Source organism: Porites lutea, chromosome 14, assembly GCF_958299795.1.
Source record: "Porites lutea chromosome 14, jaPorLute2.1, whole genome shotgun sequence".
Taxonomy (NCBI): Eukaryota; Metazoa; Cnidaria; class Anthozoa; order Scleractinia; family Poritidae; genus Porites; species Porites lutea.
Genome location: NC_133214.1, coordinates 9,854,116 through 9,926,204, shown reverse-complemented (window position 1 = coordinate 9,926,204; position 72,089 = coordinate 9,854,116). Strand labels below are relative to the sequence as shown.

At 38.5% G+C, this 72,089-nt stretch overlaps 3 protein-coding genes, 2 long non-coding RNA genes and 1 pseudogene across 7 annotated transcripts in view; 2 read left to right on the top strand and 4 right to left on the bottom strand.

Annotated features, from left to right (window-relative positions):
- Nucleotides 1-2,731, bottom strand: part of LOC140924310 (uncharacterized) — a 14,238-nt gene extending 11,507 nt beyond the window's left edge. The window contains exons 1-2 of one of the 2 annotated variants that reach the window (XM_073374341.1): nucleotides 2,599-2,731; nucleotides 1-89 (exon numbers count right to left, since the gene is read on the bottom strand). The exon at nucleotides 1-89 is cut by the window's left edge and continues 117 nt beyond it. In XM_073374341.1, the coding sequence (XP_073230442.1) occupies nucleotides 1-89; nucleotides 2,599-2,698 (189 nt within the window). In that variant the 5' untranslated portion in view covers nucleotides 2,699-2,731. Of the gene's footprint in view, nucleotides 90-1,194; nucleotides 1,429-2,598 lie in introns of those variants that run through there. The other variant, XM_073374340.1, reaches the window with a different exon arrangement.
- Nucleotides 2,732-3,692: 961 nt separating this feature from the next.
- On the bottom strand, nucleotides 3,693-6,618 carry LOC140923920 (uncharacterized; annotated as a pseudogene).
- Nucleotides 6,619-19,167: 12,549 nt separating this feature from the next.
- Nucleotides 19,168-21,242, top strand: LOC140924323 (uncharacterized). Its single transcript, XR_012164243.1, has 2 exons — nucleotides 19,168-20,292; nucleotides 20,884-21,242. It is a non-coding gene; the product is annotated as an uncharacterized lncRNA (long non-coding RNA).
- A 648-nt stretch (nucleotides 21,243-21,890) lies between these two features.
- LOC140924309 (uncharacterized) lies at nucleotides 21,891-29,245 on the bottom strand. 2 transcript variants are annotated; one of them, XM_073374339.1, is made up of 5 exons: nucleotides 29,086-29,245; nucleotides 25,851-26,056; nucleotides 24,713-24,914; nucleotides 23,616-23,821; nucleotides 21,891-22,681 (listed from the first exon to the last, which is right to left on the bottom strand). In XM_073374339.1, exons 1-5 carry the CDS (start codon nucleotides 29,183-29,185, stop codon nucleotides 22,463-22,465), a joined length of 933 nt encoding a protein of 310 aa, XP_073230440.1. In that variant the 5' UTR covers nucleotides 29,186-29,245; the 3' UTR covers nucleotides 21,891-22,462. The 2 variants fall into 2 exon arrangements, with proteins under 2 accessions (XP_073230440.1, XP_073230439.1); XM_073374338.1 differs by lacking the exon at nucleotides 29,086-29,245 and adding an exon at nucleotides 27,703-27,925.
- Nucleotides 29,246-32,848: 3,603 nt separating this feature from the next.
- On the bottom strand, nucleotides 32,849-41,859 carry LOC140923919 (uncharacterized). The gene is made up of 5 exons (XM_073373936.1): nucleotides 41,714-41,859; nucleotides 38,862-39,073; nucleotides 35,000-35,201; nucleotides 33,926-34,131; nucleotides 32,849-33,475 (listed from the first exon to the last, which is right to left on the bottom strand). The coding sequence occupies exons 1-5, from the start codon at nucleotides 41,826-41,828 to the stop codon at nucleotides 33,257-33,259; spliced, it is 954 nt and encodes a 317-aa protein (XP_073230037.1). The 5' UTR covers nucleotides 41,829-41,859; the 3' UTR covers nucleotides 32,849-33,256.
- Nucleotides 41,860-59,836: 17,977 nt separating this feature from the next.
- Nucleotides 59,837-61,250, top strand: LOC140924320 (uncharacterized). The gene is made up of 3 exons (XR_012164239.1): nucleotides 59,837-60,046; nucleotides 60,300-60,380; nucleotides 60,848-61,250. It is a non-coding gene; the product is annotated as an uncharacterized lncRNA (long non-coding RNA).
- Nucleotides 61,251-72,089: the final 10,839 nt, after the last annotated feature.

The following is a 72,089-nucleotide window of genomic DNA, read 5'->3' as shown; positions in this document are numbered from 1 at the left end:
TCTTGAGGCAGGGTCCAACATGGCATCTGAAAAGGCCTGGGGTTGACTCATTACAGGTGGAGCAATTGAGGCTAGAAAGTCCATATCAACTGGAAATTAAATAGAAAATATATGACTTATGCAGCTTAATCAGTGTTAATATATTGTGAATAGTGTGAATATCATGCCAGTTATGTAGTTATTATAGAGTTTAAGCAACCTCTATGGTAACGGCAGTGAAAAGATCATTTAGAAAGTAAATTCTCGTTCTCTTAATATTCATATCGATTGTTCCGACTGGCTCAGACATTTGGCCCATCCTCGGAGAACTCTCCTGGAGTTGAATTACTAAAAAACCTAATCCAAGTTCACAACAAAGGGAAATACTGAACAATTTATAGTCTTTTTTAGAGCTTAACTCCTCCTTGAAACTTGAAATTAGGCAGTTTCACGTCATAAGTGTGCAGTCACGGCAAAGAAATGCACCAAAAATGACAAAAAATGGACTAAAAGTGCAGATGCAGAGTTGTTGTTTGGTTTATTAAACGTATTACTTTTTTTTCTTTCAAACGTCACCGTCGTGTTTGTTTGACCTCCCTATTTGAATACTGAATGTCAAGACTGATGTGAGTCGTGCACCGGGGTATTTCAAGTCTCATATTACCGGGAAGGTTGCAAATCGAATTTCACATCACTATGGGCTGCATGAGGAAACGAGAAAAACGCAGTGCATTTTGTACACACAATTCTAAGCCTTCGCGCTGTATTAAATTTCAAAAGCTAAACCCGGTTAAGACGCCGAACTTTTCATGAGCCGAACCTAATACATTGAATTAAGTACATGAAAAGTTAGTCTTAACTGGGCCTATTAATTATACAAAACGATCATATATTGAAATAACTTTGAAGAACTGATTCACTAAAATCCATGATGAAATAAGCTTTCATATTCCAATCAGATAGCTTATCAAGAACGAATATTTCTCTTGGGATTCGTCGCTCAACGCAACAAACTGAATCATACTATGAAAGATAACCCCTCGCCAAGAAATTTATAATCTGCGTCTAAGGACAATTTCAAACGTCGTGCTACTGCTTTGCCAAACTCATGATCAGCTGATGGAATTAAATTTAACTGAAGCATGACGTTTGAAGCCAAGTCTCTCTACTGCCGTGGATTAAAAGCACGAGCTGGTTGCAAACAATTCGTCTTACTTGATCCAGTTGTCGCGTGTGGAGGTCCTTCGAAATTTCTGTTCGCCATCTCTTCCAACAGAATTGGAGCGTGAAAAGATACTGCTTTGTCGTATACCTCGAATTCGTCGCTACTAGGACTTCTCTGTTCCCCTGCAAACTTATCGTAGCTCATCTGAATAGAAAACGTGCCCAATTTACCCCACAAATGTGGAAAGCTTTGATGTTTTTCTAGGAAACTGTTTCATATAATCACGTGGTTTACTTCATTTTAGTTTTGCTGGCGGGGGGGGGGGGGGGGTGTAGAAGCTGGGGTTATGTTGGTAAAAGTATTCGTTAGGCGCGAGCTATAATCTTACGGGAGAAAAAAATCTCTTGGAAAATAAAAATCGCATTTCAAGGCTTTGTTTGTTTTATTTCAAGCTTATCAACGCCTGGTGGATTAGAGTTAAAGTGAAAACGTTTAGTTTGAGCAGCAGGCGCCCATGGAAATTTAATCTGTCTCCCCCTGATTTCGCGGAAAAGTCTCTCAAACGTCTCTCGTTGGTCACGCAATCGCCAATACTAATCCTCTCGGAAATGGCTCTTGATATAGAAACATTTACCACTTTGTACATCATTTTGTTCACGCACATTATGTTCTATTAACAACAATTTGAAAATACTATTTATATTGAAAAGATTACCGCTTCTGTGGTCATTGATGCATTCGTTTACATGATCTCAATTGATATTCAACTTTTGGAAAAGAGACCATATGATATGTAAAATTTATTTCCCCACGGTAGAGTGACGAACACAGAATGCTTGATGTTATTTCGGTCCTCAGAATTTTTTTCTTTTGTTTTCTTCATCTTCCAGCAACGGATGAAAACAGAAAGATACTGGAAAGAAATATTTGACAGTAATTTATTTGCACTTCATCTCTGATCGAGAAAGAACATGTCCTATATTAAATACTTTATTTTTGTTTATCATTATTGGGTCATCGTTCTCCTCTGATGGTTTTATCATTGATTCCACCTTAGTTGATATTGGCCAGTCTGAAGCGGCTCCTATTTTCTCTCTGTTGTCCCGTTGTATCGTCAGTTAAAAAATTGAGTACTTGTTATGTTTATGTTGGTTAAAAATCGCATGGAAGCTCCGTGTGTTTAATTAACACTGGTGGATGATTCCTATTTCATGCATGTCAACAACAATATAATAGAACAGCCGCTTCAGGAGCGTTTTTTCTGTTGTCGTTGTTCGCACGGGCTAAAAATGAAACACCGGGTGAAAAAAATGCGTTTGATATCTGGCCTTCATGCATGCCCCAAGAGAAAGACAGTACTGTAGTACCAATGTGGCTTTTATAAAAACATTGAAGCATATCTATGAATGAAAGCTGAAATTTCACCAGTTGCAAGCTGAAATAAAGATTCTTACCAGAAGAATTCATTTCTCGAAGTGGGATAGAGACTCTGTCGACCTCCTGACTTGTAAGGTCCGCGATCGGATTTTTGAAGCTCAGAGCGTAGTTGCTCATAGTTGGTCAACTTTTCGATGCTGCTCCCGTTTCTTGGAACTCATTAACATGACAATTTAGTCTCCTTTTCGTGGAAAAAATGGGGAAGTGTTTTCTACATTCTCAGAAATTGATCCCCATCTATAACATTGGACAATAGATTCACGCTCAAAGGTACTTTCTAAGAAAAACACGTAGCTTAACATCATCATACCACATTCCAAATTTGAATGCGTTTATAATTAAATCATTGAAGTTTTTTCTAACCAGTGCAACACTTTCACAAAGCAATTTGCCACTTCCCAAACGGGCAATTTCCTGCAACACAAAATTACTCAATGTAGAATCACTTTGCATAATCTAATAAAGAGCTTGACGAGATCTCTCTTAACATTCAAGTATAGATTAAAGTTCTATTTTTGCAATGTTATGTTGAGACATGTTCTTTTTTAACAGCTGCACAACAGGGTAACAAATTCAATACCATATGAAATATTATAGTGCCTTTAATCTGAAAATTTATATTACGAATGGCATTCCCCCCCCCCCCCCCCCCCCCTTTCTTATAGTCTTGGAACAACTATTACCTTAAGATTGCACACTGAATGTGATAATAAGCGGGGCTTTCTACAAATATTAGAATATCTTTAGGGGTCATTGGGGGGTTCAGAGATGCTGATTATCTTTAAAATCCGGTTCAGTGGTTTTCCACTTAAAAGTATAGTGTGCGCACATTCCTAAAAGCAGAGGCCATTTTCCACTAAAATGAAAGACAGGCCAGTTTTCTGTGTTTCACGCTCTTACATTGAAAAAAGCAGACGGACATTTCCTCAGGGGATTTTTTAATGTAATGTAATATTTCATTACTAAGTCACCAGGTATTGTATGAATATTTTTTTTCTGTCAAATGAATAATTAATAAATAACGTAATATAAAATAGAAAAAAAATAAATGACTGCATATTCTCATTGAATGTTATCATTATAAGAATTTAGTCATATATATCGTGCCCATCTAATTCGATTCAGGAAAATTCTTTTGCAACAAGGCGACAAAATCTCTGGCAACAGGCACAGGAACAGTTGGATCAATGTGAATGTGGACAAACATTTTGCGTTCCCAGGGTGGCATTAAAACGCCAATAGTGACCCGCCTGTCTCTGTAATGGCTGGGGTTCTTTGGCTGTTGTGGCCTCCATTGCTTTAGAATTCTGGAATCAGGGCAGCAATCTACCTGCAAAATTTGAAACCGATGTGACCTTCAAATTTAAGGTCACTGCCACGTACTTACTCTAAGTATTTGTTAGCAGCTACATCAGAGTATTCAAACAGCATAACTGCAATGGATAGCCTTATTTCTACGGTGAATATTTACCCTCGTCAAAAACGAATATTGTCAATTCCAATGACTAGCGAAATCACTCTGACCTTATACATCTTCCCATCTGTGATCATCTGAAAGAAACATATGCTAAAACCTGCCGAGTATTCTGCTTTCTCGTACGTTCGTTTGCTACGCTGGCTTTCTTCTTTTTTCCGAGTTAGTTTCTGGCTAAGGTTTTAGTTTTTGGCCAAGATTTTCCTAAGAAATTCTCGTTTATTGTCACATCAATTGTCTTAAGTTTGACTGATCCCAACATCCTAAAAAACGTTACTGGATATTTGGTATTTCGTCTTACCCCAAATAATCTACACCAGCCAAAGCAGCACGGAGCTTCACCATGGACTTTCACTTCCCCTTGAAAACCTGATTTTCCAAACATCTCTACACTGCGCAGACACCGCAGTGGAATAGGCATGTAGAAGGTGATGTCATTATAGGATACTTTTAGCGAGTACCCTCCTGGCAGCTTTAATATTAGGGTCGCCCCACCGGACCAACGACGCACCTGAAATTTGTATTTACATTCTCGTTGGTTTGTTAACATGTGTCTTAGATGCACTAAATACTATTCAAAAAATTTGACTGACTAAGAACTTTATTACAACATTCATCAAGGCTTAGTCGATAAAAGTGGCCATCTTTATGTCTCTTGGCCCCTGAATTGCAGAATTCGATGCCGCACTGAACAGAAAAAAAATGAGAAAATTTTATTTTATATTTCCCTCTTTTTTGCCAAACTTACCGGTCGGGTATTAGAAATAAAAGTTCACAAAGGAGCTAAGAGAGTAAACTGCAGACAAATGGAAAGCACAAGCTTTATTAAACCAGCGCTTGCTAGCATGCGCAGTAAGTGTGTTTATCTTAATTCTTTCTCACCCGTTTGACCGTGCGTGCTTAAATATAATGGGTGGTGACTGGCATAATAACCTTGAAACATGAATTAGTTGCGCAGCTTTAAAAATGTCAATAAAGAATAGGCAAAATGACTTGCGTAGTTGTAAAAATGTACATAAACAATGAGCGAAATGGACTGTGTAAGAGCCATAGTTGATTAAGTAACTCGGTCGAACATTTTACTTCCTAAACTACTTTTGATCCCCTTACCCCCTTCGGAGTATTTTTGTCTCCTAGCAACTCAAGTGAAAAAGTTAATCGGCCACCGTGAAAAGGGCCTTACGTCTTTAAACCCTTGGCTTACTTTCTCAGATCATTAGATAAAATCAAATCAAATTTTTGTGAACTTGCTCATCTAAGAAGTTTCAACTTTAAGTCCCACTAATAGAATAGGAAGGTATGTTAGTTCCTGAAGCATTGTTGTTGTATTTGTTTTAATTTTACTCTCGGGTGTCTCTAAACTAAGTTGCACTTACTGGCTTCACCAAACTGGGACAAGGAAAGAAGTCTCCTGTTGGTCAGGCGACATATCCCACCGCTACGCTGGCTCTGTGGATTACCTGTTTCATCACAGAACTCAAGTCTGGAGTAGGTAATAAACTTGAAGCTGTTCACTTCTTGAAAGGTTTCCTCTTCGTAGATTAGCCCAGTTAAAAGATTTTCGTAGCTCAGGATCTCCTAAAAAACATAAAATTGAAGAGCTATTATTATTATTATTATTATTGTCTCTTCTATCACAGTCTTTGCTGGTGTTTTTTTGTGCATCAACCGGGCGCAAACCATGCACCTGGAGAATCAGTCACTCAAGTCACTCAAGTCAATCATTCTGTTCATACACTAAGCACCTTTCTGAGGATTCGCGCAGATCCCAGTATGCAGATCTTTTGAATCTCTGTCACAGTAGCTCTCTCTGATACTTTCTTGATGTTTTCTACCATCCCCTTCTTTCCTTTTTATAATAATAATAATAATAATTATTATTATTATTATTTTGTATTATTATTATTATTATTATTATTGTTATTATTATTATTATTATTATTATGTTCCACAGTCATTAAAACTGAAAGTTCTATTTGGCAGCGGGTCACGTCTCGTGGCTTAGTGGTCCTTAGTTGCCTGCGTTCCCTCTACTTAACATTGGTGTGAGTTATCCCATGTCTAATACTCTTCTATGGACCCTTGCTGTTACCAAGAGGCATACTTTCTGTAGCAGCTCTAGTTTCTTGGTTACGTCAATCCCCTGTAACTATTTCCTATGTCTCCTCAGGCTGGTTTTTACTTGACACTATTCCAAGGACGTAAATAATCACGGACACAACAGTGACTTCCTTACACTTTCAGACCCTTTTGAGCACCCTTGCATGACTTCTTGACTGATTATTATTATTATTATAATTATTATTATTATCATTATTATTATTATTACTATTTCACATAGTAAACATCGGTACTAGAGCTCCTTTCATAAATTGTTCCGTCTATAAAGTCATGTAATGACCTCAGACAGAAGGTACCTTTAGAGGGTGTTAGCTGTAGTAAACAGTACTGATTTCAGCAAAGTCGAGACATGCACTTTAATCCCGAGACTTTTAAGGTGGCGATACAAATTCTTAGTGGAGTCAAGGGCACCTATTACCACGAGAGCCACTTCTGTCTCCATGTTCCATACTAAACCAATTTCTACTCTTAGTTCCGAATAGTTAGAAGCCTATACTTCCTGCTGAGACACCAGTGAAGATAGGAGCATACTTTATCGTGATTCCGCTTGTAATCTTTTTGTGCTGGCATCTTACAGTCACTAATACGATGTGGGTTGCATTCTCTACTGTCTCGCCACATAACCTACACCGATCCGACTCTACTTAACGAGGGATGTCCTTTGGGCAGACTTCGCGTTTAAGGCTTGGTCTTGAGCGGCTATCAAGAGGCTCTTTGTAAATAAACCATCTGAAAGCAATGGTCACACTACACAACTCCGCGGTATGGCCAGTACTGTAGGCATGCGCACAGCCAAATCACCCAGGCAGTGGCAGCCATGGACAGCTGTGCCGCCTTTGTTGGAGCTCATCAGCATTGCATAGCCGTCGGGTCAGTGAACAGAGAAAACCCCTCAGCCATGAACAGACTAATAGACTCTTTGTTTCGCGCTTTGATAACCAGTCACAGGATTCTTCTCTCTTCAACGTTTTATTATCCTGCCATTGGCATTGGCTTCCCTTAAGGGAACCTTCGCTACATCGAACCTTCTCCTATACTCCTCCTTCCTTCGATGTTCTCCCCTACAAGATTACTGTCCATAGTTTTAGCCAGGGCCATAGGTCTAATTAGCAAAAAAAACAACTTTGCGACTGCAGCAATTTTTTTGAACATTTCTGTGCCGTTTTTTTGCATGACTACATCGTGAAACTTCCAGAAACTTCCTCTTTACACATTTTATGGGGGAAATGTCGTACGTGTTCTAGTTTCACCTTTTTTTTCACTACCGCTCATTTCAAACTTAAAGGCCTCTTTTTCTCTGTCTTTCTGTTTCTCTCTATTCCAAACTTGTGGACATGACAATTAATCTAAGCTTAATGCTTTAGACAAAACAGATACAGAAACAATTTCCGCTTTCCGTTTCGTCTTTATTGACTCTTCAATTGCTTCACTTCATTGCTTCAATTGCTTCACAAGTCGCGGGTGACTATGCGATTTCCCGCCAAAAAAAAAAACTCGAGTTGCATTTGGGCGTATGGTCACGTGAAAACAAATCACTACCAAAATTTCTCGTATGCATAGATAACCAAATTTACACGATGCGAAAGCTCCGTTATTAATGTTTTTTTTTACAGTGGAACCTCGATTTAACGAAGTGCCAAGGGACTGGGGAAATTTGTTCGTTATATCGAACACCCAAAATGTTCGTTACGTCGAGGTATATTTAACAATTAATTTACAAAACCCAACATTTCCGGATCTGAAAAGTACTGTAATAACATTTCAATACCGAGCTATAAATAGCTACGGCACTAGAAACTCAAGAACAGGCAAACAAAACTGCTTAAAACTACTGTACAGTACATAAATTTTATCCTTATTGGTCTGTCTGTCATTCATCTCTTATCACACGTTGACATTTTACATTTGGGCTTGTGCATTGTGTTCGTTATAATAAGGATTTCGTTAAATTGAGGTTCTGTTCCATACTTTTTACTGTAATTTTGAAAATATTTCGTTGTACTGAGGACTTCGTTATTTAGGGGTTCGTTAAATCGAGGTTCCACTACTGTATGTATTATTTCAGAAGCTGTTCTTTACTGCTTGCAACTTTTAGGTCCAACGACCTATGCTCACTGACAACACACTATTATTATTATTATTGTTCTTATTATTATTTTCATTATTGATATATTGTAGGGTTTAAGAGAAGTATACTAAGCTAGATATTGTACTGCCCAGTGATGAGTTAAAAGACAGAGACTACTAAGGGACGGACCATTAGAAAAGTTATGGGGGGGGAGGGGAATTTTTGAGCCGCAGGAATTTTTTTTCGTTATCATATTCCTTGTATGAATTTTTTTTAGGCCGTATCATGAATATTTTTTTAGGGTTAATTGGCGTGCACGATTTTTTTTTCATTTAATTTTGCCTTGCGCGAATAGTTTTTTTGTACTTCGCTCGCCCCCCCCATAAGTTTTCTAATGGTCCGTCCCTAATTATGATAAGCTCCCGTTAGGGTTTATTGAGAGTGTTGCTGAAGACCAGAGATACCAGCCAAAGTGGCAGCTCAAAGTGAAGATTATTAAAATCCAAAAGCATTTATTTGCGATGATGATAACTCTTCCCGGTTAAAATTAATCAAGGTGTTGGTCTTAAAACTCTCCTCAGTCCGTTCATGAAAGCCGAAATTGTTCCCTTTTTTGTTGCAACGTGACCCAGCGCGATCAGTCAGGTCGAAGTTTGACGTCGTTTTTAAAAAGTAATACTCTCTTTCCCAGGCAAAAGTCCACTTTTTCAACTCCAATCGACTTCCAAGTTTACCAGGATTTATGGAACTTGGCTCAGTAGCAAAAGTAGCACATTAAACGAAGAGGGTAGCAAAAGATGAATCTCAAGGCTATTTCAGATTCTTCCTGGCGGATTCCTCGGTAGTATAGTGGTAAGTATCCACGCCTGTCACGCGGGAGACCGGGGTTCGATTCCCCGCCGGGGAGAATTTTTATTTCATTTTCTTCAGTATAGCGCGCGATTGAAGTCCCGAACTGAAATAAGATATTTTCAGTGTTCTGTTTGTAACGTTACACCCTCCCCCCCCCCCCCCCAAATGGCACGGAAAAAAAAAGAATAGAGGAAAGTATTCGAAACAATTCTAACGTATTTGGAAATATTCAGTCAGTGAAGAACTTAAACATATGAATAGGCCATTTCCGAGTTCCAAAAAATCTCGCTTTCAAAGCGAGGCTAAGTGCGAAGCCATTGATATGAAAATGATTTTTAATTATGATGCAAATAAAACTCATTTTCTCAACAAAGGTTTCGCACTTAGCCTCGTTTTGAAAGTGAGATTTTTTGGAACTCGGAAATGGCCTATTGACTGACCCTGTTTTGAGCAAACTGCTGAGCTTGTATTTCACGTTGAAGCCTATCTGCACTTTGCCTCAGAGTGTTCTGCAGCCTTGCACCACTAGTGTGTTGAAAGATTAATCCAGTCATCAGAGTTCTGGAGTCTTCATCTAACATGTAATCTGTGAAGGCCTGGGGTTGATTCACGACAGATAGGGAAACTGCCGCTAAGGAATTCGTGTTGGCTGCATTTTCAAAGAAAACGAAGGAACAAAATTACTAATAATTAAAAGGAAACTTCTGTTTGACTCTTCATCCATATCAGACCAAAGGACATTTTGAAGGGAATTTTTCCTTTAATGAATGAAACAAATAGTAATGAATGAAATATTTATATAGTTTATTTTCAGCTAAGCAACTACTGAACATAATCTGTTTGCCGATGATCTGTTTCCAGCGTCACGATGAGCGAATCACAGTACAGAGCCTGAACTGCAGAGAGTTACCAAATGAAGTTCTTCTTAATTAAATTAATAGGGACTTCAAGATCCAACGACGCGGACGGTAAGAAGAACGTCAAAAAGAACAATAGGTATAATGAGCAACCAACAAGTCTGCGCGCGTATCATGCTTTTTTGTACATTTCTTTGTCCGTTTTTGCACGACTACGACGTGAAAATGCCTATAATTTCGCGTTTTATGGGGTACGTAAACAAGCAACGACGAAATTTCGTCTCTCTTTCTACACTTGGATATGGTCCCTGAGAATTCAACTCCAGGAGGGTTCGCCCACATTTGACAAAGTAAGTGGGTAGGAATAATTGCGATAAAGACTGAAAAAAGGGAAATTCACTTTTTAAGCCACGTTCTGGTTGCCCTCGCGTCCTTGGATCTTAAAGTCCCTAATATGAACAAACCCCGAACTTGTTACTTTGCTTCTCCTACTAGACTTAAAGGGACTATGTTAGCTTGAGAGCATACGCGCTGAGGTTATGAATTACTTTACTTATGAAAATAAATTCAAAATTCAATTGTTTTTAACGGTCTTAACGCGTGACTTTCTCTGTCACGTCCAAGGCTCCGAAATTTACGAAGACTTTATAGAGGGAATTGGGTTTGGATAGGGGATATTTTGATAAAATTTACGGAACGTTTCCTCTCTGGTTTCCCTCAATCTCGATTATTCGACAAGAAAAGAAGTTTTAAGACAATTTTACTAGTAGTTTGGAAGTAAAAACGCATGCCATTCATAAAAATAGAGCGCAAACAAGAATGCAACAACAACATCGGTCGTAGTCAACAAAATAAATCAAAGTTTTATGTTATAAACGACCTACAAAAGAGTTTTGACCAAAGAAAAAAACCAAGACTGTTTCAAATCATTGACAATTAGATTTGTCTGTCGTTACTGATTTTATAATTAACATGCCGAGAGAACATTAAAGAGACGCTGTTTTTGATGACTTTGTTTTGAACTAAGGGAAGCACACAGTACTCACTTGATCGCGCTAAATTGTTCGATCATGCCGAATCTCTGCGAAGTCGAGAAAAACAGAACCAAGTATCATTGGTATACTACTCCATTGTAAGCACTCTGTGAATTAAAGGGGAAAGTAAACTCCGTCATTTTCCAAAAATATGCTCGAACACAAACAGTTTTGAAAATGGCATTCACAGGATCTAACTCGTACTGGCGCCTAAGTCCGTTGCGAAAAAGCTGGACGAGCAAACGGTCGTGTTTATTGTTGCCGTGAAACAAATATAAGAAGGAATCAAGCCGAATTCTATAACGCTTCCTTTGCCAGAATTTTAGTTTCGACACGAGACTCATTGTAGCCTTTGTACAGACCCCCCTCCCCTCAGGAAAAATCGACATACATTCTGATGAGTTCAACTAAATTTGTAATGTAGAATGCCTTAGGGTTCCTGTCTAGGTCCCATTTTATTTACCCTATACAGTGTCGGCTCTTTTTCAAAACTTATCTCTCTGGAGTTCATTGTTATGCAGACGATACACAGGTTTACATTTCTTTCAGTCCTAATCTTACGTTGGACCAGCTTTCGCACGGAAAATTACTTGTCGGCTCTTGATATCAGATATTTGTTTGTGGATGTTTAATGAACACTCTTAAATTGAATGACGGCAAAATTGGATTTCTTATTATTGGCACAACAGTTGGAAAAGTTTGACATTACGAGAGTCCGCGTGCGTAACGCAGACATTCATGTAACCTGTGATCATCCCGTTCCCAATGCAAGGAATCTCGGTTCATAGTTCGACTCTAGACTAGTGTCCATGTCAAAGGATGTTGCAAACATCTGCAGCTCTTCATTTTTCTATATATTTTTACAACATACGACGCATCAGGAATCATCTCTCACGAACGTCAACGGAGACACTCATGCATTCCAGGCAGTACTCGTATCCAGTCGTCTTGACTACCGCAACAGCTTATTATATTCTGCCTGATTCCTAACTAAATGATACGCAACTGGAAAACGTTTACAGAATGCTTGTGCTAGACTGATTTTTAAGGAACGCAAATTTATTCACATAACGCCTCCTATTACAGAGTTACACTGGTTACCAATAAGATTTAGAATTTAGTTTAAAATTCTTTTGATTACTTTTAAGGATCTTCATGGTTTAGCCCCGTCTTTAATATCATTTCTTATTTCTCTTAGGCGTCCATCGAAATATAATCTTACCAATTTAAATGACAATTAATCTTTCACTTAGTTTTCCCAGTTTCATATCCAAATCAACACTTGGCGACAGGTCCAAAGCTCTGAAATGCTTTCCCATGTCAAATGCGCCAAGTGTTTTGCTGTTTTTAAAGTAACTCTTAAAACACTTATTTAGTTCAGCATTTTTATCATCATAACTTAGCATCTATCTATCTATCTATCTATCTATCGTGTTACTATGTAACATTTTTATCATTGTAATATTTTATTGTGTATTTTTTAATTTAAACTTTTATTTTTATCTATTTAAATTTTAGACCTTACTTTCTACCTGACTGTCATGCGCATTTAAACATTTTTATGGACAATTTCGCGCTATAAATGTATTATTATTAGGTGAAATTCGAAAACTGGCAAGATGTCATGGTCAGTGGCGGCATCGATTGTCATGGAAACGTTCTACCCTAAACGCTTAAATAGTTATACTTTACTGTGAAGTCCAGAAGTAGACGTTCAATAAAGATATCTCAAGGGCAAAATATAATGGAATATCGAATTTTGATTATTGGTATTAGATTTTACATTAAAAAGAGCAAAAACTGTTCAGCGACAATGGCCGGGAAAGATTCGAAGATCATGACGATGGAAAGTTCCACTGAAAGTGGTTCCAACAGATGAAAGCAACGATCCCGAAGTATTTATTTATTAATCTTTCACGTAGAGTTCGTCATTCTGCACTAAATAGCACCGAATTTTTAAAGTCTGTGCCGTTTAAACATGGATAATAAATCTTCGATATTCATGATTGAATCCGTTCCTTGAGCTACAGGTTGAACTACAGAGAAGTCGTGTCAGCATTATTCTGCCAGGAAATACTACTAGAAATGGCAATTTCGGTTATGTTTGTTGAGGTAAATAACTGTTTTTTACATATGGTTGTGCATTATCTATCAACTTATCAGTGTTTTTAAGCGCAAACGCATAGGCCCAGCATTGGATCCAAGGTGAGGCTGTGTCTCACGGAAAAAAGGGTAGAATAAAAATCATATTTTGATTTAGGGAAATTTTACGCACTCTACATACTTATCCGGCTACCACTGCTGGGACCAGCCATATCTTCAAGCTGAATGACTTCTTCAAAGTCTTCTACGGAGCCTGTGTAACCTTTGTTAGGATTTTTTTGTGCTTTTGTTATGCATTTACTTTCTTGGTCGTCCTTTTTAATATTTTATGGTTCTGCATAAATTTGCCCTCTCTCGGTTTCTTGGAACTTATAAGCAAAAATAGCATAATATTTGTTTTTCCATGACGTCGAATTTCTCAGAAAAGGCATGTGATAAAACACATGCCCTCAGAGGACAGGTGATAAACGCCAAGATAGCTCCGCTCGATAAAAAATTAAACGACTTAAACAATGGTTTACAAGGAACTACACCTTTTAGGAGGATATGAGTGAGACCTAAGGCCCATTTTTCGAAACTTTCATTTACTATACGGGCCAGAAAATCCATTAATATATTTTAAATTCAAAACTCTCAAGAAATGTAGCGCCGGCTCTATACTCCGAACCAGTCCATTTGGGTTTTCCTAAACTTTCAAAGCTACTAATTTCACCTCGTTATTAATCCAATTAGCTTTATTGGTTCGGTAATGGCATAGAGTTTCATATAAACGAGCCCCAGTACATAAAAGTTCTTTGTGGCATAAATTTGTCCACCACACGTTGGTTGCTAATTTTAGAACTCAAGGGTAATCCGAATAAATGTGCTAACGGGTTTTCAAAAAAATGGACGGACACAGCTGTATAAGTGGTGACGACACAGCCGCCGTAAGGTTGCGAAACCTAGTTATTAAAATTGGGTCTGACCAGCGGACGTAAGGACCATTTTAAACAAGTAGGGTACATACGAGGGGAGGGGACGAGAGATAGAAGGCAGGGAGAAAAACCTGAGATTTTTGAAACGCCTTTTTTGACAAGGTGGAAGAGAGAAAGAGGGATAGAGAGAATAAGAAACGCGTGTGAAGTTTGTTTTCCCCCGCCGTCTTTCCCTACAACCAGCCCTTACTGTGTTTTCATGCTCATTTTTTCTGACTTTTCTTTGCACCCAGCTAGATCAGGATACATGTCTTTAATTACTAGAACTCTATACAGGGTGTCCCAAAAGTTCTTTTCTCTAATTTCATGCGCTATAACTTTTGATCAAAACTTCATTTTTACATGAAATTTCTAAAATATGTTTCTCACTCTATCGAGTACTTGTGTTCAGAAGTTCAGTTACCGGCATCGCTCCTTTGTTTTTTTATCACACTCTATAGCCGTTGCGGAATTAAGTGAGATAAGCCATGTAGCATGTAGAGCCCTAGATGATTCATTTTGAGCCTTTTTTTATCACCTAGTATGCAGGAGTCACTTCGACCCCCAAACAATATAGTTTTTTAGATTAGGCAGCTCAAACAATATATTTTGAGCATTGATCCAAGAAAAGATGATAATTCCGTCCCTTGTCCACAGTAAGGCTTTTGTTCTTCTTTACAAATTTGAGACGAGCTGAACGTTGCTTGGCGGACGGCCCTGGCCGGGAGTAAAGTTTTTTTTTGTGCCATCTCAGGGGTTTCCAAACTTTGCTTTTCATGAACCTGCTCCAGACTTAACTTGCTAACTATTGTAAGAGCTACCTCGTTGGGTTTCCTGTTTTGTACATGGCCTTCTTTAAAACTATTTTAGCGGTTTTATTCAGGACTTTCGGTCTTACCCATCGTTTCTTGTCTGTAAAACCTTTATTTCTCTATGACCATCTTACCACCCAACATTCGGATTTTTCCATTTTTTTAGGAATTTGTGCAACTGATAAGCCAGTAGATAGAAATACATGCTTCTGCTTGCACGTAGCTGAGGGTTTTTTCGTTGAGAGGGTTTAACCTTTCAGGATATTCACACAAAACAAGTTAGGAGTTCGAGCATTTCGGGCTACAAAATGCAAAAAATATATGGCGGGAAAATTTACTCGGGCAGCACACCTTTGGCGCGAAATTGCACAAATCGAATTTCGAGTCAAAAGATGGCACAAGAAGTACGAAATATTAAATTAGATTGAAAGTCACAACTTTGGTTTAAATTATGTGCTGATCAAGTCCAATCGTACTGCGTTACAGACTTATAAGGTAGAGGAACGAACTTTTGGGACACCCTGTAAAAACAGCACTTATTCAGCGCACTAACGTATGATACTGGCAAAGGAAATAACTGTTTTATTATACTAAAACAGTGAGATAATTGAGCAAAAAAAATGATAATTTTTAACTCGTTTGCTATTATCAGCCTGATAAGGCCCTCTCTGCATGTTTGACACAGGTCTGGAAATGGTCAAGGAAAACTGTCAGAGAATTTTACTTTCAGTTTGAGTCAGGGAAATTTAAGTCTTTGAAAAACGTCAGGGAAAAGTGAAATTTTAAGAGTACGTATTTATTATTTTTCCTCTACTTTTGTTGTTTTCTAACTTTCAAAATTATTTCGTACATTTTACGGCCATGAATCATGTTGTATTGGTAGAATATGAGCGTTCACGAAACTGAACAACAAGCTGATTTTGGATTTTCAAGAAAACCAATCCTTTTGGCACGTTGTGCTTAAAAGGACCTACAGATGTCATTTCATGTACACTGAACGTGACTTGCTGAAAGCATAAATAAATGGGTGGAGAAGGTGACTGTGAGGGAAGGGTCGAGTCCATAATCAGGATTAATTTGTTGAATTGTTTTAAATTAAGTTGGTGAAGGAAATTTTACAATTGGTAAGGAAAAAGTTAGGGAAAAGTCAATGAATTTCAGAAACCTCTGGCTTTGGGTAGCATCCATGCTCTAGCTTTTACTGGAATGAATTGGATTGATCTTGACGAACTGTTTCAAAGCTTAATTAAAAACAAAACGAACTTTGATTAGCACTGCTATAGTATGTTTCGATGAGCTATTTTATTCCGGTTATAAGCGCCCCCACCCCACCCTCGATATCTTAAGCCCCTTCGTTTATAAACCCTGTAAACACCTTTCGACGATGGATAAGCTCAGGGCTCATACACTGTGAGCGGCAGTTCACGGTATTTACATGCAAAAAAAGGATAAAATTCGCATTTGAATATATTTATATAGATACTTGCGCCTTATAAGTTTTTTTTCAAGTTTTTACTGTTCTCCCCACTGAATCCGCCACTAGCGCATTAGGAAATCAGGAGTCTTCTTTTCAAACGAGAAGGAGCATTGACACATTTGTAGCCTTCTTTGCACGATTTCTGTCCTAAATCGGCATTAGGTTCTTTATCCGGTAAGCACATTGTTCCAGGACCATTGCACGTCATTCTACAGCACTTCAAGCCCCTTGCATCGCAGCTAGTTTCTTCTATGAGGAGGACATGATTAGGTTTACATTGAGGCACCTGACAGGACGAAAGAGCTCCTCCTCCATCACACTCGCAGTTTGAGCAACCTATATACAGAAATAATTCGTTCAGTTTTCGTCGGAAATTATTCACTTTTACTTCATTTTTTTTTTTCATGAACGTAGCATTAAGGATGGATTCACTTGAAGCACTGATTTGCGTATAGCTGACGGCTTTTCCTGTTGGAAAATATTTCGTTTTTAAGCTCAAAAGCTGCAGAAAATTCAAGCCGGTAAATGCGAAGACTATACTGCAAATAAATCCGCAAAAATGTTTTAATTTATAAGGTGGACGCGCTTTTGCGATATGCCTTTTGCAGGGGGCTTGCTAGAAACATCCCAAGTGGAGTTATTATGCTTGTAAAACTACTGTTAGCTAGTTAAAGTTAACGAAACAAGCGTGCTTCAGGCCAGTGAGGCCAATAGAGCCAAAGCAAGTTCCATTTGAGTGAGTATCATAAAACAATAGAATTTGCTACATTCGCCACTCCCCCCGGGGATGATAATACTCCATTTGAAAGGTTACCCCCCGCATGCATTAAGATTTGGGTACTCCAGTGGGTGGGTTTTTGAGGGAAGGTGGAGCAAACTTTCTTGTCTTACGGGATAACGCGATATTAAGTTTTGCCAGCGTTATCGACCCTTATAAGAAAAATCAACGCAATATACTGAAGTTTAGTATAGGATAGTACCTTCTTTAAGTAACCAAGCATTTCTTTCATTTTTTCACTCACCTTTTACAGTTAGAGTGGTTTGAAGCAACAGAACCGAACAAAATAGAGATTTGGCTATCATATTTCACTCCGATGGGTTACCAAAGCCGAGAATAAAAAGGGAAAAAATAGATCAAAACTAATTAATGATTAATTCTACTGAAGGCCGGAAATAGAAGACGACATCAAACATAGATCTAAATATATCATTTTTATCTAATAGTACCAGCAAATAGACTTCAATACATTGTTTTTTTTTTTCTTAAGACTGGTAATTCATTTTACTTTTGTCTCAATCTCCACGTGATAACCACGCTTTAGAAACCTTTGTTTGACCACTCTCGAGTTCTTAACACCAGTCCCTACTTTCGCGGAAAGCGCATGTATCGAGAGCAATGTTGATCAGTAAACTTTAATGTTGATGGACAAAGTTTAATGTTGAACTCTCACTAATAAAGTTGCAGAAGTCTGAAGTTTTGACGATTGCGTTAAGAACTACAAAATTGAACGGCAAAGTTAAATGTTGATCTTTGTGAAGTCAAATGTTACACTCTCCAGTTGAATGTTGTGATCTACTTTGATTTTTGGCGGGGATGGAACTCCTCGTTAAACACAAAATTCTTCCAAACTTGGTCATCAGTAACGTCTGGTTATGGTGAATTATGCGTGTGCTTTTAGCCAATCAGAATTGGGGAAAAATTTCGAATAAATAATAATATGTGTTAAATCCTGGCATTGGTTGCATTAAATCCCCGCTATGCCCCAGAGGTTTGGTGGGAGGAAGAAGGGTTTCAATTGACTAATGCATGTAGACACTGCATCCTTTACTCGCGTACTTTGTCACCAAGAGTAACTAATCAATCTATCTAACTATATAAAACAGTATATAAATCAACAGGTTTTTAGTACTATCATAGTTTCTACTAACTATGGTGGTATGGACTATAAAGGTGTAATGGTAATGCTAATCATTATCTGTTTGTTCTACAGGATTAACTCTACAATGACGTTTCCAGGCTTACATGTCTTACATGTAAACAGAATTAGAAAGTAGACTGGCAGGCCTCTCATTATTACTTATTCTCTTGGCCTCTACATCATCGTTTGATCAAAACATCTATGGTCACTCTAGAACATAAGATTACTGATCATCTACTTGTTCCTTTTTTTTGTCATTGACAATGTGAGGGTTTATACCAAGAAATTATTTTCTTGAAACTGCTCACAGAAGAAAAATAAAAGAATGATGTGTTTTAACAGGCATAGCCTTCGAATCAATTCATCTCTGGAAGCTTTAGCCTGAGAATGCAGACAGATTTCCAGTTGTATTTTTTAGTGACGTGAAACTACAATTCAACCTAAAATGTTTTGTTTAGTTTGATTATTTTTCTCCTTGCCCAGTGTTTTTTGTACTGTCTTCAGTAATATGATCTGTCTAGATATTTTTCCTGACTTTTCTTTTATTTAGTAAGATTATCTTGCATAGTTCCATGGGAAGTAAAAAACAAGTGTTAATAAAAGATTTACACTACAAGTATTTTGTTGCTGGGATAACCTCAAGTGAGGATAGCAACAGACTTAGGAAATAGTTTCCTTATATTTACCTATGAGGAGCAAATGAAGCAATTATTATTTACCAACGAAAAACTTACGCCCGAATAGCTGGAACAGCTTCGGCAATCGAACCATGTACAGTGTAGTTTAGGTGAAATGTTTGAATCTGTCAGTAATAGTTGAAATATGCGGACCCCCGTGGAAACAGTTACTCCAGAATTTTCCAGCGTTTATTGACGCATTTAAAAGGCGTCCTAGTTACCATTTTTTTGGGGGAAGATTGAACGGTATAGCTGAACCTTGACAGAATATTTGTCCTCACATTAAGAAGCGAGTTGGTACCTTCAGGAACTTTCTTTTCAAGTCGTAAGCCGTTATCAAATAAGCTTAAATGTCGCTGTCTAGGTTCGAAGTAAAAATGTTCAAATCGCCGAGTCACTAGCCTAAGCGTTCCGTTTTCAATTCTGAGATATTTTCCATCTATTTATAAAAGCCATTGTTTTGATTCTGACTTTTTCTTGAAGATATTGTTTTCAGTGGAAGGCTCCTGTAGAATCTTGCGTCAGCCCAACTGGCTATAAGCGGAGTATGGGTGTAACATATTTCTTCGGCAATTTTGTAGACTTAAACTGTATTCAAACACCTCTCAAGTCCAAACATTGACATAAAAGGATACCCTCAAATTAATCGTATAACTCGTTTCAATTCGAGAGCTTTATTGTTGAATTAACTGGTTTATTTTTCTTGCTCTTCGCGGCTGACCCGCAAGGTACCCGAGGAAAGTAGTGTTTAAAGCCACTGATCATTTTTATGAAATTGTTATGAGATTTAATTTTTCAAAAATGATGATGATGATGATGATACCTTTATTAAAGTGTCAAAACTGTAATAGCGGTATATAACCACTAAGTGGGGACACTAAAATAAATTTAAAAAAAATAAATAAATTAATTAATTAATTAAAATTAAGAAAAACTATGTACAGTAGAAGCAAGTGAGAAATTCGAGAGAACTATATACAATATGTACAAATGTATCCATAATCCTATAAAAAATAAGAAATAAAAGATTAAGAAGTGCAAAGAGAGCAGTTAGAGCAGTTATTGTCATCTAATAGCATGCCAAGATCCACTCTTCTGATGTTATATTTGAAGGAGGACAACGTGGAAGCTTTTTTCACGTTACTAGGAACAGAAACTCCATACCCTTGGACCCACATACCTGAGCGAGTGCTTGAGAAAGAGTTTTGACCTATGTAAGTTATTTTTTTGTCTCCAAGCGCAGTATTGTGGGGTTTCTGAGTTTACAGGCCATTAAAGATGATCTTGGTGATGATTTTTATCGATCGGTAGGAGCGTTTGTCAACACTTTTGATTCTTGTCGCCAGTCTGTTTTTTGTTTTCAGGTTAAAATTGCGTAATTCATACTTTATGTGATAACATCTGCAGCTTCGCTTTAGTTGTTGAAATGATTTGCTTTACTGTTGCTGAGAAATTGGACCGTGAACTTTTCACGTCAAGCACTTTGTTTACCGTCTTTCAAACCTTCCCGGGCCGGCTTGAACCTGACGTCACGATGGCCAGAAACATCGGATTTTCATTCGCCAATATCTGCTCTAGTGCTCAGGCCTAAGTTTATGATTCCCTCCTGGACCATAGTATTGGTGTCCACCATCAAGTTAAACACAGATTGTATATGCCTTGCACACCTTGCGAATAATGCCCGGTCATTACTAGAAAATCTTGCCCTCTTTATAGCAGCCAATCAGAGCGCGGCGTACTATTGTAGCCATATAATAATATTCGTTTATACTCTTTACGCACCTTACTGCACGGAATATCCGTGGTCAAAAGGCACGCGTTTTGACTCTCATTCGCCGGGGGGAAAGTAATACGCCTGCCGACGATCGATTGTGTTAAAAAATGCACATAACTCTGACCTTGGGGACATTTTCCCTGAAAGCTAAACCGCTGCCTGACTTGACTTAACTTGCTAGTTTCAGGTTGTCCAAAGAAGAAAGAAAGGCTCAACCTCTCGTGGGCTCAGTGTTCACAGTCAGGAATCTTGGCACACACGTCTTCCCATCTGCTGTGTTTGATGGTTAATCACGTGGAGCTCCTTAATTTGACGGAAAAGAGAATACGTATCTAGCTGGATTGTGGAAAACGGTGCTGTGCTGAAGTCATTGACGATTATTATTCTCGTCCAAAGAAGGCATGAAAGTTCCATCGATAAGAGTGGATGTCATCTTAATTGGTTCTACTGCAATTACGATCTACTACTGTACCGTTCTGGTTTTATTCTAAAGTTATAAATACAACAATATCACTGATATTAATAAAAGAAATTAAGACAGTTTCCAGTGTTATTTAGAATATGCACTTTCAGTGCACACATAAAAGGAATGAAAAGCAGGTTCATTTGTAGTACTTTAAACAGACTAACAAATATAATTATTACCATAAGTAATACTCAACAATTGTTCTTTGAGACCGAGGTGAATAGTGGCTGGAGGATTTACCGAGGCGTGAAGCGGTTAGGTAAATATTCCTAAAGCCACTATTCACCGAGATTGAAAAGAATAATTGTTTTAATTAGTATATACACACGAAGTGACCTCAACAAAATCAGAGAGGAAACCATTGAAAAGTACGATTTGATCCGTTAATCAAATCGTACTCAAATCGTAATCGAAAGTTTAAAAAATAAATCTTTGCAGAATTTTCAAACATGGCAATTCATGCACACAAATAGAGCAAGAAAAGTAGAGCTTTGTTGTTTTCTGTTGACGTGCAAAGTTTATAGCCAAAAGGGTTCGTTGTGTCGTTCTTCGCATGAAGTGCTGACAAAAATGGCAGCTCGGTCGCTCTAGGTTAGACGTCGTCTTCCTGTATCATTCTTTTTCCTATGTACTTTAAAAGTTGGATTTTTGCAAACATTTGCTTTCAAATTTGTTTGTCATAAATAAACTTCGATGTCTGGGCCAAATTTTCTTGTTAGGAAACGCGAATAAACGGGGGTTGTAAACAATCCATCGAGCACAAAACTCAGCCACAGTAAATGGAAAAACGCCGGTTTGATTCCTTCCAAGTCTTTTCTTCCCTTAAAATATTGAACCCTAGGATTTTGTCGACTTTTAAAAGATCTTTCTCTAAAAAAATGGGAAAAACACCGAGCTCACACATTATTCACTCGCTCGGAGGTCAATATTGTTGAATTGTCCGAGACAGAGAACCAATCAGATTGCTTAAATCACCAAGATCACTGAGTGTGTATATACTAATTGTAGATATGCTCATGACGTTGAACAAGTATCAAAGAGAATTAATATAATCAACTTAAATTGAACTATTAACGCAAAAGTACTAGGGCTCTAAATTTAGCTGAAAGGCATAATTAACTATATCAAGTCGCCATTTTTTTTACGTTTTCAATTTATTGAAAGTAAATTTCGAATACGTTTGTGTTATAATGCCGCATTCCTTAGCTGAAGTCAGTTAAAAAGGAAACAAAACTGTGGAAATAAGCCAATACGAGCCAAAACGATGTAGTAAACCTATCATACTCTCTGTAATCTAACACAAGCCGGGTGAATTCTTTTGGAGTAAAGCAACAAAATCTCTGGTCACCGGAAGAGGGACATTTGGATCAATATAAATTTTGAGAAACATCTTGCGATCCCATGGTGGCATCAAAAGTCCAACAGTGACGAACATCTCTTGCACTTGACTGCGATTCATTGGCTGTGGCCTCCATTGCTTTAAAGCACCAGAGTCTGCACAGCATCCCCACAACTACAAAACAGTGTATTTTGAGTTACAATTTTAAAAACCACACTTGACTGAAATGAAACACTCACCGCCATTTTCGCCAAATTTCATCTCTTTTTAGCATAACAGACCAAATTTTTTAAATTGCGCTTTTATTGCCCTGTCCTTGCAAAACAAGTGAGTGCAAATGAAAACTGTGCTCCTTAAGGGTTCTTGCTTAATATTTAATATTTAGGAATAGAGTGATCTGACTGGGCAGTTTTTTTTTGTTACAAATTAATAACCAGGTCTGGCAGTTACAGTGGCGGATCCCCCACCCCACCCCCCACACACACTTATTTGTAGACCAAACTGAGGCTCGAAGGGCCGCAAAAAAGTTTTTTGGTGACCACCCCCCACTTATCTCAGGGTCTGGATGACCGCCCCCCCCTCCTTTATCTGAAGCTCTAGATCCGCCACTGAGCCTGCTCTGTCGAATAATAAACCACCTTAGTGTTAATTTTGATGGAGCCTTATCGCCTTATGGATTATCGTTTGTAATAACTCGACGATTGCGGCCGCTAATTGAAAAAAAGAATACTTCCCCCAAAAAGAAATAGATCGCGAAGATGGTAGTATTTCAACGTAACGTGAGGTAAAGTAACGTAACGTAATTAATATAAAGAACCACTTTTTCCTGATGAAAATAATAGTCTTTCCTCTTTTGTTGGAAGCAAAACTAAGGTAACCTTTCATTTCACCAATCCCATCTAACTGGATCCAGAATTTTTTTGGTAAAATAAGGTAAATTTAAGTACCAATAAACTGGTGTAGTGCAAATTAATTCCCACAAAAATTAACGAACCTGACAGGAATGCAAACGATTTTAACTTCGGGTTTATTTCATTCAGCGTTAATTCCTTATACTAAGGTATTTTTAACTGTAGATAAGATATTTAAAGCAAATGTAATTGCATACCCCGCACAAGCCACACCATCCACAGCAACAAGGTGCAACGCCATGAATTGATAAATCTGCCCGGACTCCGGTCTCCCCAGACATCTCCACACTGCGTAAACAGCGCAGGGGTATGGGTAGGTAGTAGGTGGTGTCATTACATGATGACGTAAGAGAGTACCCTCCTGGCAGTTTCTTTGGATTGCCCCATTGAGCCAAGGACGTACCTGACAGGTATCAACAGAGAGTTACAGTCAACTGACAATAAAATTTGGTATTTTACTATTCGCTTCCTTAATCTGTCTTGAACGGCTTTGATCAATATCCTCCTCAGCTTGTATGTTTTGTTGTCCGACCAGTGCAGGTCATACTATGTGATATTCTTCATGAAAGATTTTACCTCTTTTCTCTTTTCGGAACTTATGCGGACATCTGCAAGTGAATAAGATAAATTTTTCCAGAGTAACGTGACCCACCCTTGAACAATAACATACAAGCCAAGGATGCTAATTGTGATGTTCATATAGTATTTTATCTAAACGCCAAAGTCAAAAAAAATGAAAAAGTACTGCACTGACAAAAGCACTGATATTTACATCCTACCTGGGCCCTAGCGTAGTTCTTCGTAAATACTGACGGTTTTATTTGATTATGTCCAAAAAAATAGCATACCTACTAATTTAAAAAAAGAGACATACATGCTTTCATTGCCTCAATTTATAGTACATCGGCTTATTCGGAAATCTGGTGAAATCTTCAACAACGAAACTGCTTGGTTTTACCGGGATTATCACAGCCGGCTAATTTAAATCCGGCAGCAATCGAGGGCAGATTTTCATTTCCAATCAAAGACTCTAGCGGCGACATCAAAGATGCACCAATAAAATGTTGACCATTCTTAGATGTAAATGAAAGTGTCTGAGATTTCCGCATTGTTACCAAACAACCTTACCAAAAACCATTTGTGCGTTTGAATCATTCTGTACACTGATTTCTAGCATCATACAAGAGAAAGGACAATTGATTAACATGACGGCGATTCTTGGCCTAATGTTGATGGCCCAGAACTAAAGATGAAACCCAAATGTCTGATCAGAATTAAAGGGAGTTGTACTCACCAACTGTAAGCTGTGAGGATAAGAACAGAATCCTTTTGTTTGTCAAAAGACAAATCCCTCCGCTACGCTGCGTCAATGGTAAACCAGCGTCATCGCAGAATTGTACGTTGGTGTAGTTCATAAATGTGAAGTTGTTCAAGGCTTGAAAACTTTCACCTTCATAGATGAGCCCTGCCAAGAGATCTCTGTAACTCATATTACCCTATGAGAGAAAGCGAGAGCAAGAAAACTTGGATTATAAAATAACCGAGATACCTACAATCCTGGACAAAAGTCATATTCATATTTTTCTGTCATTTCTCGGTTCCCTCTTAAAACAGTGCATCCTTTTCGAAATTTTCTTGCAGTTCTCCCTCCCCCCACCTTATACAAAGTTAAAACGCGGAAAAAAAAAATTCTGGATACACGCGTCCAACATTGTTTGTGGGGTGAGCGGTGGGGTTGGACCTGTGTGAATTGGAAAACGCCCCATAAACGCGAAAGTGTCCCAAGACTTTTGTTCATGATTGTACTAGTAGGCAGGGTAGCCTGCGGGGAGCAGACGCATTTTTCGGCTCTTGTTTCGAAGGGAGAGAAGCCATAACCTGAAATACGTCTGCTGTTTGCAGGCAATGGGCATGTTCCCAATGAGATTGTCAAGAAATAAAAGAAATAAGAAAGAGTAGAAAAAAGATAACATAAAACAAGAAAACGACTGTGACTTTAATTAGAAACTGACAGACATGTGACCATCTATAACTTACAGATGTCCTGAATTTCAAAAAATAATAATAATTAAAATTTATTTATAAATAATTAGCAATTATTTAATAATTAAACCAGGGAATCGAACTAAATATCAGGCAGGGTGGCAGTAAAGAACTGATCTCCTTTTTTCACCTATGCCAGAATTTAAACATTTGTGAAAAAGATAGTACAATATATAACGGAAAATATGCTACTTCCAAAATCGCATTTTCTCTTTACTAAAACTACCGAAATTTAGTAATTCTAGTTTGGTTTAAACAACAGAAACACTAATTTGTACCAAATTATGTGCATTCTCATTTCTTATAGCTGCAGTACTTTGTGAGATGACAAATAAGTGTGAATGGCCTATTGTAAACACTACTAAGGCAGTTGTCAAAGTATTCCTGACCTTCAGAGAAACAAACTGGCCCTGTACTGTACGTTGTAGCTGATCAGCGCTTTGTCTAACAACACTTTGCAGAGTTGTACCACTCATGTGCGCAGTGGTTAGTCCAGCCATTATGCCTCTTGAGGCAGGGTCCAACATGGTATCAGAAAAGGCCTGGGGTTGACTCACTACAGGTGGAGCAATTGAGGCTAGAAAGTCCATATCAACTGGAAATTGAATAAAACATATTTGACTTATGCCTGCTAACAACTGTTAATATAGTGTTAATAGTGTGAATATCATGACAGTTATATACTCCCAAATGATATTGTGCGAAATTTTAAAATTTTAAGAAACTTGATTGCCTTATTTTTGAAATGCTTTTCATCAAACTGAAAACCAGTATTAAACAAACAGTGCGATTCCATCCGCGCAAAATTATTTCTTTAGATCGGTTTTAGTTAGCGTTATTAGTAAAGTAGAACCTTGGTAACTCGAACTCTGAAGGGAAACTAAAAAAATGTATTTCTTTTCAATTTTATAACATTGTATCACTTACCGTTTACATATTTTATCGCATTTTATTGCCCATCGTATTCTCACCTTTAAACTATTTTCAAACCGTTTGTAATATATTTTTGCTAATGTTTATTTTTTACTCCGCGCATTTGAAAATGACCTGGTAGACGTCGAAAAGTCGTGACTTCAGTGTCGCTGATTTTTATTACAAAATGTATATCGAAGGAACTTTTCATCGAGAGTTATACAGTTCTTAAAATTAGAATTTAAACAATTGAACTTCTAAGGCAATGGCAGTGTCTTCTTCGGCAAAGTCTTCTGGAATTGAACTCTTAAAAAAACCTTAGCCACGTTCAAAGAAGGGAAATACTGAACAATCCATCGTCTATTTTAGGACGAGCCAAAACTCGTCCTTGAAACTTGAAAATAGGCAGTTTTACGTCGAGGGTGTGGAGTTACGGCAAAGAAATGTACTAAAAAATGGGCTGGAAGTGCAGATGCAGAATTGTAGTTTTGTTTGTTAAACCTAATACTTTTTTTTTCCTTTCAAACGTCACCGCCGTGTTTGTCTGACCTCCCTATTTGAATACTGAATGTCAAGATTGATGCGAGTTTCTTGCTCATATTACCGGAAAGGTTGCAAATCGAATTTCACATCACTATGGGCTTCATGAAGTATGAGAAAAAAACGCAGTGCATTGTACACACAATGTTTAGCCCTCTCTAGCGTGCAAAGAAAGTTGTTTCGATAGCCCGGGGCTAGTGAAGTTTGCAATCGGGCTAGTGAATTCTATTCTTAACTTGCCCGAAGGGCAAGTGAAGTTTTTTGGGAAATTCAAATCACAGAAGAACTGCAATCAATGCTGTTTATGAAAAATAATTTTGGGCTAGTAAAAAAGACCCTTGGGCTAGTAGATACTAGCAGCAACGTGCCCGAAAGGCAAGCCGTAAAACTTACTTTCTTTGCACCCTGCCTCTCGTTGTATTAAATTGCAAATGTTAGGCCCGGTTCAGACGCCGAACTTTTCATGAGCCGAACCTAGTACATTGAATTAAATACATGAAAAGTTCGGCGTCTGAATCAAGTAGGAACGCTTATTTCAATTCGGAACGGCTAGACCGCAAGCAGTTTGACCGAAATGAGCATTTTTCTCCTTTTGAATTCTGTTTGGCTTCTTGGCCGTTAAGCACGGTAGTAGAACGACGTTTGAAACAGGCCAACGAGTAAGGTGTATGCATGTTGAATTTCAGTATGAATTTCACTCTCCAATGCACACTCTATAAGAATAACATAGAAGCCAATTATTTTTTTGCGTTAGCAAACTTGCGATACATGACTGTGTCGCCGTCTTACTTGATCCACTTGTTGCGTGTGGAGGTCCTTCAAAATTTCTGTTCGCCATCTCTTCCAACAGGACTGGAGCGTGAAAAGATACTGTCTTGTCGTCTGCTACCTCGAATTCGTCGCTACTAGGGCTTCTCCGTTCCGCTGCAAGGTTTTCGTAGCTCATTTGACTAGAAAACGTGCCCAATTTACCCTAGAAATGTGGAGGCTTTGATTTCTTTCTAGGAAACTGTTGATGTTATCACGTGGTCGACTTCATTTTACTTTTGTGCGGGGTAGAGCTGGGGTTTTGTAAGTAAAAGTATTCGTGAGGCGCGAGCTAATTTCACTGGAAAAAATCTCTTGGACGATAAAAATCGCATTTCAAGGCTTTTTTATCTTATTTCAAGCTTACCAATGCGTGGTGGATTAGAGTTGAAGGGAAACGTTTAGTTTGACCAGGCACACAGGGAAATAGAATCTGCCCCCCCTGATTTCGCGGAAAAATTCTAAGCGTGTCTCTTCGGTCACGCAATCTTCATCATTAATCCTCTCGGAAATGGCTCGTAATATAGATGCATTTACCACTTTGTCCAGCATTTTTTTCTATTAAAAACAATTTGAAAATACGATTTATATTGCAAAAATTACCACTACTGTGGTCGTTGATGCATTCGTACATATAATCTCAATTGATATTCAAAGTTTTGCAAAAGAGACGACGCGACATGACATGTATAATTTATTTTCCCACGATAGACTTTGATAATGAACACAGAGTACTTGATGTTATTTCGGTCTTTAGAAATTTCCTTTTTTCTTCCTTTGTTCTCTTCATTTTCCAGCAACGGATGAAAAACAGAAAGATACTGGATAGAGATATTTGGCAGTTTATTTGCCCTTCATCACAGAGTGAGAAAGCACATGTCCTATATTTAATATTCTATTCTTGTTTATCATTATTAGGTCATTGTTCTCCTCTGATGCTTTTATCATCGATTCCACCTTAATTAAGACGTTGATATTGGCCAGTTTAAAGCGGCTCCTATTTTCTCTCTGTTGTCCCGCTTGAACACCAGTGAAAAATTTAGCACTTTAATATAATATTATGTTTATGTTGGTTTAAAATCGCATGGAAGCTCCGTGTGTTTAATAACATTACTGGATGATTCCTATTTCATGTATATCAACAACAATAAAATAGCCGCTTTAGGAGCGTTTTTCTGTTGTCGTTGTTCGCACGGGCTAAAAATGAAACACCGGGTGAAAAATATGTGTTTGATATCTGGGCTACATGCATGCCCCTCAGAAAATCAGTAGTGTAGTACCAATGTGGCATTTATGAAAACATTGAAGCATCGCTGAATGAAAGCTGAAAATTCACCAGTTGCAAGCTGGAATAAAGATTCTTACCAGAAGAATTCATTTCTCGAAGTGGGATAGAGACTCTGTCGACTTCCTGACTTGTAAGGTCCGCGATTGGATTTTTGAAGCTCAGAGCGTAGTTGCTCATAGTTGGTCAACTTTTCGATGCTGTTCCCTTTTTCTCGGAACTCATTAACATGACAATTGAGTCTTCATTTCGTGGAAAAATGGTGAAGTGTTTTCTTACTCTTGTTGATACATCCTCAGAAATTGATCCCCATCTGGACAATAGATTTAAGCTCAAAGCTGGTTTCTGAGAAAAAAAAGTCTAGCTCCGGGGGGGGGGGGGTACTTTAGGAATTTCTGGGTGGGGATGTGCCGCTGGGACCCTGGAACCCTTAACCTATACCAGAGCTAGTTCAGCTGAATTTTGCTACCCTATACTAGGGTAAACTCCTCAAATCCCCCCTATCCTAGAGTAGCTGTTTCCCTAGTCTAGATAAAATCGTCAACCAACTGATCAGTTTCCTGAAAAATGATACCCTATTCTAGACCCAAACGCTCTGATTTATATACCCTATCCTACAGTAAACTGCTTGAAAACCATACCCTTCACAGCGGCACATACCTATAAAGCCCATATATGGCAGTACCACCCCCGGGGTCTAGCTTAACATCATCATACCACGTACAGAGGGAAAGGGAAATGACTTCTTCCAAATTTGAATGCGTTTATAATTAAATCAATGAGTGCTTTTTAACCAGTGCAACATTTACACCAAGGAATTTGCTACTTCGAACGGGCAATTTCCTGCAACACAAAATTACTCAATGTGATACCACTTTGCATAATCTAATAACGAGCTTGACCAGATCTCTCTCAATATTCAAGTATACGTAGATGAAAGTTCTATTTTTGCAATGTTATGTTGAGACATGTTCTTTTTTAACAGCTGTGCAACAGCACAATAAGTTCAATACCATTTGAAATAATATAGCGCCTTAATCTAATATTTATATTACGAATGGCATATCCCCGCGTATCCCTTTCTTATAGTCTTGGAACAGCTATTACATTAAGACTGCACACTAAATCAGTGAATGTGATGAAACACTATAATATGGGCGGGCCTTTCTACAAATATTCGAATATGTTTAGGGGTCATTGGAGGGTTGCGAGATGCTGATTATCTTTACAATCCGGTTCGGGGGTTTTCCACTTAAAAGTAGTATGCGTACATTGTCGTATAAACATAACAACTTTCTTTAATTTTCCAGACATGTTTCGACGGTACATCCGTCATCTTCAGTGTTACATATTTTGAAATCGCCGTTGAATTTAAAGGGCGCGCGATCTTACAAAGTTCGTTACATTGAATTGTCAATATTGCGTACTAAAACAAAGTTAAGTGAGTGACGCTTAGTTCTTTACAGGGAGAGAGTCAGGTTAATGTGTTTCACCTGCTGGTTGAGATCGGGCTTCTCCCATTTTATAAACATGGATTCCTTAAGCTTCACTTGGTACTTAGTGGCTGCAGAGTCCAGGATCTCGAAGCAATCCGGTATGCAGGATGCTCTACAAAACTCTGAACCCTGCAGATGTTTAAAAACGTTCGAAGACCTGTCTGAAAGTAAGTGCTCGCGCACTCGTGTGGAGAAGTGTCGGCTGGTTTCACCAACATAACAAGCATTACAACTTGCACACGAAAATTTATAGACCACACGCGTGCGTAGCCCCTCAGGGACAGCATCTTTCACATTAAAAAGATTCCTGACTTTGAAAGTAGTAAAGACTAACCTTAAATCAATAGGTTTACATAACCGGTTAGCAAGTTTGCGTATACTCCTCTGTGCCGTGACTGAGAAGTGCCCAACGTAAGGGATTTTGAAGAAGAACTTAGGCGTTTCCTGGGGCTTGACTCCTGAATAGGGTTGTGTTTTCCCTCCCTTGACTGCTGTCTGAATATATTTAGAAATATATTTGTTGATAAGGTTTTCAGGGAAGAGATTCCTCCGCAGAATGACAGACAATTTTTGAAGGTCAGTATGGAACCCCATCCAAGTGTTGTTTATCTTAAAAGTTCTATGAATCAAGGTTTTGATTAACCCCAATTTGTAGATAAAGGGGCAAAAACTCAGATAACTAGTGAGCAGACCTGTGAAAGTCTTTTTCCGGTAAACGGTGGTTGCACTTTGGTGTGGGTCAGTGTTGTTGATTAGAACATCTAGGAAAGGTAGAACATGGTCAGTTTCCTGCTCCATTGTAAAGCGTATATTGGGGTGTTGATTGTTGATGTAATCGAAGAAAAGGGTTGCATCCCGTTCAGAGTGGAAAAGGCAAAATGTATCGTCTACGTAGCGACGATAGAATAATACCTCTGAATCCCCGTATTGATCCAACCATATATTCTCATGGTGACCCATAAAGAGATTGGCGAGAACAGGGGCAAGGGGGGACCCCATGGCTACACCATCCACCTGATCATAGAAGTTACCTTTGAACAGGAAGTGAGTTTCCTTGGTAGCAAACTCAAACAGCCTTTTGAGCTCATTTTTACTAAGTTTCAACCCTGGATTACCCTCAGTAATATATTTGACGGCAAGGTTAATACAATCATCTAGAGGGATGTTAGTGAAGAGGCTTTCAACATCGAAGGAGACCATAAACATCCCGTGCAAAGATAGATCATTGATTTCCTTCACAAAAGTGAAGGAATCTGAAGCAATGAATGTGGACGGAATATGAGGTTGGAGGAGATTACTTAAGTATTTAGCCAAGCTGTAGTTGTAGGTGCCTATGGAGGAAACTATGGGCCGAAATGGAGGGGTGGAATTTGGCGCTCGTGGTTTGTGCATCTTAGGGAGACCATATATCCTGGCAGGCTGAGATCCACTTGGATAAATGGTCTCATAGACGTCAGGATCAAAGTGACCTTTTTTTCTTAAGTTCCCTGAGATATCGCTGTAGTTTCCCTTCCCGGGTAAGAGTAGGGTCGGATGTAAGGACCCTGAATTTAGTAGTGTCGTTAATGATTTTAAATAAACCCTTGTCATATTCTACTCTATCTAAAATTACTACCCCATTACCCTTATCCGGTTTCAATATTACAATGTTCTTGTTCTTTCTTAGTTCTTTTAGAATCCTGTGCTTTTTCAAATCCGAGGCCGTGGGTCGATATGATGACACGTACGTGTGAGCCAAATGTGACAGTTCCGTAGCCAGTTTGCCCGTGTCCTTGCTCTCCTTGAGGTTCTTTAACATCCTTTGGCTAATCAATTCAAAGCATGCGAAGATGTCCGTTTTGTTGATCGAGGGTGGGCAAATCGAGTGCGTAAGCCCATATTTGAGAACATTCAACTGATCAGCGTTGAGAGCAACAGATGAAAGATTGGATGCGTACATTCCTAAAAGCAGAGGCCATTTTCCACTAAAATGAAAGCCAGGCTAATTTTCTGTGTTTCACCCTCTTACATTAAAAAAAAAAAGAGGCAAATGGACATTTCCTCATGGATTTTTAAGTCACTAGGTATAAAACAGGTAAATATCAAATAGAAAAAAAAATAAATGACTGCATATTCTCTTTGAATGTTATAATTAATTAACAATTAATGAATGAGGCTGAGTAGGATATAAAGAATTAAGCAGATCGAGGAGGGTGTTATCCACAGAGGCCGAAGGCCGAGGTGGAAAAAACCCTCCGAGATCTGCTTAATTCTTCATATCCTTAGAAAGCCGAATTCATTAATTGCTTTATTATTCATTCAAAATGATTCCTAATTTAAAAACATAGCTAAAACATGGTTACCCGCATCGATGTTAAGTTCATCTTCGATAGTGTGCGCTTAGGTTTGTCCAGCTCCACAAATATTCTCCAAATAGCAGATGTCGCCCTCCGAGTTGTCTTCTTGCTGTTTTTGCTATGTTTTTAGCTATTATTTCGCCTAGTTCTAGTTGTAGTTCTTGCTCTTGGAGTGGAGTGTCCGCCATTTTAGTTTTCACAACAAACACAACTCAACCTCGTCCCCAGGTCTTCTAGGTTAACGGTGCATTAACTTGTAGAAGGTTGCATTTTTGACGTCATTTCCTCGTTAAACAGAAAATTCTTCCAAATTTGGTCATCAGTAACTGGTTATGGTGAATCATGCGTGTGCTTTTAGCCAATCAGAATTGGGGAAATATTTTGAATGAATAATAAAAGAATTTAGTTATCGTTCCCTTCTAATTCGATTCAGGAAAATTCTTTTGCAACAAGGCGACAAAATCTCTGGCAACAGGCAAAGGAACAGTTGGATCAATGTGAATATGGACAAACATTTTGCGTTCCCAAGGTGGCATTAAAACGCCGATAGTGACCCGCATTTCTCTGTAATGGCTGGGGATCTTTGGCTGTTCTGGCCTCCATTGCTTTAGAATTCTGGAATTAGGGCAGCAATCTACCTGCAAATTTGAAACAATGTGACCTTCAAATTCATGGCACTGCGACGTACTTACTCTAAGTATTTGTTAGCAGCTACATCAGAGTATTCAAACAGCACAACTGCAATCGATAGCCTTATTTCTACGGCGAATGTTTACCCTCGTCAAAAACGAATATTGCAAATTCCAATGACTAGCGAAATCACTCTGAACTTATACCAGCCCTCTTCCCATCTGTGATCATCTGAAAGAAACATATGCTAAGGCCTGCAGAGTATTCTGCTTTCTCGTACGTTCGTTTGCTAATAAGTTGGCTTTCCTCCTTTTTCCAAGTTAGTTTCTGGCTAAGGTTTTAGTTTATGGCTAAGATTTTCTTAAGAAATTCTCGTTTATTGTCACATCAATTGTCTTAATTTTGACTGATCCCAACATCCTAAAAAACGTTACTGGATATTTAGTATTTTGTCTTACCCCAAATAATCCACACCAGCCAAAGCAGCACGGAGCTTCACCATGGACTTTTACTTCCCCTTGACAACCTGATTTTCCAAACATCTCTACACTGCGCAGACACCGCAGTGGAATAGGCATGTAGAAGGTGATGTCATTATAGGATGCTTTTAGAGAGTACCCTCCTGGAAGCTTATTAGGGTCGCCCCACGGGACCAAGGACGCACCTGAAATTTGTATTTACATTCTCGTTGATTTGTTAACATGTGTCTTAGATGCCCTAAATACTTTTCACAAAAAAAAAGACTGACTAAAGACCTTTATTAGAACTAACATTCGTCAACTGCCTTACTCGATAAAACACCATCTTTATATCTCTTGGCCCATGCAGAATTCGATGCCCCACTGAACAGAAGAAAAAAAGTGAGAAAACTTTGCATACTTATTTTATATTTCCTTCTTTTTTGCCAAACTTATCAGTCGGGTATTAGAAATAAAAGTTCACAAAAGATTTAAGAGAGTAAAATGCAGACAAATGGGGAGCATGCGCAGTTAGTGTGCTTTGCTGCTTAATTCTTTCTCACCCGTTTGACCGTGCGTGCTTAATGGGTGGTGACTGATATAACAACCTTGCAACATGAATTACTTGCGCAGCTTTAAAAATGTGCACAAAGAATGGGCGAAATGACTTGCGCAGTTGTAAAAATGTACATAAACAATGAGCGAAATAGACTGTGTAAAGTCATCTGTTAAGAGTCAAAGCTAATTAAGTAACTCGGTCGAACATTTTACTTGCTAAATTACTTTTGATCCCCTTACCCCCTTCGGAGTATAATTTCTTTCTTTCCTAAATAGCAACTGAATTGAAAACGTTAATTGGCCACCGTGAATTAGCGAAAGGCTTACTGCTTTGGCTTACTTTCTCAGATCATTAGATAAAATCAAATCAAATTTTCACGAACTAGTTCACCTTCGAAGTTTTCAACTTTAAGTCCCACTAATAGAATAGGAGGTTAAGTTAGTTCCTGTGGCATAATTGTCGTTGTATTTGGTTCAATTTTTCTCTCAAGTGTCTTTAAACTAAGTTACACTTACTAGCTTCACCAAACTGAGACAAGAAAAGAAGTCTCTTGTTGGTCAGGCGGCATATCCCACCGCTACGCTGGCTTTGTGGTTTACCTCTTTCATCACAGAACTCAAGTCTAGAGTAGGTAATAAATTTGAAGGTGTTTACTTCTTGAAAGGTTTCCTCTTCGTAGATTAGCCCTGTTAAAAGATTTTCGTAGCCCGGGATCTCCTAAAAACATAAGATTGAAGAACTATTATTGTTATTAATATTAATATTATTATTATTGTTGTTGTCTCTTCTATCACAGCATCAGTCACTCAAGTCAATTTTCTGTTCATACACCAAGCACCTTTCTGAGGATTCGCGCAGATCCCAGTATGCAGATCTTTTGAGTCTCTGTCACAGTAGCTCTCCCTGATACTTTCTTGATGTTTTCTACCATCCCTTTCTTTCCTTTTTATTATTATTATTATTATTATTATTATTATTATGTTTCACAGTCATTAAAACTGAAAGTTCTCTTTGGCAGCTGACCACGCCCGTGGCTTAGTGGTCCTTAGTTGCCTGTGTTCCCTCTACTTAACATTGGTGTGAGTTATCCCATGTCTAATACTCTTCTATGGACCCTTGCTGTTACCAAGAGGCATTCTTTCTGTAGCAGCTCTAGTTTCTTGGTTACGTCAATCCCCTGTGACCATTTCCTCTGTCTCCTCAGGCTGGTTGACACTATTCCAAGGCGCAAATAATCACAGGCACAATAGTGACTTCCTTACACTTTCAGATCATTTGTTGAGCTCCCCTGCATGACTTCTTGACTGATTATTATTATTATTATTATTATTGTTATTACTATTTCATATAGTAAATATTGGTACTAGAGCTCCTTTCATAAATTGTTCTGTCTATAATGTCATGCAATGACCTAAGACAGAAGGTACCTTTCACAGGACATTATTAGCTGTAGTAAACAGTACTGATTTCTGCAACGTCGAGACAAGCACTTTAATCCCGAGACTTTCAAGGTGGCGATACAGATTCTTAGTGGAACCAAGGGCACCTATTACCACAAGAACCACTTCTGTCCCCATGTTCTATACTAGAGCAATTTCTACCCTTAGTTCCGAATAGTTAGAAGCCCATACTTCCTGCTGAGACACCAGTGAAGATAAGAGCATACTTTATCGTGATTCCGCTTGTAATCTTTTTGTACTGGCATCTTGCAGCCACTAATACGATTTGGGTTGCATTATCTACTGTCAGCTAGCGACATAAGCTACACCGATCCGACTCTGCGTTTAAGGCTTGGTCTTGAGCGGCTATCAATAGACTCTTTGTTTCGCGCCTTGATAACCAGTCACAGGACTTTTTCTATCTTCAAGGTTTTAGTATTCCACTAGTGGCATTGGCTTCCCTTAGGGGAACCTTCGCTACATCGATCCTTCTCCTATACTCCTCCTTCCTTCGATGTTCTCCTCTACAACTGAGATTACTGTAGCGAAGCTCTCGTTAATATTAATTTTATAGTTTGCTCAAACAAAATATAAAATTGTGTAATGCTAAGCTTTGAAGGCAACGATAACGGTGAAAAACGACAAGAGCCATAATAGGACAGAGAGGGAGGCTCCCAGTGACGCCTTTGGGATATCTTAATTTCAAAAAAGTTATTTTTAGAACTATGCGGACCATGCGGAAACAGTTTCCGGTTAACTGGTTGACTTCCGGAAAATTCAGCGCGCCAAAGCGAGGTGGGGTCAATAAATAAAAAAAAAAAATGGCTGTCTGAGGGACGATGTGGAGGGTGTGTAATTGATAAATTGTCCTTCTTCAACGAAAAACCTACCATAGAAACTGGTTAAAAACGCCCTTAGACTCCCTCTCTGTCCTATTATGGCTCTTGAAAACGACAATAGGTTTAACTAGCAAAAAACAACTTTGCAACTGCAGCAATTTTTTTAAACATTTCTCTGCCATTTTTTTGGATGGCTACGTGGTGAAACTTCCAGAAACTTCCTAGTTACACATTTTATGGAGGATTGATGTCGTACGTGTTCTAGTTTCACCTTTTTTTTTCACTGCCGCTCATTTCAAACTTGAGGGCCTCTTTTTCTCTCTCTTTCTCTTTCCCTATATTCCAAATTTGTGGACATGACAATTAATTTAAGCTTAATACGTTAGACAAAACAGATACAGAAACAATCTCCGCTTTCCGTTTCGTCTTTATTGACTCTTTAATTGTCTCTCCTTCACAAGTCGCGGGTGACTATGCGAATTCCCGCCAAAAAAAACTCGAGTTGCATTTGGGTTGCCATACCTGTTCATTGACTTACTGACGGGCGTATGGTCACGTGAAAACAGATCACTACCAAAATTTCTTGTATGCATAGATACTAACCAAATTTACACAATGCGAAAGCTCCGTTATCAATGGCTTTTACAGTGGAACCTCGATTTAACGAGGTGCCAAGGGACTGGGGAGATTTGTTCGTTAAATCGAGGGTTCGATTTACCCCCGAGGGTACCCAAAATGTTCGTTATATCGAGGCATTTTTAACAATTATTTTACAAAACCCAACATTTCCTGTAATAACATTTCAGTACCGAGCTATAAATAGCTACGGCACTAGGAACTCAAGAAAAGGCAATCTAAACTGCTTAAAACTACTGTACACATAAATTTTATCCTTGTTGGTCTGTCTGTCATTCATCTCTTATCACACGTTGACATTTTACATTTGGGCTTGTGCATTGTGTTCGTTATAATAAGGATTTCGTTAAATTGAGGTTCTGTTCCATACTTTTTACTGTAATTTTGAAAATCTTTCGTTATACTGAGGACTTCGTTATGTAGGGGTTCGTTAAATGGCGGTTCCACTGTATTTATTATTTCAGAAGCTCTTCTTTAGTGCTTACAGTTTTTAGGTCCAACGACCTATGCTCACTGACAACACACTTTTCTACCCCAGTTGGACCCCCCCCCCCTAACTTTCAAGGTGTGTACAAACGCAACACATTAGCTCTAGGATGGATCAAACCATATTGTACCAAAAGTTGCCTTGTATAACTGTCCATCTCCTCAAGTTCTGCCTTGTACGCCCGCACTACATCTCACCACTGCTAATCAAGAAGTGGACCTGGGGCGTTATAGGGGAAGAAGGTACTTCAGCGGCAGTACTTTTCTTAGTATGTGGGCTGTTTGACATTATGATAAGCTCCCGTTATGGCTTATTTAGAGTGTTGCTGAAGACCTGAGATACCAGCCAAAGTGGCAGTTCAAAGTGAAGATTATTAAAATCCAAATGTTTTTATTTGCGATGATGATAACTCCTACCGGTTAAAATTAATCAAGGTGTTGGTCTTAAAACTCGCCTCAGCCCCTTCATGAAAGCCGAAATTGTTCCTTTTTTTGTTGCAACGTGACCCAGCGTGGTCAGTCAGGTAGAATTTTGACATCGTTTTTAAACAGTAATACTCTCTTTCCCAGGCAAAAGTCCACTTTTTCAACTCCAATCGACTTCCAAGTTTACTAAGATTTATGGAACTGGGCTCATGATCAGTAGCAAAAGTAACACATTAAACGAAGAAGGTAGCAAAAGATGCTTCCTGGCGGGTTCCTAGGTAGTATAGTGGTAAGTATCCCCGCCTGTCACGCGGGAGACCGGGGTTCGAATCCCCGCCGGGGAGAATTTTTATTTTACTTTCTTCAGTATAGCGCGCGATTGAAGTCCCGAACTGAAAAAAGATATTTCGTGAGTGTTCTGTTTGTAACGTCCCCCCCCCCCCCCCGCGAATGGCACACGAAAAAGAGCATAGAGGAAACTATTCGAGACAATTCTAACGTATTTGGAAATATTCAGTCAGTGAAGAACTTAAACATATGAATTGACTGACCCTGTTTTGAGCAAACTGCCGTGCTTGTATTTCACGTTGAAGCCTGACTGCACTTTGCCTCAGAGTGTTCTGCAGGCTTGCACCACTTAAAGTGTGTTGAAAGATTAATCCAGTCATCAGAGTTCTGGAGTCTTCATCTAACATGTCATCTGTGAAGGCCTGGGGTTGATTCACGACAGGTAGGGAAATTGCCGCTAAGGAATTCGTGTTGGCTGCATTTTCAAAGAAAGCGAAGTAACAAATTACTAATTAAAAGGGAACTTCTGTTTGGCTCTTCAACCATATCAGACCAAAGGACGTTTTCAAGGGAATTTTTCTTTAATGAATGAAACATATAGTTTATTTTCGGCTAAGTAACTACAACATAATCTGTTTCCAGCGTCACAATCAGCACTATATTGTCCGAATCACAGTACAGAGACTGAACTGCTGAGAGTCACCAATGAAATTCTTCTTAATAGACTTTAAGATCCAACGACGCGGACGGTAACAAGAAAGTCAAAAAGAACAATAGGTTTAACGAGCAAAACAACAAGTCTGCACGTGTATCATGCTTTTTTGTACGTTTTTGCAAAAATTTGATCTTAAGGAAGCACACAGTACTCACTTGATCGCGCTAAACTGTTCGATCGTGCCGAATCTCTGCGAAGTCGAGAAAAACAGAACCAAGTATCATTGGTATACTACTTCATTGTAAGCAGTCCGTGAATTGAAAGGGAAAGTAAGCTCTGTCATATTCCAAAAATATGCTCGAACACAAACAGTTTTGAAAATGGCATTCACAAGATCTAACTCGTACTGGTGCCTAAGTCCGTTGCGAAAAAGCCGGACGAGAAAACGGTCGTGTTTATCGTTGCCGTGAAATAAATATAAGAAGGAATCAAGCCGCATTATATAACGTTTCCTTTGCCAGAATTTTACTTTCGTCACGAAACTCATTGTAGGCTATGTACAGACCCCCCTCCCCTCAGGAAAAATCGACATACATTCTGATGAGTTCAGTTTGGAATGTGGCATGCCTCAAGGTTCCTGTCTAGGTCCCATTCTATTTATGCTGTGCAGTGTCGGCTCTTTGTCAAAACTTATCTCTCTGGAGTTCATTGTTATGCAGACGATACACAGGTTTACATTTCTTTCAGTCCTAATCTTAAGTTGGACCAGCTTTCGCACGGAAAATTGTTTATCGGCTCTTGATATCGGATATTTGTTTGTGGATGTTTAATGAACAATCTTAAATTGAATGACGACAAAAACTGGATTTCTTATTATTGGCACAACAGCTGGAAAAGGTTGAAATCACGAGAATCCGCCTAGGTAACGCAGACATTCATCTACCCTGTAATCATCCCGTTCCCACTGCAAGGAATCTCGGTTCATAGTTTGACTCTTGACTAGTGTCCATGTCAAAGCATATTACAAACATCTGCGGTTCTAATTCTTCATGTTTCTATTTTTACAACATACGACGCGTCAGGAACGAACGTCAACGGAGACATTCATGCATTTCAGGCAGTATTCGTATCCAGTCGTCTTGACTACTGCAACAGCTTATTATATTCTGCCTGATTCCTCACTAAATACCCTACTGGAAAACGTGTACAGAATGCTTGTGCTAGACTGATTTTTAAGGAATGCAAATTTAGTCACATAACGCCTCTTATTATAGAGTGACACTGGTTACCAATAAGATTTAGAATTAGTTTAAAATTCTTTTGATTGAGGATCTTCATGGTTTAGCCCCGTCTTTAATATCATTTCTTATTTCTTTTAGGCGTCCATCGAAATATAATCTTAAAAAATTTAAATGACAATGTTTCACTTAGTTTACCCAGTTTCATAACCAAATCAACACTTGCTGACAGGTTCTTTACTTGGGCTGCTCTGAAATGCTTTCTCATTCGATGTCAAATGCGCCAAGTGTTTTGCTGTTTTTAAAGTAACGCTTAAAACACTTATTTAGTTCAGCATATATTTTTATCATCATAACTTAGCATCTATCTTGTTTCGTGTTAGTATGTAACATTTTTATCATTGTAATATTTTATTGTGTATTTTTTAATTAAAAATTTTATTTTTATCTATTTAAATCTTAGACCTTACTTTCTACCTGACTGTCATGCGCATTTAAACATTTTTATGGACAATTTCGGGCTATAAATGTATTATTATTAGGTGAAATTCGAAAACTGGCAAGATGTCATGGTCAGTGGCGGCATCGATTGTCATGGAAACGTTCTACCCTAAACGCTTAAATAAAGAGTTATACTTAACAGTGAAGTCCAGATGTAGACGTTTTAATAATCTCAAGGGCAATGGAATATCGAAGTTTTATTATTGGTATTAGATTTTCAATTAAAAAGAGTAAAAACTGTTCAGCGACAACGGCCGGGAAAGATTCGAAGATCATGACGATGGAAAGCTCGACTGAAATTAGTTCCAATTGATCAAAGCAACGATCCAGAAGTATTTATTTATTAATCGTACACGTAGAGCTCGTCATTCTGCACTGAATAGCACCGAATGTTTAAAGTCTGGGCCGTTTAAACATGGATTATAAATCTTCGATATTCATGATTAAATCTTCCTTGAGCTACAAGTTGAACTACAGAGAAGTCGCGTCAGCATTATTCTGCTAGGAAATACTACTAGAAATAGCAATTTCGGTTAGGTTTGTTTAGGTAAATAACTGTTTTTTACATATGGTTGTGCATTATCTATCAACTTATCAGTGTTTTTAAGCGCAAACGCATAGGCCCAGCATTGGATCCAAGGTGAGCCTGTGTCTCACGGAAAAAAGGGCAGAATAAAAATATCATATTTTGATTTAGGGGAAATTTTACGCTTCTACATACTTCTCCGGCTACCACTGCTAGGACCAGCCATATCTTCAAGCTGAATGACTTCTTCAAAGTCTTCTACGGAGCCTGTGTAACCTTTGTTAGTATTTTTTACCCTTTTGTTATGCATTTAACGCGGCATATACCTTCTTAGTCGTCCTTTTTAATATTTTATGGTTCTGCATAAATTGGCCCTCTCTCGGTTTCTTGGAACTTATAAGCATAATATTTGTTTTTCCATGACGTCGAATTTCTCAGAAAAGGCATGTTATAAAACACATGCCCTCAGAGGGCATGTGATAAACGCCACGATAGCTCCGCGCCATAAAAAATTAAACGACTTAAACAATGGTTTACAAGCAACTACACCTTTTAGGAGGATATGAGTGAGACCTAAGGCCCATTTTTCGAAATTTTCATTTACTATACGGGCCCGAAAAATCCATAAATATATTTTAAATTCAAAACTCTCAAGAAATGTGGCGCCTGCTCTATACCCCGAACCAGTCCATTTGGGTTTTCCTAAACTTTCAAAGCTACTAATTTCGCCTCGTTATTAATCCAATTAGCTTTATTGGTTCGGTAATGGCATAGAGTTTCATATAAACGAGCCCCGGTACTTTGTGGCATAACTTTGTCCACCACACATTGGTTGCTAATTTTAGAACTCAAGGGTAATCCGAATAAATGTGCTAATGGGTTTTCAAAAAATGGACGGACACAGCTGTATAAGTGGTGACGACACAGCCGCCGTAAGGTTGCGAAACCGAGTCATTAAAATTGGGTCTGACCAGGGGACGTAAGGACCATTTTAAACAAGTAGGGTATATACGAGGGGAGGGGACGGGAGATAGAAGGCAGGGAGAAAAACCTGAGATTTTTGAAACGCCTTTTTTGACAAGGTGGAAGAGAGAAAGAGGGATAGAGAGAATAAGAAACGCGAGTGAAGTTTGTTTTCCCTCGCCGTCTTTCCCTACAACCAGCCCTTACTGTGTTTTCATGCTCATTTTTTCTGACTTTTCTTTGCACCCAGCTAGATCAGGCTACATGTCTTTAATTACTACTAAACTTATGATACTGGCAAAGAAAATAACTGTTTTATTATATACTAAAACAGTGAGATAATTGAGCAAAAAAATGATAATTTTTAACTCGTTTGCTATTTTAAGCCGATAAAGCCCTCTCTACATGTTTGACACAGGTCTGGAAATGGTCAAGGAAAACTGTCAGAGAATTTTACTTTCAGTTTGAGTCATGGAGATTTAAGTATTTGAAAAAAGTCACGGAAAAGTGAAATTTTAAGAGTACGTATTTATTATTTTTCCTCTACTTTTGTCGTTTTCTAACATTCAAAATTATTTCGTACATTTTGCGGTCATGAATCATGTTATATTGGTAGAATATGAAATTGAACAACAAGCTGATTTTGGATTTTCAAGAAAACCAATCCTTTTTGCACGTTGTGCTTAAAAGGACCTACAGGTGTCATTTCATGTACACTGAACGTGACTTGTTGAAAGCATAAATAAATGGGTGGAGAAGGTGACTGTGAGGGAAGGGTCGAGTCCATAATCAGGATTAACTTGTTGAATTGTTTTAAATTAATTAAGTTGGTGAAGGAAATTTTACAATTGGTTAGGAAAAAGTCAGGGAAAAGTCAATGAATTTCAGAAACCTCTGGCTTTGTGTAGCATCTATGCTCTAGCTTTTACTGGAATGAATTGGATTGATCTTGACGAACTGTTTCAAAGCTTAACTAAAAACCAAACGAATTTTGATTAGCACTTCTATAGTATGTTTCGATGAGCTATTTTATTCCGGTTATAAGCGCCCCCACCCCACCCCCGATATCTTAAGCCCCCTCGTTTATAAACCCTGTAAACCCCTTTCGACGATGTATAGGCTCAGGGCTCATACACTGTGAGCGGCAGTTCATGGTATTTACATGCAAAAAAGGAGAAAATTCGCTACTAGCGCATCAGGAAATCAGGAGTCTTCTTTTCAAACGAGACGGAGCAGTGACACATTTGTAGCCTTCTTTGCACGATTTCTGCCCTAAATCGGCATTAGGTTCTTTATCCGGTAAGCACATTGTTCCAGGACCATCGCACGTCATTCTACAGCACTTCAAGCCCCTTGCATCGCAGCTGGTTTCTTCTATGAGGAGGTCATGATTAGGTTTACATTGAGGCACCTGACAGGACGAAAGAGCTCCTCCTTCATCACACTCGCAGTTTGAACAACCTAGATACAGAAATAATTCGTTCAGTTTTGGTCTATAATTATTCAATTTTTAGTTGATTTTTTCATGAACGTAGCATTAAGGATCGATTCACTTGAAACACTCAAGTATAACCGACGCTTTTCCTGTTGGAAAATTTTTGGTTTTTAAGCTCAGAAGCAAAAGAAAACTATAGCCGGTAAATGCGACGACTATGCTGCAAATAAATCCGCAAAAAATATTTTAATTTATAATTTGGAAGTGCTTTTGCTGTATGTCATTTTGCTGGAGGCTTGCTAGAAACATCCCAAGTGGGTTTATGCTTGTAAAACTATTTTAGCGAGGTAAAGTTAACGAAACAAGCGTGCTTCAGGCCAGTGAGGCCAATACGGCCAAAGCGTGTTCCATTTGAGTCAGTATCATAAAACAATAAAATTTGCTGCATTCACCACTCCCTCTGGGGATGATAATACTCCATTTAAAAGGTTACCCCTAGCATGCATTATGATTTGGGTACCCCAATGGGTGGGTTTAAGAGGGAAAGTGGAGCAAACTTTCTTGTCTTATGGAACAACGCAATGACAAGTTTTGCCAGCGTAATCGACGCTTGTAAGAAAAATCAACGCAGTATACTGAAGTCTAGTAGAATAGTACCTTCTTTAACTAACCAAGGACTTCTTTCATTTTTTCACCTACCTTTTACAATTAGAGTAGTTTGAAGAAACAGAACTGAACAAAATAGAGATTTGACTATCATATTTCACTCCGATAGGTTACCAAAGCTAAGCCTAACAAGGGAAAAATAGATCAAAACTAATGGTTAATTCTACTATAGGCCCGAAATAGAAAACGACGTCAAACGGAGATCTAACGATATCGTTTTATCTGATAGTACCAGCAAATAAACTTCAAAACATTGTTTGTTTTTTTTCGTAAGACTGGTAATTCATTTTACTTTTGTCTGAATCTCCACGTGATAACAACGCTTTAGAACCTTTGTTTGACCACTCTCGCGTTCTTAACACCAGTCCCTACGCAATTATATGAGCTGTTTTGTAGTCCAACCAGCTAGGCCCTAGTATGTCCTCACTGGATCCTCAACTATGCCTTAGTAGAAACGATACTTAATTGGCTATCAGTATTAAAGCTAAACTTGATGTTTAAGGTCGGGCTGTAATACGGCAATAATCTAACAAAAAATAAGCTGAGTCACAGCTTGTACCCGGGCCTTTTTCTTAAACTGATTCGGAAGATAAATCTTAGCAGTATTGTTGGTGTTTGGAATACTTGAACCACTTCTAACGACCACCAATCTACGATGGGTACTATTTCTGTCTTGGGGAATGAGCACTTTTGATAGTTTTAACTTCCCTAAAACGATCATCTACCTCTGTATCTACCTGGGGCAGCCGCTGTGAAGAGGTTCGACTGCGGCCCTCAGTTTATTACACAGTGGAACCTCGATATAAGGAAAGGCTAAGAACTGACGAAATTTGTTTGCTATAACGAGATTTCCTTTTATCGAGGTTCTTTTCATATATTTTACCATTTCTCGGGTAAAAGAATATCGAGGACTTCGTAAACTAGAGGTTCGTTATATCGAGGTTTCACTGTATTCTAGTCCGTTCGTTTGCTGGGAATCAAAGCTTATTTGGACATGAGCCGGTGCTCTTCTGAGTTCGATCGATGACTAGGAAGGGGAAATGTCTTAAGTTGCAAACACATGATACATTCTAGCGACCATTACATGACCAGCCTTCGTATCCAAAACTAAGATAATTGGTAGACTAAACAGGTTCCATTATATAAATAAGCATCTGTACTACCATACCTTGAATGAAGAACGTAATTCAGTTTATCAGTAAAATGCAGACACTTAGAGAACTGACTTGAACGGAAAGCAATATATTTTTGTCTTCCAAAGATGAATATTGCCATACATCTATTCGATGAGTGGACGCTTGTTCTGTTAAGGTTAATTTAAACAGGTCACATGAATGTTTCTGACTCGGTTGGAATAATACCTGTTTTTTAGCAGGTATTTACCAGGGAAAGGTCTTCTCAAATCAATCTCCTCGAAATTTTCTTTAAAAAAGTTCTATTTTTCCAGGGTTCAAATTTTTTTAGTTAATTAAAATATCTAATAAAATTTAACCTGGTTAGGTGACGGCGTCTAATGTAACAAAAGCAAAAGATTATTTGTTTCATTAACACAGCGATACCGCGGTCAACACTACTATGGTGATTGCAAGCTCGTTCAAAAGTTTCAGTGCTAGAAGACCAACTGTCATAAGTTTAACCGATACTTTTAGGGATAACTTATGTGCAAAGTGAAGATATCTTGGAACTTTTTGTGTCTTAAGACTTTCTTTGTTAGGAAGCATTTCCGTATGGTCATCCAGCGAAGAAAATGGCGAAACGAGTCATATATTCAGGGGGGGAACGAGGCGGCCCCTTTCACCTCCCCAATCCCTTGCTAGACTCGCTTCCCCCAACGATTATTTGTATTATTTGCGCGCCTTCCTACCAAGGACAATGGTCCCAGGCTAAAAACAAGTCAAAAGACTGAAAGATCAGTTTCAATATTTTTGATCAACAGCTTATTGGCGTCATTTCGGAAATTGGAAGCTGGAACTCGATCAGAAGTCTGAAGTTGGAAGTGGCCCTTCTCGGCCACAGTATCCTCTTGACTACCCAGTGCTGTTAATATAGCTCTTTATTAGCCTTTAGCCTGCTCACACTATAACCTATGTGTCTGTGTCTTTTTAAAAATTCTTTGGTGATTTTGGAAGTGCCTGGAAGTTGCATTAGCGCGAAGATGGTCCGCTCCGGTCAGATTTCCAGAAACAAGCTTTTTAGGTGCGTCTGAAGCCGAAAAAACCGGCCGAAACTCCTCCCGGGAAAAGTTAACTGGATCCTGTAGGACGTCATGGCGGTAGAGGCAAAATGAGCTGGAAGATTTATAACTTCTTGTGCCAATTATTGTTGTTTTTGACGCATGCTATATGCACATACACACACTTGCACATTAAAAGAAGGAGAGTCTTCAGTAAAAAATCACTCAAAACCAACTCCCAACGGGTTAATTGTTTATGTTCCTGCTAAATATTGTAGCATTAATTGTGCTTATTAGCCTGCTAAAACAAAGAAAAAATAATAGTAGGAAGCGGTAGCGTTTTCCCTGAGGGGATAGCTACCTCCTCCAATACCTCTTCTTTTTTTTCTCTTCTGTTTCAGTTAACACCGGAATAATTTTCTTAGATCAGTCACGAGTAACTGACGTGGCGCTGACTTACTGATGATTTGTGACTGTTCACCTTAAGTTTACAAGGTGATGCAGTAAGATGCAGAGAACTTATTAAGCCACTTACAGAGCTCTTCAGAGAGGGGCTGGCAGCTGTCCCAGCAAAAAGTTTGGATTGATCGATGTTAAAAAAAATAGCTTCAATCTTCTTCTTCTTAAAACCTCGATCGACGCAAGCGTGTTTTAGCTTGTTTTTGAACTAGGAATATTTTTTTCGAATGAATAATAAAAGAGTTATTGAATCCGGCTATTTTATGGTCTGAAGAATTATGCAGATCTTGGAGGGTCAGCTATTCTAGAAGATATTCTTCAAAAAGCAGTTGTAATCAGTCGAGTCGTATTTTTGCCGCTCTTGCTATGTTTTTAGGCCGCACTTCGGCTATTTCCTTTTTTGCTAAACAAATCGAGCGGTGTCCGCATCTTTTTGGCGTTTTTGAAAAATGCGCACTGAACACACTTACTCGGTTCCTAGCAATCAACGAATTCCTGCCAAAAAATAGGTTTTCGTCGAGCCTGCGATACAGCAATTGATACAGGTCAATAGATTTATTTGCCACATACGCGTATGTAGCCTGCGTTACAGACGAAACTAAACTGTGGTTAAGTCCGTCTGCGAAACAGCGCCAAATCATTGCTCTGGTCTCCCACCTGTGTACCAGGATATTTGCCAATCGGGATGAAATTCTTCCGGTAATTCGTTAAGTCCGTTGGGGACCCAGAACAAGGATATCGCGTATGGCGTTACATTTATTTTGCATTTGCCAGCTGGAATTTTAAATTGTTTTTGAACTTTAAAAACAGTAATTCCAACGAGCAAATTCGAAGGCTATACGCGTATGCTGCAAATTAATGAATTCACCTCAAATATTTCATTGACTTTTCTTGACTTTTCTAATTTCTTTTAGATACAAGGAAAATTCGTTGACTTTCGAAAACACATCCCTTATGTTCGTAAAAAGCTTCTATATTCAAGAGCGTCAATGAAATTTGTTCGAATCAAAGAGAGGAAAATTAAAGTGAACGCACGTGGCCTAAAGAGTTCAAGACACGGTGAGAGGTTTATTCAAGATTAATTTTGTTTGGCATTGATAGAACAAATATATTACGTTGTTATTCATTCAAAATATTTCTCCGTTTCTGATTGGCTAAAAGCACACGCATAATTAACAATAATTAATGAATGAGACTGAGTATCTTATGAAAAGTTATGGAGATCGAGGAGGGCGTGGCCGAGGCGGATAACACCCTCCGAGATCTCCATAATTCTTCATATGATACACGAAAGCGGAATTCAATAACTGTTTTATTCAGTATTCATTCAAAATAATACCTAGTTTAAAAACATGGCTGAAACATATTTAACTCCATCGATGTTAAGTTCATCTTCGATAGTGCACGTTTAGGATTGTTCAGCTCCGCAAATATTCTCCAGTTAGCAGATGTCGCCCTTCGAGTTGTCTTCTTGCTGTTCTTGCCACGTTTTTAGTCATTATTTCGCCTAGGTCTTACTCTTGAAACGAGTGAAATGTCCGTCATTTTGTCTTCACAACCAAAAAAACTTAGCCCGTCCTCAGGTCTTCTTGGTTAACGGTGCATTAACCTGCAAGGAAGCTGCACTTTTGACGTCATCGGTTGATTAATCGCAAAATTCTTCCAAATTTGACCATCAGTGGCTGGTTATGGTGAATTATGCATGTGCCTTTAGCCAATCAGAATCGAGGAAATATTTTGAATGAATAATAATTCATCATAAAGAGCCACTGTTAATTTGGAAAGAATTTTGTCATATTGAACTGATGACGTGAAAAGTGCAGCCAAAGTTACAAATCAAGCGTTCTCTTCGAATCCAGGAGCGCGGGTGCTAAGCACGTAGAGTATTATACTAAAAAGTGACTGAGTGAGAAACACTTTCACGGTCGCTAGGAGATGTGGGCTACTGACAATCGTACAGCTGAATAGACAATAGCAATTGTTTTTTCAATTCGTTTTGGGCTGGTAAGATCAAATAAGAAACCCCTTCCTGCCCCAGGATGTAGTACTAAAAATGTCACGTCGGAAGCCCCCAACGGGTACGGACATATTTTCAACTTCATTCAATGGCTCCAGATTAAAATTTAACGCATGGTATGAAACGCATTTCTAGTAATTAAAATTATCAACTGAACCAGAAAAACAGCAAATCTTCTAGAAGAATAGAAGAAATTTGTTTTTTATTTAGTAAAATTCCTTGGTATTTATTGTACTCTTTTTGAGTATGACCTTCTGTTGTGGAAATATCAAACACATAAAAAATAACCGAAAACAAGCTTGATCTCGAGTGCATACTTCGAACACGATGAGCGCTATTTTGTTTCTCGTCCCAGTCTCCACCGCGCAAATTTTCCATCCTGACTGTGATCTCAAAACCATGTCCACCTTTCACGCGGTGATCCCCGATTCGTTTTACAGGTATTTGCTAAGAACAGTCTAATAAAGAACATATTTCAAGAAGTAAAAAAGTTTGATAGTAGAACATGATTTTTTTGGGGGAAGTAGGGTAATGGGTTCATGATAACCGTCACGAATATAGAGGCATTAAGTGACCACTAAGCCCACTATGAGAATGTTGATGTAATTGCTGTAGTTACTGTAGTTGGTGTAGTAGCTGTAGTTGGTGTAGTAGCAGTAGTTGGTGTAGTAGTTGTAGTTGGTGTAGTAACTGTAGTTGGTGTAGTAGCTGTAGTTGGTGTAGTTAGTGTAGTTGGTGTAGTAGCTGTAGTTGGTGTAGTAGCTGTAGTTGGTGTAGTTGGTGTAGTTGGTGTAGTTGGTGTAGTTGCTGTAGTTGCTGTAGTTGGTGTAGTTGGTGTAGTAGCTGTAGTTAGTGTAGTAGCTGTAGTTGGTGTAGTTGGTGTAGTTAATGTAGTTGGTGTAGTTGGTCTAGTTGGTGTAGTAGCAGTAGTTGGCGTAGTAGCTGTAGTTGGTGTAGTTAGTGTAGTTGGTGTAGTACCTGTAGTTAGTGTAGTAGCTGTAGTTGGTGTAGTTAGTGTAGTTGGTGTAGTAGCTGTAGTTGGTGTAGTTGGTGTAGTTGGTGTAGTAACTGTAGTTGGTGTAGTTAGTGTAGTTGGTGTAGTAGCTGTAGTTGGTGTAGTAGCAGTAGTTGGTGTAGTAGCTGTAGTTGCTGTAGTTGGTGTAGTTGGTGTAGTAGCTGTAGTTAGTGTAGTTGGTGTAGTTAGTGTAGTTGGTGTAGTTGGTGTAGTAACTGTAGTTGGTGTAGTAACTGTAGTTGGTGTAGTAGCTGTAGTTGGTGTAGTTGGTGTAGTTGGTGTAGTAACTGTAGTTGGTGTAGTAGCTGTAGTTGGTGTAGTTAGTGTAGTTGGTGTAGTAGCTGTAGTTGGTGTAGTAGCAGTAGTTGGTGTAGTAGCTGTAGTTGCTGTAGTTGGTGTAGTTGGTGTAGTAGCTGTAGTTAGTGTAGTAGCTGTAGTTGGTGTAGTTAGTGTAGTTGGTGTAGTAGCTGTAGTTGGTGTAGTTGGTGTAGTTAATGTAGTTGGTGTAGTTGGTGTAGTTGGTGTAGTGGGTGTAGTTGGTGTAGTAGCTGTAGTTAGTGTAGTAGCTGTAGTTGGTGTAGTTAGTGTAGTTGGTGTAGTAGCTGTAGTTGCTGTAGTTGGTGTAGTTAATGTAGTTAGTGTAGTTGGTGTAGTTGGTGTAGTAGCTGTAGTTGGTGTAGTTGGTGTAGTTAATGTAGTTGGTGTAGTTGGTGTAGTTGGTGTAGTTGGTGTAGTTGCTGTAGTTGGTGTAGTTGGTGTAGTAGCTGTAGTTGCTGTAGTTGGTGTAGTTAATGTAGTTAGTGTAGTTGGTGTAGTTGGTGTAGTAGCTGTAGTTGCTGTAGTTGGTGTAGTTGGTGTAGTAGCTGTAGTTAGTGTAGTAGCTGTAGTTGGTGTAGTTAGTGTAGTTGGTGTAGTAGCTGTAGTTAGTGTAGTAGCTGTAGTTGGTGTAGTTGGTGTAGTTAATGTAGTTGGTGTAGTTGGTCTAGTTGGTGTAGTAGCAGTAGTTGGTGTAGTAGCTGTAGTTGGTGTAGTTAGTGTAGTTGGTGTAGTAGCTGTAGTTAGTGTAGTTGGTGTAGTTAGTGTAGTTGGTGTAGTAGCTGTAGTTGGTGTAGTTGGTGTAGTAACTGTAGTTGGTGTAGTAGCTGTAGTTGGTGTAGTTGGTGTAGTTGGTGTAGTAACTGTAGTTGGTGTAGTAGCTGTAGTTGGTGTAGTTAGTGTAGTTGGTGTAGTAGCTGTAGTTGGTGTAGTAGCAGTAGTTGGTGTAGTAGCTGTAGTTGCTGTAGTTGGTGTAGTTGGTGTAGTAGCTGTAGTTAGTGTAGTAGCTGTAGTTGGTGTAGTTAGTGTAGTTGGTGTAGTAGCTGTAGTTGGTGTAGTTGGTGTAGTTAATGTAGTTGGTGTAGTTGGTGTAGTTGGTGTAGTTGGTGTAGTGGGTGTAGTTGGTGTAGTAGCTGTAGTTAGTGTAGTAGCTGTAGTTGGTGTAGTTAGTGTAGTTGGTGTAGTAGCTGTAGTTGCTGTAGTTGGTGTAGTTAATGTAGTTAGTGTAGTTGGTGTAGTTGGTGTAGTAGCTGTAGTTGGTGTAGTTGGTGTAGTTGGTGTAGTTAATGTAGTTGGTGTAGTTGGTGTAGTTGCTGTAGTTGCTGTAGTTGCTGTAGTTGGTGTAGTTGGTGTAGTAGCTGTAGTTGCTGTAGTTGGTGTAGTTAATGTAGTTAGTGTAGTTGGTGTAGTTGGTGTAGTAGCTGTAGTTGCTGTAGTTGGTGTAGTTGGTGTAGTAGCTGTAGTTAGTGTAGTAGCTGTAGTTGGTGTAGTTAGTGTAGTTGGTGTAGTAGCTGTAGTTGGTGTAGTAGCTGTAGTTGGTGTAGTTGGTGTAGTTAATGTAGTTGGTGTAGTTGGTGTAGTTGGTGTAGTTGCTGTAGTTGGTGTAGTTGGTGTAGTAGCTGTAGTTAGTGTAGTAGCTGTAGTTGGTGTAGTTAGTGTAGTTGCTGTAGTAGCTGTAGTTGGTGTAGTAGCAGTAGTTGGTGTAGTAGCTGTAGTTGCTGTAGTTGGTGTAGTTGGTGTAGTAGCTGTAGTTAGTGTAGTTGGTGTAGTTAGTGTAGTTGGTGTAGTAGCAGTAGTTGGTGTAGTTGGTGTAGTAGCTGTAGTTAGTGTAGTAGCTGTAGTTGGTGTAGTTAGTGTAGTTGGTGTAGTAGCTGTAGTTGCTGTAGTTGGTGTAGTTGGTGTAGTTGGTGTAGTAGCTGTAGTTAGTGTAGTAGGTGTAGTTGGTGTAGTTAGTGTAGTTGGTGTAGTAGCTGTAGTTGGTGTAGTAGCTGTAGTTGCTGTAGTTAATGTAGTTGGTGTAGTTAGTGTAGTTGCTGTAGTTGGTGTAGTTGCTGTAGTTGGTGTAGTAGCTGTAGTTGGTGTAGTTGCTGTAGTTGCTGTACTTAATGTAGTTGGTGTAGTTGGTGTAGTTGGTGTAATAGCTGTAGTTAGTGTAGTAGCTGTAGTTGGTGTAGTTAGTGTAGTTGGTGTAGTAGCTGTAGTTGGTGTAGTAGCTGTAGTTGGTGTAGTTGGTGTAGTTAATGTAGTTGGTGTAGTTGGTGTAGTTGGTGTAGTGGGTGTAGTAGCTGTAGTTTGAGTAGTTAGTGTAGTTGGTGTAGTAGCTGTAGTTGCTGTAGTTGGTGTAGTTAATGTAGTTGGTGTAGTTGGTGTAGTTGGTGTAGTAGCTGTAGTTAGTGTAGTAGCTATAGTTGGTGTAGTTAGTGTAGTTGGTGTAGTAGCTGTAGTTAGTGTAGTAGCTGTAGTTGCTGTAGTTGGTGTAGTTGGTGTAGTTGGTGTAGTAGCTGTAGTTAGTGTAGTAGGTGTAGTTGGTGTAGTTAGTGTAGTTGGTGTAGTAGCTGTAGTTGGTGTTGTAGCTGTAGTTGCTGTAGTTAATGTAGTTGGTGTAGTTAGTGTAGTTGCTGTAGTTGGTGTAGTTGCTGTAGTTGGTGTAGTAGCTGTAGTTGGTGTAGTTGCTGTAGTTGCTGTAGTTAATGTAGTTGGTGTAGTTGGTGTAGTAGCTGTAGTTAGTGTAGTAGCTGTAGTTTGTGTAGTTAGTGTAGTTGGTGTAGTAGCTGTAGTAGCTGTAGTTAATGTAGTTGGTGTAGTTAGTGTAGTTGCTGTAGTTGCTGTAGTAGCTGTAGTTGGTGTAGTTGCTGTAGTTAATTTAGTTGGTGTAGTTAGTGTAGTTGCTGTAGTTGCTGTAGTTGCTGTAGTTGGTGTAGTAACTGTAGTTGGTGTAGTTGCTGTAGTTGCTGTAGTTGCTGTAGTTAATGTAGTTGGTGTATTTGGTGTAGTAGCTGTAGTTGCTTTAGTAAATGTAGTTGGTGTAGTTAGTGTAGTTGGTGTAGTAGCTGTAGTTGGTGTAGTAGCTGTAGTTGCTGTAGTTAATGTAGTTGGTGTAGTTAGTGTAGTTGTTGTAGTTGCTGTAGTTGCTGTAGTTGGTGTAGTTGCTGTAGTTGGTGTAGTTAATGTAGTTGGTGTAGTTGGTGTAGTAGCTGTAGTTAGTGTAGTAGCTGTAGTTGGTGTAGTTAGGTAGTTGGTGTAGTTAATGTAGTTGGTGTAGTTGCTGTAGTTGCTGTAGTTAATGTAGTTGGTGTAGTTGCTGTAGTTGCTGTAGTTGCTGTAGTTGCTGTAGTTGGTGTAGTTAATGTAATTGGTGTAGTTAGTGTAGTTGGTGTAGTTGGTGTAGTTGGTGTAGTTGGTGTAGTTGGTGTAGTTGATGTAGTTGATGTAGTTGCTGTAGTTGCTGTAGTTGCTGTAGTTGGTGTAGTTGGTGTATAGTTAATGTAGTTGGTGTAGTTAGTGTAGTTGGCTGTAGTTGCTGTAGTTTGTTTAGTAGCTGTAGTTGGTGTAGTTGCTGTAGTTGGTGTAGTTAGTGTAGTTGGTGTAGTAAGTGTAGTTGGTGTAGTATAATTAGTAATTTTTTTTTCTGCGGTATTTTCGCACATGTTTCATCACTCACAAACAATCATAAAAGCTAATTGTGATGGTCTGTACCTCGTGTAAAACTTTATATAATGTGCTAAGCCTATTAGGGACTGGATGGAATTGTGCTTATGGGGAGGGGGGGGGAGCGGGGGGGTTGATCATTGATAGTCGGGGAGTAATGCAAAAGAAAGAGTCTCCAGAATTCAGATTTCCAGAGTTTGGCATCTCTGCTGTAGTTCGATGTAGTTTGGTGTAGTTTCGATGTAGTTACTTTTTTTCAGTTGGTATAGTTGTAGGAATACGATGACGAGATTGTAATGTACATTCCATCAGTTTTTCCCCCCTTTTTAAAGTTTCTTTTTACGTTCTCGCTAAAGAACGTAGTAGATTGACGACGGCCAACTAGTTTTCTCGCCAAAATGACACTTGTTTATGTACTTAGTAATTGGGAGGATCTCGAAAACGTTCTGGTGATTCTTGAAATTTATTCTTTCTAACGGGTAATTAATCTTATATAATGATGATATTTGATATAATTTCATTGAAATTATATGATGTCTTCACCTTTATTTCCTTTCTCTTAATATTTATGTAATTACGCTACACAATGTCTGACTGCATCTAGCACTTGAAATTTACGTATTATCTTCATTTTAGCGCCGTTTTCCCTATTTCCCTAAAATCTATGGTCATTAAACCTCAAATAGTGACCTCACCGTAATTACTTTAAAGCATTGTCATTATGTGAAAGTTTTGGTGAATAGAGAGTGCGATTTAGTATTCGTCTATTTTTGCCCGCATAAATAAAGAGCCCTGGATCACATATATTAAATGACCATTGCGACTTACACGATTAACCCTTGTTTGTTACTTCATTGTTACATGTAAGTAAAGATTTGAAATAAAACTATTTTTTGTTGTTCTTGCTACTTTTGTGTTTGTTCATTTCCTTTTTTATTTCAATAATCGACCTCCGAGTTAATTTGTGTGCTGTAGAGCGGTTATAAAAATCAATACATGAGTTGTAGAGCTTTGCGACTTTTTCTGGTTTCTTTTTACAAGATCTGATTCCCAACGACAGTAGACAAAATTCCAAAATCATAAGTTCCAACACAGAAAAACTGCTACGTGTGTAATCCGCGCCTTCCCTTTGTAATAAAAATGGTTTTTCTGTTATTCTTTTAGTGAAAGATGTTTTAATAAACTTGCTTTTGTAGTTCTTTCTTTGCTTTGCTTTAGGTGAGTTTCTTCCGTTTCCACAGCTTTTGCATTTGCACTTATCCCCACATTTTATTCCCGCTTTCAAACATTTGCATCTACTTGAGTACTTTCTTTTTCTCCCAATACTTTGTTTTGGTACCTCGCAACAGTTTAAAGTATTTGCATTTTTGTTGTTGACACCACAACGGCACTTTATTCGGATTTCCCGCATTGTCCTGCATTTTCCTACAAATTGGGGTCTTGAAAGTTCAATCAATGAATCATAATGACCACTTTCCTCTTGTGTAAATGCGAGATACAGCGGCACATTGGAAATAGCCTGAACTTGTGGCGTAACGATTGTCAAAGGCCAATCTGTTACTGACGTTACAAGGACAAGGGGAAGGTGGAGGACATTGGCTGCGGCAAGTGGCATAGCATCGCCAATACTCGCTGCAAAATGACCTGGCACTAGGAATCGTTTCGCTTCAGAATAATAGTCAAGGCCCGGTTGAACAAAGTGTTGGTATTGTTCGCTGTTACTTAACCATTCTTGAACCACTAATTGTCGCAAATTTCGTGCTATTTCGGTAATACTTTGTTGATTTTTGATTCCAAGTTTGTTGAATTGTTCTTCAACTTTTTCGTCGCATGTGGTCAACAAGTTCGATATCTGTAAAGCGAGCGAAAAAAAGAAGCAGTCCCCATCTTTTGGTGATGGTTGTCTTCTAAAACCCATATTTTCTGCGCGCTGATCAAGGATGCTTTGACTTGAATGATTGGTGTTATGTTCTTTATTCATTGACTGGAAAACCAATAGTGACCGACGGAAATCGTGACTTTCCAGTTCATCTAGTCCATTACCTTTTATGTTATTATATATTTTGCTCGAAACGTCTGCTCTATTGATAATGGCTTCCAGCATCAAACTGTCTTGCTCGGAATTAGATCCGTTGAAACTCAGGATATCAGCTGGTAAAACGCTTCTATTGGCATTCTTATAAAAGCCAAAATTCTCTTCTACATCGATAGTTTCCACTACTTCTTTTTTAGATCCCTTAATGACGGGGGGATTCTAATTTTAATAGCCGTGCTTTAGAAGAAAGATTGGAAGATACTTGTGTATTTTGACGGTGACTGATATAATGCATTACTTTCATCACGCTAACAGTTTCCACTTGTTTGACTGAGCTAGACTTTTGTTGTATTTTTCAGGGAACTTCGAAGGCTCGTGTACATACCGTTCTTGGGTCCTTCTGTAAGAGGGGCCACCGCAAACGAAGTGTCTGCCCATGTACACATTAAAAAAATGATTAATCAAGGGTACTTTTCTAGTGCCATTGCTTCATTCGTGCGGATGGGAAGTACCTTTTTAAGGGAAGGCATGGATGAGATTGCCTCAGATCTCATACCTTGGGTAACACCCCGTCTTAACGGGTGTTTACCTGATTCAATTCTCCCTTACGCGACCTCGATGTGGTTTAGCCAGAGAGTAAGCTATTGAATTTTTTGAATTTTGTGATATGAGTTGATATCCCTTTTTGGAAAATAACGGACATATTGAACACGTTTTTTTTTGAAATTTGGTTTTAATTTTCTTAATAATTATATTTTTTTCTCTTTCTCGTTACATTATCATCGGTACATTACTCGCACGCAAGTAGAGTCAGAAAACCTAGCCTACTACCTAGCCAACTCCTATTGTATTCCATTGTAACGGTTACACTGAACTGACCTTGAGGAGTCTTTATAATGTTCAAAAGCTTCTGCTAGTACTAATGCTCTCAATATTGGCGTCCCACGGCACAAATATATCTATAATTTCTACCCTGTTATCCGTTTTGTCGACCATTATTATTATCATGACTATATTATTGTTATTGTTGTTTATGTATCATTTTGTTTCAGATTAGTAGTGAACTGTTTGGTGACAACCACAAAAAAATTCTCGACAAGTTCTTTGAAGAGACTGTGGCTCCGTTTGCAATAGCGAACCAGCCCGGTGAAATTTTGAACGAAGTAGGTGGGGACGATAAGGATGTCCCAAAAGCCCTTAATGTACTGCAGGCCTTCAAGAAAGATCTGAAGGAATTCATCATACACACACCGATATCAGAGGTACTGACTGCTTGCAATCCTTTTTACGAATCTGTCCCTAGACTGCGGTCTAGCTTATTGAAATATGAGAAGATATGATTTTCAAGTAAATCAAAACTACAACTTACTTGCGATACAACCCGCCAACACCTGAGGATCTTAACCCTAAAAAATCTGTCCAATTTGAAAAAAGTAGAGCACATCTCTAATACAATACAAGCCCAATAAGATTTATAATGATCTCTTTAACATCTCTTTTATCTGCGTATATCCCCTTTCGTTTCTCAGTAATTTGATTCTTTCTATTTTTTGTCTTTTACACGATAACAGGTACTAAAAACAGTAAAAATGGGTAGATCAAAAGGTACAGATTGCCTGGTGATAATGCCTGGATTTTATCAGGGAAAGGATTATAATCCTGATAACCTTCACAGCCATCTTAAAAGAAGCAATCTCGGAGGTAGCCAAGCCAGAAAACCAAACCCTGCGAGCAAGAGTGTTAGAACAACTCTTCTCTCACTAAATGCCTTCAATGACGAGGAAAGGGATTGCCTGGAGAAAGGTACATCTTTACCAGCGTTTTTATGTTATGAAGAGGTTACGGTTTGTTTGAACATATTTCGTTTCTACAAAAGTGTCCTTTCTTCGAAAATGTCTGGGCATGTGAATTTTGAGGCCCATAACAGTGGGTGTAAGCTATAGAATTGTGCAAATCGAGGATGAGGGTTTTCCCGGATAAAAGTTCGAGATCTGCAGAATTGTTCATGTAATGCTTAAATAGACGAGCAGTAGTGTTTTATCAAGTTGAAAGTCACAAATCGAAGGCAATTAATTTTATTTCAACGGATTCAAAATCTTTCGGTGTTCTAGTTCTTGCACTGTAATATTTAGATTTGGGGTTATTTTGGTCTAAAAAAATGGACGTAAAGTTAAGCCTATCAAATATAAAGACATTATATTTTTCTTGATGAATTATCAACAAGCTTTAGAATCATACGAAATTTTGACATTGAATTAAATTTTTAAGTTCTAAACATTCGTTCAGTAAAGCCCCTTTTTACCGCTCGTAGACTTTCTGCAGCGAATGCCTGATGGGTGTTGTTATTTTTTATAAACGAAAACGCAATAGAGTGAGAAAAAAAATTCTGAAGTCTGGAACTATATGTATTTCTCTCTTTGTCTTACAACGCTAGCGTTAACTCCTTCAAAGGACGGAACTTGTGAACAGTCTTTGCCGGAAAAATCCAATTCAGGTACGATTGTTTACTTTTTAGTTTACATGGAGGGACACTGAATTTCGTGAAGCAAATCAGTTAATTTTTGGATTCTGAAAAATCTAAAGTGTATGGAACTAACTAAATCATTTGTAGGTACAGTAAATCCTAACTTACCTTATCATTATTATCATATCATCATCACTGTTAATATTACTTATATAATGTTGCAAATATTTTAAAATTGAGAATACTGAGGTAACGAACAATTTGGTCTTCATTTCTAGATGGGATAACGGTGACTAAAGAAATCCAAGAGTCAACTCAGAAGCGTAAGTCATTAAACTGAAACATTTCTTGTGTAAAAAAAAAAATTGGGAAAAGGAGAAGAAAATTCCAATAACTTCCATTGGCAGTGGCTATTTAATAAAAACAAGACAAATTTTTGCATTCCTTCAGTTTTTAAAGTCCTTACTTAATATTTGACTTTTTTGGACGAAAACATGACCGTATAGATATGTATAAAAAGCAAGCTGATCGTCTTTGTCAGAAAACATTTGTTTAGACTTTCATTTGGCAGTCTCATTTGTTTTTGCTGAGAAACAAATGTTTGTGGTGATGCAAACTGCTAACGGCGTGTAGCAACGTCTTCTCCCTCTGATTACATTTTTTTCTCCCTGATAGGTCTCTTTAATAATTTTAAGTGTTACGTAAGATAAAGAGAGCGTCTTAGTCGTTAATAATGTACTAGCAAAAAAACTAACGCCGAACAGGAAAATAATGTCTCGGTCATTTGGTCAGTTATCAACCATTCTAAAATAGCTTATTTCATTTTTATTTTTACCTTCAGTTGTGGATGACGAAGATGTAGTAGATGCCCGCCGCCCAGGAGATAATTTAGCTAATTCTCCTAAAGGTAATTTAGCAAGTGATATGATTGAGGCGTTTTCTTTTTTCTTCTTCCATCAGTGGTCAGGAACTATTTTCATTGACCGAGAATATATATCATATACATTTTTATATAAAACTTTCAATATTATTGAAAAAAACCAACCGACTGCTTTCCATTGTTATGTCAATGATGAAACTTTTAAAACTCACTTTGGTTTAAAATGTGAACAAGTCTTCGAAAATTGTTTGCCGACTTAGTTGCGTCTTATGATTCACAAAAAAGAAAGTCATGATGAATCCGTCAAACAACGACCGTGCGCCAAACTTAATTCGAAACCTTTAATCCCTTCAGTAAGATTGATTCAAACTCTCCTTTGCTCATAGATACGATTTTTGCTGATACTGCATCAAAAATGAAGGTAGTGGAAGGAGAGGTCAAAGAGCCAACACTATTTCGTACGTTTCAATTTTTCTTTTTTTTAAGATGACATTCTCATTTGTTATTCACGTAAATGTAAATTTAAGGCTCGCCTATAAACGCGCCTAGCAAGGTGCTAACCCTGATAATGGACTTCAACTGATAGTTTAATTTTAAGGGAATTTTCAAAAACAGCAAAAGGTCTACAACGTTTTGCTTCATCGCGACGGCTGTCAAGTATATCTACTGATTATAATACACAAAGCAATCTCAACCTGTCATTTATTTCAGGTGTGAAGAAGGATTTACACGCATGGAAAAGAAAACGTTCAATGGGAGGCTTCCCAAAAAGAGCAAAAACGGGCGTTTCAGGTAAATTATACATTGAACTGAATAGTTCTTGTACTTGAATTGCATAAATCACTCGAAAATATTTTAGTCATTGAAAAATAAACCCTCTCTTAAAATGAACTCTAGAATCTTAGGTATATTTTCAGTTTCAACTGTATGATCCTTTTTCACTGGAAGTCGGAACAAGTACCTAATAAAAAGCATAATAGAATCAGCAGAAAAAAGTATAACACATAACAGCGACTACAACAGGAATTTGATTTGTTTCGTGCCAAATTAAGAATGGGCAGACTTGATTAAAAAATGATAACGTGGTTGAAATAAATAAATCGACAGGGAGCAAAAGCAGGTTAATGTCGTATTGCTTGATCAGAAATTAATAAATAGACAATATAAATTGACCATGGATTTATTACCAGCTCGTACCTTATCTTTGCACTGGGGTCAATCTGTAGCTTATCAAATGCTTCTGATTTTTCCTCATTTAGGCAAGAAGTCTAAAAAGGCACGTCTACTATTTTCATACGACGACAATTGGTGAAGCGTGCAAGTGTTACAATTGTAATTCTTAATAGAACAAATATGGCTAACTTTGTGCCAACTTCAAAACCCTCGTGACAAGAGTAAAAAAAAAATGGAACTATGATGAAGAATATCTGTTTGCGAGGAAACCAGATACTGATGGTTCCTACTCGTGGCTAATATAGTTGTAATTAATTTGTATTTGTCATAAACGTATCACCACTTTGGTGATTAAGAGGCCAAAGAATATGTAGCAGCCCTGGGCCCCTTTAAAAACTGCAAACAAACGACGTGATTGGTATCATATAATAATTAATAACTTAGATTACGAAATAAGGCATGGTTGCAATTAAATAATTGTTGAATCAATGGTACAAAAACCTGTACCGTACACATACACAGATAGGCTTAAGTTCTATTTTTCAGTTAATTGTGAGCATATGCATATGTAAAGACTAGTTGCCTTAAATATATCGTTTACTAGTTTTGTTCTTGGAAAAAGGATTTATTACGGGTTTCCCTCTAATTATGTACGGATATCTAGGAAAGAACAAGAAAACACTTTCGGGAAAAAATGCAATGTACAATCAGTTTATGATAGTTACATGTATGTATTTTCCTTTGAAATGGAAAATCAAAAACCAATATAGTCATAAAAATAAAACACGAATCAGTTAAATATAGCTTGTGTTGTCAAACTTTTTTCGTCATTTCTGGCATAAAGGGAAAATTAATTTTGAGGTCGCTACTTTTGGGGCTCGTTAATTTCCGGCAGTGGGGGTTTCCTAACATCTGTGAAATCTTAACGCAACTTTCTGGGGGTTGCTTCTTTGGGAGGCTCGTTACTTTCCGAAACTTTAAGGTAATATACCAATGAAGTGTTTATTGCTGCGATCATCTAACCAAAACAATGCAAAACAAATCTACGAAATAATTTTACCGGTTGAAAGCTTTATAAGAAAGTTAATCAATTATGATAATATTCAAAATAAGCGAGATAACAAAGAGACATTATTTCATTAAACAAACAAAAACAACAATAACAAAAATAAAAATCTGTATTAACCAGGCAAGAACAACCGAAGAACACCAAACAATTTTTTTTGGTGTTCACGTAAGTTACGATTTACGTATTTTTGGTTAATATCTGTCAGAATAAAATCTTGTATACCTACAAAAACTACAGGAACTATGACAAACTACACCAACTACACCAAAATACAGCAACTACACCGAAATACACCAACCACAACAACTACAACATGCCAACTACAGCAACTAACCCAAACTACAGTAACTACACCAACTACAGCTACCACACTAACTACTCCAACTACAGCAACTACAGCAACTACAGCAACTACACCAACTACAGCTACTACACCAACTACACTAACTACACCAACTACAGCTACTACACCAACTACACCAACTACACCAACTACAGCAACTACACTAACTACACCAACTACATTAACTACAGCAACTACAGCTACTACACCAACTACAGCTACTACACCAACTACACTAACTACACCAACTACAGCTACTACACTAACTACAGCTACTACACCAACTACACCAACTACAGCAACTACACCTACTACACCAACTACAGCTACTACACCAACTACAGCTACTACACCAACTACAGCTACTACACCAACTATAGCTACTACACCAACTACACTAACTACAACAACTACAGCTACTACACCAACTACACCAACTACACCAACTACAGCAACTACACTAACTACACCAACTACATTAACTACAGCAACTACAGCTACTACACCAACTACAGCTACTACACCAACTACACTAACTACACCAACTACAGCTACTACACTAACTACAGCTACTACACCAACTACACCAACTACAGCAACTACACCTACTACACCAACTACAGCTACTACACCAACTACAGCTACTACACCAACTATAGCTACTACACCGACTACAGCAACTACAGCTACTACACCAACTACACTAACTACACCAACTACAGCTACTACACTAACTACAGCTACTACACCAACTACACCAACTACACCAACTACATTAACTACACCAACTACAGCAACTACAGCAACTACAGCTACTACACCAACTTCACTAACTACACCAACTACAGCTACTACACTAACTACAGCTACTACACCAACTACAGCAACTACAGCTACTACACCAACTACAGCAACTACAGCTACTACACCAACTACACTAACTACACCAACTACAGCTACTACACCAACTACATTAACTACACCAACCACAGCAACTACAGCAACTACACCAACTACAGCTACTACACCAACTACAGCAACTACACTAACTACACCAACTACATTAACTACAGCAACTACAGCTACTACACCAACTACAGCAACTACAGCTACTACACCAACTGCAGCAACTACAGCTACTACACCAACTACACTAACTACACCAACTACAGCTACTACACCAACTACATCAACTACACCTACTACACTAACTACAGCTACTACACCAACTACACCAACTACAGCAACTACACCAACTACAGCTACTACACCAACTACACCAACTACATTAACTACACCAACTACAGCAACTACAGCAACTACAGCAACTACACCAACTACAGCTACTACACCAACTACAGCAACTACAGCAACTACAGCAACTACACTAACTAAACCAACCACATTAACTACAGCAACTACAGCTACTACACCAACTACAGCTACTACACCAACTACACTAACTACACCAACTACAGCTACTACACTAACTACAGCTACTACACCAACTACACCAACTACATTAACTACACCAACTACAGCAACTACAGCAACTACAGCTACTACACCAACTACAGCTACTACACCAACTACACTAACTACACCAACTACACCTACTACACTAACTACAGCTACTACACCAACTATAGCTACTACACTAACTACAGCAACTACAGCTACTACACCAACTACACTAACTACACCAACTACAGCTACTACACTAACTACAGCTACTACACCAACTACACCAACTACACCAACTACACCAACTACATTAACTACACCAACTACACCAACTACATTAACTACACCAACTACACCAACTACAGCTACTACACCAACTACAGCAACTACAGCAACTACAGCTACTAAACCAACTACACTAACTACACCAACTACACCAACTACAGCAACTACAGCAACTACACCAACTACACCAACTACATTAACTACATTAACTACACCAATTACAGCAACTACAGCAACTACAGCAACTACACTAACTACACCAACTACATTAACTACAGCAACTACAGCTACTACAGCAACTACAGCTACTACACCAACTACACTAACTACACCAACTACAGCTACTAAACTAACTACAGCTACTACACCATCTACACCAACTACACCAACTACATTAACTACACCAACTACACCAACTACAGCTACTACACTAACTACAGCTACTACACCAACTACACTAACTACACCAACTACAGCTACTACACCAACTACAGCTACTACACCAACTACACCAACTACATTAACTACACCAACTACAGCAACTACAGCAACTACAGCAACTACACTAACTACACCAACTACATTAACTACAGCAACTACAGCTACTACACCAACTACAGCTACTACACCAACTACACTAACTACACCAACTACAGCTACTACACCAACTACACCAACTACGCCAACTACAGCAACTACACTAACTACACCAACTACATTAACTACAGCAACTACAGCTACTACACCAACTACACTAACTACACCAACTACAGCTACTACACTAACTACAGCTACTACACCAACTACACCAACTACACTAACTACACCAACTACAGCTACTACACCAACTACACCAACTACGCCAACTACAGCAACTACACTAACTACACCAACTACATTAACTACAGCAACTACAGCTACTACACCAACTACACTAACTACACCAACTACAGCTACTACACTAACTACAGCTACTACAGCAACTACACCAACTACATTAACTACACCAACTACAGCAACTACAGCAACTACAGCTACTACACCAACTACAGCTACTACACCAACTACACTAACTACACCAACTACACCTACTACACTAACTACAGCTACTACACCAACTATAGCTACTACACTAACTACAGCAACTACAGCTACTACACCAACTACACTAACTACACCAACTACAGCTACTACACTAACTACAGCTACTACACCAACTACACCAACTACACCAACTACATTAACTACACCAACTACACCAACTACATTAACTACACCAACTACACCAACTACAGCTACTACACCAACTACACCAACTACAGCAACTACAGCTACTACACTAACTACAGCTACTACACCAACTACACCAACTACAGCAACTACACCAACTACACCAACTACACCAACTACACCAACTACATTAACTACACCAACTACACCAACTACATTAACTACACCAACTACACCAACTACAGCTACTACACCAACTACAGCTACTACACCAACTACAGCTACTACACCAACTACAGCTACTACACCAACTACACTAACTACACCAACTACAGCTACTACACCAACTACAGCTACTACACCAACTACACCAACTACATTAACTACACCAACTACAGCAACTACAGCAACTACAGCAACTACACTAACTACACCAACTACATTAACTACAGCAACTACAGCTACTACACCAACTACAGCTACTACACCAACTACAGCTACTACACCAACTACACTAACTACACCAACTACAGCTACTACACCAACTACACCAACTACACCAACTACAGCAACTACACTAACTACACCAACTACATTAACTACAGCAACTACAGCTACTACACCAACTACAGCTACTACACCAACTACACTAACTACACCAACTACAGCTACTACACTAACTACAGCTACTACACCAACTACACCAACTACAGCAACTACACCTACTACACCAACTACAGCTACTACACCAACTACAGCTACTACACCAACTACAGCTACTACACCAACTACATTAACTACAGCAACTACAGCAACTACAGCTACTACACCAACTACAGCTACTAAACTAACTACAGCTACTACACCATCTACACCAACTACACCAACTACATTAACTACACCAACTACAGCAACTACAGCAACTACAGCTACTACACCAACTACACTAACTACACCAACTACAGCTACTACACTAACTACAGCTACTACACCAACTACAGCAACTACAGCTACTACACCAACTACAGCAACTACAGCTACTACACCAACTACACTAACTACACCAACTACAGCTACTACACCAACTACACCAACTACAGCAACTACACCAACTACAGCTACTACACCAACTACACCAACTACATCAACTACACCAACTACAGCAACTGCAGCAACTACAGCAACTACACCAACTACAGCTACTACACCAACTACAGCAACTACACCAACTACAGCAACTACACTAACTACATTAACTACATTAACTACAGCAACTACAGCCACTACACCAACTACAGCTACTACACCAACTACACTAACTACACCAACTACAGCTACTACACTAACTAGAGCTACTACACTAACTACAGCAACTACAGCTACTACACCAACTACACTAACTACACCAACTACAGCTACTACACTAACTACAGCTACTACACCAACTACACCAACTACATTAACTACACCAACTACAGCAACTACACCACTACACCAACTACAGCTACTACACCAACTACAGCTACTACACCAACTACACTAACTACACCAACTACAGCTACTACACCAACTACTGCTACTACACCAAGTAGACCAACTACACCAACTACATTAACTACACCAACTACAGCAACTACAGCTACTACACCAACTACACCCACTACACCAACTACACCAACTACACCAACTACATTAACTACACCAACTACATCAACTATAGCTACTACACCAACTACACTAACTACACCAACTACAGCTACTACACTAATTACAGCTACTACACCAACTACACCAACTACAGCAACTACAGCTACTACACCAACTACTGCTACTACACCAACTACAGCTACTACACCAACTACAGCTACTACACCAACTACACTAACTACACCAACTACAGCTACTACACCAACTACAGTTACTACACCAACTACAACTAATGCACTAACTACTGCTACTACACCAACTACAGCTACTACAACATTCTCATAGTGGGCTTATTGGTCACTTAATATCTCTATATTCGTGACGGTTATCATGAACCCATTACCAAGTAGTTCCGTTCTTGGTGTGGGCCAAAGAAAGGACTTCAAGCTAATTATAACCACGGAACTGTCCGAAAAAGTGCAATAACCCCACAACCAGGCAATCAAAAACGGCTTAAATGAAGGAATACTGCTTAATTGAATAAAAGAAGCTTTATTTGCAAGATAAAAAAGAGTTAATTCTGTATGAAGGTGATTAGAATTTTAAACACGCAACTAGTAAAAATACCCCAGTTTAAGAGCTTGATGACGCGTAAACAAGCACGGTGACCCCATCTTTTTATTGCATTTTTTTAATGTTCATATCGTGAATGTTGATTATGCCAAGTTTCCACAAAAAAGGTTGATAGTAGAACAATTTCAAGGGAATTACCTCAAACTGGTGAAAGAACAAAGTTCAATTTTGTGCAATAGTGTCACGTGCAGTGACATTATATCTGATAAAATACCGCATACTTATAAGGGGAGGTTTTATCAGATGTTATGTCACGTGATGCATGTGATGTGTTATCGACCATTTGATAGGTCAATGGGCTTATGAATTATTAATGAGCTTTTGGATTCTAGTTAAGTTTCAAAGCTTGGAATGTAATGTTTTAATTATTTTCGTGACTTAAGGATAAATAACAATTATTCACCACAGTGTTGGTGGCTAGCAGAGGCATTTACCGAGACATGAAGCGGCAAGGAAAATTTCTACCACTAGCCACCGACACTGAGGTGAATAATTGTTTTAGTATATAATAAAACAGTGAGATAATTGAGATATATAAGAAGATTTTTAGTCATGCAGCGACGAAAAAAAAAAATTCGACAGAAAAGCGTGCATCGTGCATGTGCAGAGTAATGTTTTGCTCGTTCAAAACTTGCTTGAATTTGTTTGACTTTGCTTAAGCTCTATAATGAAATCAATCGGAAGGATATAAGCTTCCTTTTTAGAGTTTCTAAAACATTACTTAAAAAAAATAAAGTGCAGGAGTACTGGGAAAGCCTCGAGCAATAATTATTTAACTTGAACGCTGCATGCGGTTTTTATGTGACTCAAAGTTGAATGATCCACACTACAATTCATGAAACTTAATTTGTTAAAATAACTAAACGAAAGTCGAAAGTCGAAGGAACATTTCTTGTACGCCGTGTACACCAAAAATTAACCCACTTAATCACATATGCCTGAATTCGAAATATATCCACGTAATTCAGGGCGCCATAAAAAAAAACAAACAAACAAACAAAAGTGACAGAACAAAATTCACCTATGTTCGCGTTAAAACTTGATTTTCTCGCCTTTGCTAGCATGAGGAAAACTTGGAATGGAGCTTAAAAGGCAAACAGATCAAGAAACGTTCTGAAAGTTTCCATTGTGTGTTACAAGTCACGTGGACCAACAGGTCATCTCGTATTGGTCGAAAAATGAGTCATGTGTTTTGTATCGTTCGTACCCAGGACAGCTACGTTCTTTTAAGAGGCCAGGCTATTTGGCAGTCCGTCCCCAAAAAATTCGATTTTTTCTGGCTACTAATTTAGGATGGCGTTCTGCGAACGCAATAAGTTATGATTTGTTCAAACGAACCCAAGAAAAATATTGTTTACGGTGTATTATCATGCTCAGGAACATCGTCTCTCGTTCTTGTTTTTGTGGAAATAAAATTATAAGGACTTTTCTTTCTGGGATTTTAAGAACCCTCTATCTTAGCATTACTTTCTGTGAAACATTGTCCTTGTTACAAAATAGGGAGCTTAAGCAACAACGACGGCGACGGCAACGAGAAGCAAAAATGCAAAGGCTTAGGCTACCTTCACACCACTCACGAGCTACCTTCTCAGGAGCCCAACACGGTTGCTGGTGTAGTGTTTCCTACCCAGGGGTGTTTAGGAGAATATTCCACGCGCTGAGCTCAGGATTAGAAGAAAACGTTAGGTTACCAAAACTTAAGGAAGGAGACTGGTTAAAATTTGGGGTAAATGATTTTGATTTGGTAAGGAAATATATGAGGGTAGAATAGGTATACACATAAACCAGTTAGTCCGGTAATGGGATCAGAGGCACCTTGTTGTGGTGGTGGACTATTTGGTAATTGTCTATTTTTAACAACCCCCAAATCCAATATTTTCCCTTTTTCTCTAAATTTCAAACATCTCTCTCCCCCCCGCCCATTCTAAATTTTACACATTAAAAACATTCGAACAATCATCCAAAAATTCACAAATAATTATTGAAATAAGGACTGTAACTTAATTGAGTCTTTTTTTTGATTGAATGAAATCTTGGCTAGATATTTAAGAAAAAGGGTGGAAATCAACGAAAAATACTTTTAACGAATGCCAATCGACTTCTGAATCAAAACAAAGCGTATTTGAAGGCTTTTGTTTAAGGAATGTATGGGGGAATCGACCAGAAAAGAACAAAAGACAAGTTCATGTAAGTATTTCAACTTTTACACAAACCTTTATGTAGTCGAAACCCATGCTTTCTGTGGCCCATGATACTAAATTGAGTTTATTCTGAAAATTTTTACAAAGAATTTATGAGCTCATTAACGTTTTTGCCACCTGGCACTATTTTCCCGTTTTCGATTGCTGCTATTTCCTAAAGGTTATTGATTGGAAAGACCTGAAACTCTGCTGAAATTGACCAGCCTTTTTAATCATCGAACGTGTGGTACGAGCAAAAATGTAAATTAAACAGGGACTTCACGATGAATCTGCCTACACCGGATAGCTTTTGTGCCCAAAGAAAACCATAAAAAACATGCTTACCTGCATCGATGTTAAGTTTATCTTCAATAGTTTACGTTTAGGTTTGTCCAGCTCCGCAAATATTCTCCAAATAGTGGATGTCGCCCTCCGAGTTGTCTTCTTGCTGTTTTTGCTATGTTTTTAGCCATTATTTTGCCTAGTTCCAGCTTTAGATCTTACTCCTGAAACGAGTGAAGTGTTCGCCATTTTAGTTTCCACAAAGAAAACAACTCAACCTTGTCCCCAGGTCTTCTCGGTTAACGGTGCATTAACCTGTAGAAGGCTGCATTTTTGACGTCATTTCCTCGTTAAACACAAAATTCTTCCAAATTTGGTCATCAGTAAATGATTATGGTGAATTATGCGTGTGCTTTTAGCCAATCAGAATTGGGGAAATATTTTGAATAAATAGTAATAATTGTTATATTCCTAGACTTTCACTCAACTAAACAGGGACTGCCATTGGTTGATTGTTGGTCACGTGGCCTTGACTAAAATAAAATGTATCCCGATCGTGATACATTAAGCAATGTACCCTGCTCAGGCTACTACAGCACGTGCTCAGGCTATTACAGCACGTGATCAAAGCACGGTGGAAAGTGGCGTGACAAAAGGCGGGAAAAATACTGTTAGGTCCTGCCAGTTTTCTTTTTCGTGAATGAACACAACAACACAAACACGAAGCCTCAAGCTAAAAAGCAACGATTTTAAAAGTTATCCAAGAAGTTTCCAAAAGAAAAACAGCAGCTAGCGGAGAAAAATTATGATGATAATACAGGGAAGGTACTTTGTAAATCATTCATTCAGTGGTTTTGAGAATTAAATTTGTGTTGCTATAAGTCGACTGTTTTGGTTCGCTCCGCTTATTCTCTTGTTGCTGTTGAAGTGAAAGTCTAGAAATATAACAAAACACTTAATGTCAGAGGTCCCTCGGAAAACCAGTTAGTTTTGTTTTCCCTCGGCTTCGTCTCGGGAAACATCAGGACTCTCGGGTAAACAAAACTGTTTCCCTCGGGATCTGACATTAAGTGTATAATGTTTTATCATTCATTCATTTCGTGTCGGCACGAAAAGCTGTCCGGTATAGAGTGTTTTCACTCACGTGGCCATGCAGCATCTAAGCAAATTTATTGAAACAAAAGAAAGCGTTTGCATGAGAAAGGAACTCAACTCCCAGGACTGGTTTAGCAGACCAACATGGCCGCCGTTTCACTGTTTGGCACACCAATATGGCCGCCGTTACGTCATATGAAAACACTCTATAGGACCAAGGAACTGGCAAATACGTTTCCCATAACGAGGTTTCTTTCTTTTTTTCTTTCTTTTTTTTTTTTTTTTCATATTTTACTTTTACGGGGGCGAAGAATATCGCTCTTTTTACCAAGGAACCAATGGAAAAAAAACATTTACTGAAACTTTTCGTTTCTCTGTAGCGAGACTTTTACTTAAGACAACCGCCTTTAGATACGTAACAATTCAAGCAGAGAAAACAAACCTGTCTCTTTGCATTAACAACAAAGGAGTCATCCGGGTAAGATGTATTCAGTGTTTTCTTCTTAAAAAGATGTAGTTGTAAGTGGCATAGTAAAATAAATTTAAATGAATGACTTAATTACACATGCACTGAGCCGAGCTGAGGGGGGCAGAGGACTTTTTGGGGGATTCTTAAAATTTTAGGAAGGGAAAGCGGGGATGACCAAAATTCTGAGGGCAGGAAGAGGGAATGCCAATTTTTTTTAGATGCCATTTAAAGATTTAAAAGTATTTGTAACATTATTAATAAACTACTACGTACACAAGTGAAAATCCTTATTTTCCAGTTCAGGAAAGGATGATTTTATTATCAATGCACTAAACTGCAATGTCTTTTACTTTGTGCAGTAACCAGCTCTATCTACATAATCATCACCTTTACTTTTATCCTGCTTTTATTAATAGCATCACAGATTGCTTTCATTCTCGTGATCTTCATCATCATTGTCATCATTATCATCATCATCATCATCACCATTATCATCAAAATTAACCCACCTTTTTCACTTAAAGGGACAGCGTCCCGATTATGCGCACGCGCGAGCGTCATCTGTTTTTTCTTCAAAAGACAATAGAACTGTCATATTGACTCGACAAGATTTCCTTAAGGACCGCACCGC

What these genes read in the sequence shown, in the direction of transcription:
- LOC140924309 (XM_073374338.1), bottom strand. Translation starts at nt 27,859, where the DNA reads ATGAGCTACGAAAACCTTGCAGCGGAACGGAGAAGCCCTAGTAGCGAC. An exon ending in GCCAGTTTGTTTCTCTGAAG is followed by an intron (nt 24,915 to 25,850) that starts GTCAGGAATACT and finishes TTTCTCTCATAG; the next exon opens with GGTAATATGAGTTACAGAGA. An exon ending in ATCCTCACAGCTTACAGTTG is followed by an intron (nt 23,822 to 24,712) that starts GTGAGTACAACT and finishes GATACCTGTCAG; the next exon opens with GTACGTCCTTGGCTCAATGG.
- LOC140923919 (XM_073373936.1), bottom strand. Translation starts at nt 41,828, where the DNA reads ATGCATAACAAAAGGGTAAAAAATACTAACAAAGGTTACACAGGCTCC. An exon ending in TAGCAGTGGTAGCCGGAGAA is followed by an intron (nt 39,074 to 41,713) that starts GTATGTAGAAGC and finishes TTGAAAATGCAG; the next exon opens with CCAACACGAATTCCTTAGCG. An exon ending in GGCAGTTTGCTCAAAACAGG is followed by an intron (nt 35,202 to 38,861) that starts GTCAGTCAATTC and finishes TTATGTTTTTAG; the next exon opens with GAGATCCCGGGCTACGAAAA.